The following is a 63,495-nucleotide window of genomic DNA, read 5'->3' as shown; positions in this document are numbered from 1 at the left end:
GATAGTTAAACAAGTAGTACAGTATATGTTTATTGGATTCAATTAAATTATTGCAGATTGATAAAGCGACAACACATTAAACATAATAAAGTGAACACTCCATTATGGAGAACAATTTGATTTTGTATTCATAGTATAAACTTTTCTTCATCATAATCCCTGTTTTAGAGACACAATTGCATTATGGGGACCAAATATTGCATAATTAGCCTCAGAATATTAATAAACTAGTAACTATATAGTAGTACAAAATTAAAGTTACAACAACGAAAGTCTTTGCTTAGGAACTTTTTCTAATATAAAGTAGAACAGCGTCACCAAAAGGGAACCCTACATGCACGAGTTAATGTGGTTTCAAACAAATGAATCAATTTATATAATCTATAAAAGGCTAAAAAGGTTTAATTATACATTTAAAACTTTATAAAGAACTAAAAAACTTAGACAAATGTCCAAAGCTTTATGTAAAATATGAGTAGAGTGGGCATTCGAGAATAAAAACCATTCGTGGGCAATGGTATTTAGAATTAGTCATCGGCATTCAGTTTAATCGGGTTATTCGGATCGAGTTGTTCGGTTTTAAAATTTTTTAGCCTTTTTTAACTCACAAAATGAAACCGAAATAAATTTTGATTTGAGTCGCTTTATTCGAATCGGTTTTATAGTTTTAAATATATTCCGAGAAAAAACAGACTTTCGGTTAATTTAAACCGACATAAACCAAAATAGAAATTATGGACTCGAAAAACGTACATTTACAAACCAATAATGGACCTAATTAACATTTGGACTTCTTTACAAACTCAATCCCGTAAAAAAATTAGGGTTTTTGACAAACGCAGAGACGAAGGCTGCAACGAGGACCGACAGATGGTTTTCGGCGTCAATAGATCTGATAGAGCGTTAACGTTATAGATTGACAATTTTCTCAATTACATCGGCACCAAAAACCTCCAAATTCTATGACGGCTCTACACTCGCTATTGTTGCTCTCTTTGAAGCCACCATATCTCTTAACATAACAAATCCCAAAATGTTAAAAGACTCCGATTAACGAGAAACATACTTTCAACCTACATAAGAGCATCAAAATCTGAAGATAATTAGTTAGTAGCGATAAAGAGGAAGAACTGAAAAATGCAATTAGAGAATCTAAGGAGGAAGATGAAGAAAAATCTACGAAAAGGAGAAAATGGGCAAAGGAGAAAGAGAGGAGAGCATTTTTATAGGAAAATGGGCAAAAAACGATCGGTTTTGGTGTGCCAAACCGAAGAAACCGAAGACCGAAATCAATCTATAACTTCGCAGATCGGTTTAGAACAGTAAATCGGTTAGCAACCAAAAACCAAAATTGTCGGTTTGTTCGGTTCAATTTTAACGGTTTCTACAAATTTCCCAGGACTAGTAATTTCACAAATTATTTTTGTCTTTACAAAGTTAAATTAAGGCACGCACTCACAATTATATGAATATGCAATAAAATTAGAGATATATATATACTGTATATATACTTTTGTTATAAAACTTTTATATAATATATATCTATATTAAATAATATTATTAGATTATGAACATAGTAACAAAAAGAGACGAGAGAGTGAAGTAGCTTGCATCTTCTTGTTGTGTTGTGTTATTTTACAATGACCAAAACAAACACATATATATATGTGACAATTACTTGAAGAGAACGTAATTATTAAGAGATACATATCACTAATAGTCATAGATATGTGTACACGTAAAATGGATTATCATTATCCAGTTTTAAAAATTTATCTTAATTATCCATAATTACCTACTGCTTCGTTAAAAACTTTATCGTTGAAAAATCCATTGGTATAAAAATTATAGCAAAAAAAAAATAGTACAATAATATAATCTCCTTTTAGAGCATAATATTTTCTTTATAGATCTTGTAGATGATGTCTTTCAATACTGTGAATATTTTTTCTGAATGTTAAAGTAGGAAGTGCCTTTGTAAATAGGTCTGCTGCGTTGTCGTTTGAGCAGATATGTTGGATATCAACTTACTTCTTTTTCTCGAGCTATTGAGTGTAGGAGAAAAATCTTGAAAGTATATGTTTAGTTTTGTCGCTCTCGATATAACCTTCTTTGATTTGGGCAACGCATGCAGGAATGTCTTCGAATAATGTTATTGGCTCTTTATTGAAGACTATTCTACTTGATTCTTGTATGTGGTTAGTCATTGATATGACTCATACACATTTTCTACATGTTTTATGAATTGCAATTATTTCTGTATAATTTGAGCAAGTAGCGACCAATGTCTAATTTTGTGAGCGCCACAAGATTGTCGTTCCTCCAATTATGAAAATGTAACATGCATATGCAAAGCCAGCATCCATAAAGTACATTTCACATTCACACACACACACACACATATATATATATATATATATATATCTTTATCCAATTATCCATATAAATATGTTGCCACAACATCCATAAAGTATATTTCTAAATTGTTAGAAGTTGTTAAACTCATTAAGTACCTGAATGTAATTGCATCTATGACCAGAGAATATGTTTTCTCATAATGAATTCCAGACCTTTGAGAAAAACTTTGTGCAACAAGTCGGACTTTATATCGTGTGATTTCATCTTTCTCATTTCTTTTTCGCACCAAATCCCACTTACATCGAGCAAGTTTTACATCTTTAGATGTAGTTACAAGAGGTCCAAAAAAAATTCTTTTATTGAGGGAGGCCAACTTAATTTGATTAGCATTTTTTCATTTCTCCCAAACAGACCTATGTTGGCACTCTGATATGGACTTTGGATTTGGATCGTATTTTTCATGATCGATCTTTTCAGATACTAAAAAATATATATATTTTAATATCATCATTGATTTCATCTCTATCCCATAATATTCTATCTTCGGTATAGTTTATAAAAATCTCATATTTTTTTGTATCATGCAGAGGACATTTCTCTTTATTTGGTCCTTCTTGAACCTTTTCATTTTCATCTCCCATTTTTTTTTCAGGGTTTTTTTAGAGTCTATTGGCCTCCCTGTTTCAGTTGAACCTTAGGTTCATTGGATTTCTTCTTTCAAATTCCACTCTAGGAATTTCAAATCTTGATGGTGCATTTGCAGCGGAGATATATGACTTTGTCACTTTTTTGTATCTATAAACGCATCTGGTAACTGATTTGCCACATTTTGTATATGTGCAATTTTCTGAACTTCCAGCTCACATTGATTTGTAGGGGGCTCAAGATATATCAAAGATGGTGTACACCATGTACTATCTTTGAGAACTTGTTTAATACCTCCCCCATAAAGCTGAGAATTCATCGTATCTGAACAAATATCGCAGCATGCAATATAGCATAACCATACATAAATTTGGAGATTTGTTCTCAATATTAATAGTCTAGCAATGAGTTGCAACCGTTTAATCAAAGATTCAACCATGTCATTTTGTGTATAAGCATGAGGAAAGGGATGCTTAATATCGATTCTTATTGACATGCAATCACTACAAGAAAACATGCAATTTGGGACTCCAATTTGCGACTACTTTTTTGGTCGCAAAATAGAGCGACTCTTATGAGACTACTTTGCGACGATTCAATACCTACAAATTAATCGGAGAGAAAAACGTCGCTTATTAACAACGAAAGATTTTTAAGTCACAAAAGAGTCTCAAATTAGCAACAACGTTAGGACTAATTTACGACGAATATATTGGTCGCACAACGGTCTCAAATTGCGACTTCTATGTGACTCGTTAATTAGTCGGTCATAATAGTCACAAAAGTGTCGCATATTGAGGACTTATTTGCAACTTTATTTTTAACCTGATTTAGTAACAAAGAGGTCACAATTTGCAACGAGATTGCGACATATACCTGAAAAATTTGTGACTAACACCTGATTTAACTACTCCTTTAAGACGGTTTACCCACTCTGCATTTTTTTAATTTGAAATTTCACATTTGAGATTCGTGTACATATTTAGTTTTATGTTTATGCTTTGTTTTGCTCGACCTTACCAATAATAACTTTCTCAAAGTCTTAATTTTCAATGATTAGAAACTAAGCATCCATAAATTCTAAATCTATCTTAATTGTTACATGTTCTTTTATGAGAATGGGTTGCAATGAAGATAAATTTTAAAACCTAGTGATGAAAACAATGTTTTACTAAATTTTACTATCACATGTACTTTATACCACTACTATGAGTGCTTCTGAGTGATTTATAGAAACATTTTTGTTCATAATTTGTAGAGTTCAAGATTTTTATTTTGTGATGTATATTAGGTAGTCTCAAAAATATCACAATATGCGACTGATTTGCCACGCTATTAGGACTACGTCAATATGTCACTCTTCTACTACTTTTTAGCTGCATATTTGCGACGCTATTGTGAATAACACCTGAAGAATTTGCAACTAACACCTGATTTAGCTACTCTTTTAAAACTTTTTACCCACTCTCAATATTTTTAATTTGAAATTTCACATTTGAGATTCATTTACATGTTTAGTTTTATGTTTATTCTTTGTTTTGTTCAACCTTCTAAATAATAACTTTTTTAAAGTCTTAAATTTCAATGATTATAAACTGAACATCCATAAGTACCAAATCTATCTTAAGTGTTACATGATCTTTTATGAGATGTGTTGCAATGGAGAACAATTTCAAAACTAACTGATGAAAACAATGTTTTACTAAATCTTACTATTACATGTACTTTTAACTAGTACTATGAGTGCTCATGAGTGACTTATATAAACAGTTTTATTCATAATGTGTAGAATTCAAGATTTTTATTTTGTGATGTATATTAGGTAGTCTCAAAAGAGACACTTTGCGAATAAATATACAAAATGTTATAAATTGTAATGCCCGCGAACCAAAACTCTGCGTTTCGGGGGTGGGTGTCGATTGACACCCATGATAGTATCGGTCGACACCAAGGTTTTCTGGGTTGACCAGTTCGATTTAATTATCGATTTGAACCGGTTTGGTTTAAGGAAACCATTGAACCAAGTTTTAAAAATGACAAAAACGACCTAGGGTCGTGTTTTTGTTTTGTCTCACGCCGCTTTGAGAGAGAACAAAGAGAGAAAACTGTTCTTGAGGTTCTAGAGAGAGATTGTGAGATTTTAAGGCTTTGTGGGTGAGATCTTTCTGTGGGAGTGATGATTCAACGCTAGGAACGTGTGGGAAGCTTGCTGGGAGTGTGTTGTTTGGTTGTTTGTTTTGGTTGTTTGTTAGTTTTTCGTAGCTCCTAAGGCTTGGATTCGTTCATGGGATTGTGTGGGACGAAGAGGAGAAGTTTGGAGGCGAGATTCGGAGTTTCTGTTCGAAGGAAATCACTGCTCGACAGTGGTGTCGGTCGACACCAACGCAAGGACGGCTCGGGAACTTAGCGAGTATCGGTCGACACCATGTGGAGGTATTGGTCGACACCGTTAGGGTTTCGGGGGTGTCGAGCAGGTGTTGGTTGTAACGCCCGCAAACCAAAACTCTGCGTTTTGGGGGTGAGTGTCGATCGACACTCATGGTGGTGTCCGTCGACACCACTTATTTCTGGTTCGACCAGATTGTTTTAATTGTCGATTTTGGTCGGTTTGGTTTGGGGAAAACCATTGAACCGAGATATTTAAGTGGGAAGCGACCTAGGTCGTGTTTTATTTTGTCTGGGTCGCCGTTTTTGAGAGAAAAGGAGAGAAAAGGAGAGAAAAAGTTTCTTAAGTTTTTGGAGAGAGTTTGTGAGATTTGAAGGCGTTTTTGGAGAGATCTTGATGTGAGAGTGAAGATCCAAGGCTAGGAAAGTGGTGGGAAGGTTTTTGTGGTGGTAGCTTCGTCTTTTGGGCTTAGATCTCATTGTTGGCTAAGGTGAGTGCATGACCATGGCTTATCTAAGCTAAGATCTCTGTTTCTGTAATATTGTGTATTGTTTGGTTGTTTGTTTTGGTTGTTTGTGATTTTTTCGTAGCTCCTGAAGCTTGGATTCGTTCCTGGGATCGTGTGGGGCGAAGAGGAGAAGTTTGGAGGTGATATTCGGAGGTTCTGTTCGAAGGAAATCACTGCTCCACAGTGGTGTCGTTCGACACCAATGTGGTGTCGGTCGACACCAACGCGAGGACGGCTCGGGAACTTAGCAAGTGTCGGTCGACAACATGTGGAGGTGTCGGTCGACACCGTTAGGTTTTCGGGGATGTCGAGCAGGTGTCGGTCGACACCCAAGTAGTGTTGGTCGACACCAGATGTCCATTGTCGGTCGACACCTTCTGGTTTTGGTCGACACCCTTCTTACAGTAACCGGGTCACTTGTGCATGTTCCTGGTTTCTTTTATTGCTGTTGTTTGTGCCATGAGAGATCTTATTGCTTGTGTGTATTGCCCAGTAGATGGGAGGATTGCCTCACTGAGTATTTATCAAATACTCATGCATCTCAATTTGTGTTTGTGGTGCAGGTAAAGGTAAAGTGTGATCGTGGAATCAAGGCAATGAAGAGGAGGATGTTTTAGGGACTCGATTGGTTGTTATTTGGCGTTGTTAGGTTGCTAGAGTTGAGTCCTAGAATGTTGTTTAGGATTGCTGGTTATCTGGTTTATGTTGATTGGATCTTTGGTTTATGGATTTGGAATTATTATGGTTAAATTGATATTGGTTATTGGTTTGTTGATTATTTATTGGTATTTGTTATTCCGTTATTGTTTGTGATTGTGGTTAGGTGGCTAGTGGGTATGGGACCACTAGTCGTAGTTTACCTATTATTATTATTAGTTATTATTTATTTTAAAAAAAATCGGGTCAGGTGACAGCTTGTCCTGTGGGAAGGTTGTTAAAGGGTGAGGAACAGGATTCGAGGAACGCCTGGCGCACCAATAACCTAATGTGAATTTGGATGAGTTGTTCCATTTGCCACGGTGAGGGGTTAGGATCGATGCCCTGCAGGGCCACCTTCGGGCCTATGGGGGCAAGCTAGCAGTGGTCACTTGTGCATGTTCCTGGTTTGTTTTATTGTTGTTATTTGTGGCATGAGAGATCTTATTGCTTGTGTGTAAAGCTCAGTAGGTGGTAGGATTGCCTCACTAAGTATTTATAAAATACTCATGCATCTCAATTTGTGTTTGTGGTGCAGGTAAAGGCAAAGTATGATAGTGGAATCAAGGCAATGAAGAGGAGGATGTTCTAGGGACTCGATTGGTTGTTATCTGGCGTTGTTAGGTTGCTAGAGTTGTGTCTTTAGAACTTGCTAGGTTGCCGGTTCATTGTTTCCTGTTGTTTGACATTGGAATGGTTATGTTTGGATATTGGTTATTCTATTATGGAGTATTCTTGGATATTGGTATTTGTTATTCCGCTGTTGTTTGTGATTGTGGTTAGGTGGCTAGTGGATATGGGACCACTAATTGTAGTTTATTTATTATTATTATTATTTTATTATTTTTGAAAAAAAAATGGGTCAGGTCGTTTCAGTTTGGTATCAGAGCCCTTATGGTTCTAGGTTTAGGTTCACTAGGTTTCTGTTTTGATATTTGGGATTGCAAGTCTTGATTGATTATGTGAGTTAATCAATTCTGTGTGGCATGGAGTCCTAGAATATCCTCTTCAAGCCTACAGTGTTATTCCACGGTGAGTTTATGTTTTTGTGTTTATGTGTTATGTTAAGATTGCTTATTAGCCTATGTTCTTGGAAGTGCAGTGGTTAAAGGTGTTTGAGTTGTTGGTTGTGTATGTGGGCGTTGTCGTGGTCATGGTCGGGCGGGTTCCCGAGGCCAGCGAGTTTATGGTCCAGAGTTCCACGAGGAGGTGCGTCGTAGGATCGCAAGCGTATCAGGATGGACCAGAGGGGGTTAGCCGGTGAGCGTGCCAGGGGTGCTGGGTATCCAAGTATGGGGTTGCAGCAGATGGAGCCCAGGGTCGAGATGATCGCTTGGCGGATCTGTTGGCGTGCTGTGGGAGCGGTTACCAAGAGGGGGTACCAGTGCAGGCTCCAGTTTTACTGTATGTGGTGGGGTGCAGCTGAGGACTGTGGATGTTGAGTTCTATCCATCTTCTGTTAGGAGGATGGAGCAGTTACAGATGACCGGTACGAGATTCTTCTCGAGAGGTACCGAGCCTAGAGGGGCAGATAGGTGGTATTATGCAGTTGGATTATATATTTCTCTGTTTGGTGGGTAATCCATGTTGATATGAGAAGTTAAGTGGGCAAGTGTAACATTGCAATGTTATACTCGGACCACAGGAGGTACTTTTGGTCGGGAGATGTTTATAGTCGTTAAGGATTGTTGCTCCTGAGGGGATGGTGATTCCCCTAAATACCGATAGATCGAGGGGCTGGGGGCTCCAAGAGTGGCAGAGGGGATTATGTTCCCCTGAGGGATTGTGGTCCAAGAGTGAGACGATATAACTCGAAGACGCTGGTCTGAGAGTGAGATCGGTATGGCTGAAAGGTTGCGACCTAAGGGTGGAGGAGTTGGGAGCAAACAAAGCCTAATACGTGAGTATAAACATAACGATTGAATGTAGACCTTGAGAGATTGACGGTGGTTTAATCTTGGGTGTTGGATATGTTGACCAATGGGTCAGGGTTTTATGACCAGAGCGGTTATGAATGTGTGGCGGTTGCGCCAGGATTGTGAGGCCAGTGGTGCTGGCGTCCCGAGAAGGGGAGTTGCAGCAAGTTTGAGCCGGGAAAGGCATGTTTGCCAGATACTTAAGTTCACGAGAAGCCTTCATGGCAGGATACTCTTATCGTTGTGACAAAGTTGGATTAAGTTCATTGGAGATGGACGGGGCTGCTAGATTCAAGGTTTTGGTAAGTTTGCTGAGGGAAACAAAGCAATTGGTTTGAGTTGGCGGCTTGCAAAGCATTTGATGCGGTGAATCAGAATATTCGAACGTATGGTACATGTTAGTTTTATTATGCTCGTATTGATGAATTGATGTGGAGAATTGCTAAGCGGGAAGCTAATTTTGTAATAAGCTATCTTGTGGAAGATTCCCTAAGAGACAAGTTACTAGAGTTTCTTGGATGGACAAGAGGTGTTGATTTCCTGGTGGTGGTGAGTTGATGTCAGCATACTTGATTATTAGTCTAGTAGAGCTGAAGAAGAAAATTGGGGATTCTTACGTCTTATCACTTCAATGTGGGGAGTATCGGTGTTGTTCGTCAAGTAGAAGGACGAGATATGGGTATGAGTTCGTGGCGATGTTGTTGGGTTAACAAATGCGCCAGCGGTGTTTATGAGGTTGATGAACAACGTGTTTAAGGAGTTTCTGGACGTGTTTGTCATCATCTTCATCGACAACATCCTGGTTTATTCTAATAGTCATGAGGAGCATGCAGTGCATTTGAGGGCAGTTCTGGAGAAGCTGCGTGAGCAGAAGCTGTTTGTTAAGCTGAGCAAGTGTAGTTTCTAGCAACGCGAGATGGGTTTTCTGGGTCATATTGTGTCTGCATATGCGGTTTCTATAGATCCGGAGAAGATTCAGGCTATTATAGATTGGCCTAGACCGCACAATGCCACCGAGAACAAGAGTTTCCTTGGGTTGGCAGGCTATTACAGGAGGTTTGTGCAGGGGTTTGCGAGCAGAGCACGTCCTATGACTAAGTTTACAGGGAAGGATGTTCTTTTTGTTTGGTCACAGGAGTGCGAGGAGGGCTTTACAAGCCTGAAGGAGATGTTGACTACTGCTCCGGTGTTGGCTTTGCCTAAGCAGGGAGAACCCTATGTGGTGTATATAGATGCATCCAGAGTTGGTTTGGGATGTGTGTTGATGCAGCATGGGAAGGTGATTGCCTATGCTTCGCGACAGTTACAGAAGCATGAGGACAACTATCCTACTCATGATTTGGAGATGGGTGTTGTAGTTTTTGCCTTGATGATTTGGAGACCTTATCTTTATGGTGCAAAGGTATATGTGTTTACAGATCATAAGAGCCTAAAGTATATTTTCACTCAGCCTGAGCTGAATTTGAGGCAGAGGTTGTGGATAGAGTTGGTGGCGGATTATGATTTGGAGATAGCCTATCACCCTGGTAAGGCTAACTTGGTTGCAGATGCCTTGAGTCGGAAGCGGGCGGCTTCGGCTCAGGAGCGGGATATGGATTCTCTGGTTGGAGAGATCAGTGCGTTGAGCTTGTGTGCAGTTTCTCAGGAGCCGTTGGGTTTGATTGCAGCTGATAGAGCATATATGTTGAGCAGAGTGCGGTTGGCTCAGGAGCAAGATTCGAGGCTTGTGAATGCCTCAAAGGATGTTGATTCAGAGTATCAGGTTTCGGCTAATGGTATTATTCTTGTGCACAGGCGGATTTGTGTGCCTAAGGATGAGGAGTTGAGGCAGGAGATCCTGAGAGAGGCTCATGCGAGCATGTTCTCTATTCATCCTGGAGCGACTAAGATGTGTCGTTATCTCAAGAGGTAATATCACTGGGTCGGGATGAAGAAGGACATGGCTAGTTGGGTTGCGAGGTGCGATGTGTGTCAGCTAGTGCAGGCTGAGCATCAGGTACCAAGTGGTTTACTGAAGAGTCTTCCCATTCCAGAGTGGAAGTGGGATATGATTACTATGGACTTCGTGATTGGTTTGTCTGTGTCCAGGACGTTTGATGCTATCTGGGTCATTGTGGACCGGTTCACTAGGTCAGCACATTGTCTGGCCATTAAGAAGACTGATGGAGCAGCGGTCTTGGCTAAGAAGTATGTGACGGAGATAGTCAGCTTGCATGGGGTGCCGGCGAGCATTGTGTCTGATAGAGATTCCAAGTTCACTTCGGTGTTCTGGAGGGCATTTCAGGCAGAGATGAGCACTAAGGTGCATATGAGTACAGCTTATCATTCCTAGACAGATAGACAGTCAGAGAGGACGATCCAGACGTTGGAGGATTTGCTGAGGATGTGTGTGTTGGATTGGGGTGGCCATTGGGCAGATCACTTGAGCTTGGTAGAGTTTGCTTACAACAATAGTTACCAGGCGAGTATCAGGATGGCACCTTATGAGGCTTTGTATGGGAAGCTGTGTCGTACACCGTTATGTTGGACTGAGGTGGGGGAGATGAGCATGTACGGGGCAGATTTTGTTCAGGAGACCTCAGAGAAGATTCAGGTTCTCTAGCTGAACATGAAGGAAGCTCAGGATCGGCGGAGGAGTTATGCCGATAGGAGTAGGAGAGATCTTGAGTTTCAAGTTGGAGATAGAGTGTACCTCAAGATGGCCATGTTGCGGGGTCCAAACAGGTCATTGACTGAGACTAAGTTGAGTAAGAGGTATATAGGTCCATTCAGAGTGATTGAGCGAGTCTAACCAGTGGCATATAGGCTGGAGTTACCTGAGGTTATTGCGTGCATTTCATAAGGTTTTTCATTTGTCTATGTTGCGGAAGTGTCTCCGTGAGGATTACAAGATTTTGGCTAAGATACCTGAGGATCTTCAGCCCAACATGACTTTGGAGGCGATACCAGTGAGAGTTCTCGAGAGGAGGATCAAGGAATGGAGTATTCCAGCCCATCTCTCTTGTCTCAGTCGTAGTCCATGGTTGGAGCGGGAATGGAGTATTCCACCCCATCTCTCTTGTTTACTTGGTCGTTTGGGGTGGTTGGTTGTGCGACTCAGTAACAAGATGAGGTGGTGTTTGGGGTACAAAATTTCCGCAAGGCAGTGTTTTGAAAGAAAGTTTTCTGAATTAGAAGTTTCTATAAATGGGAAGTTCCGGAAGTGGAAAGTCTAAAAATGGAAGGTTTTATGTGAGTTAAAATTCGTCCATTTTTAGCGGCGGAGAGCCTTGGAGGGGTTGTGTGGCCTTTGTGGCGGCCTGTTTAGCCATTGTGTGGCCTTTGTGGCGGGCTGTTTAACCAATTGTGTGGCCTTTGTGGCGGGCTGTTTAGCCAGAGTGCCTGTTTAGGCGGTCCTTTGGGACAGATGGTCTATGTGACGGTCCTTCGGGACAGATGGCCTTTATGGCGATCCTGTTTAGAATATTTGTTAGCCTTTGTGGCGGTCCTGTTTAGGACATTTGTTTGGCCTTTGTGACGGTCATGTTTAGGACATTTGTTTGGCCTTTGTGGCGGTCCTGTTTAGGACATTTGTTTGGCCTTGGTAACGGTCCTGTTTAGTACATTTGTTTGGCCTTTGTGGCGGCCCGTGGGGCAGTGAGATGACCCTTGTGTGGTTATGAGGTATTCCAGTGAGGGGATATGTGGTTGGTAGGACATCGTGTTGTCTTACGTGAGCCACGGGAAGGAAACCTGGATAGGGATAGGACTCAGACGTGTTCAGAATTGTTTGCTCGCGACTCTTGGGGGACGTCGGTTCTCCTAGTACCGCCTTATTCTAAGACTTTGTGGCTTGGAAGTGGTGTTGGTATATCGACTTCTGATGACGATCCGAAGGCGCGCTGTAGGGTGACGACCCGAGAGACGAGTATTGGATTTTTCCTTATACATTATGGCATGTGGGTTTAGGCCCGATGAGGAGCCAACATTATGGCATGCAGACTTAGGTCTGATGAAGAGCCATTAAAAACTCAAGATTTAGGTCTATGAGAAAAGGAAAGTCCAAAAGTCGAGAGCAAATAATGCCTAGAACGTGAGTCTATTGCCTAGAGGTGACCTTTCGTAGATCGGTCGGAGGAGTGCGTGCGGTGGAGACGGTTGCACGGGAGTCTTTGACTGATGGTTGTTCGAGATTCGAGGATGAATCTATGTTGGTGGGAGAGAAATATAACACCCGCTAACCAAAACTCTGCGTTTTGGGGGTGGGTATTGATCGACACCCATGGTGGTGTCGGTCGACACCAAGGTTTTCTGGGTTGACCAGTTCGAATTAATTATCGATTTGGACCGGTTTGTTTTAAAGAAACCATTGAACCAAGGTTTAAAAAGGAGAAAAACGACCTAGGGTAGTGTTTTTGTTTTGTCTCACGCCGCTTTGAGAGAAAACAAAGAGAGAAAACTGTTCTTGTGGTTCTAGAGAGAGATTGTGAGATTTTACGGCTTTGTGGGTGAGATCTTGCTGTGGGAGTGAGGATTCAAGGCTAGGCGTGTGGGAAGCTTGCTGGGAGTGTGGATTCGTTCATTGTTGGTCAGAAACTTCCTGCAAAGAGGTGAGGGCATGACCATGGCTTATCTAAGCTAAGATCTCTAATTCTGTGATATTGTGTGTTGTTTGGTTGTTTGTTTTGGTTGTTTGTGAGTTTTTCATAGCTCCTGAGGCTTGGATTCATTCCTGGGATCGTGTGGGACGAAGATGAGAGGTTTGGAGGCGAGATTCAGAGTTTCTGTTCGAAGGAAATCACTGCTCGACAGTGGTGTCGGTCGACACCAACGCGAGGACGGCTCGAGACTTAGCAAGTTTCGGTCGACACCATGTGGAGGTGTCGGTTGACACCGTTAGGGTTTCGGGGGTGTCGAGCAGGTGTCGGTCGACCCCCAAGTGGTGTTGGTCGACACCAGATGTCCAGTGTCGGTCGACACCTTCTAGTTTTGGTCGACACCCTTCTGACAGTAACCATATTGTGTCGGGTCACTTGTGCATGTTCCTGGTTTGTTTTATTGTTGTTATTTGTGGCATGAGAGATAATAATGCTTGTGTGTATAGCCCAGTAGATGGGAGGATTGCCTCACTGAGTATTTATCAAATACTCATGCATCTCAATTTGTGTTTGTGGTGCAGGTAAAGGTAAAGTGTGATCGTGGAATCAAGGCAATGAAGAGGAGGATGTTTTAGGGACTCGATTGGTTGTTATTTGGCGTTGTTAGGTTGCTAGAGTTGGGTCTTTAGAACTTGCTAGGTTGTTGGTTCCTTGTTTCCTGTTGTTTGACATTGAAATGGTTATGTTTGGATATTGGTTATTCTATTATGGAGTATTATTGGATATTGGTATTTGTTATTCCGCTGTTGTTATTGATCGTGGTTAGGTGGCTAGTGGGTATGAGATCACTAATTGTAGTTTATTTATTATTATTATTATTTTACTATTATTTATTATTTTTAAAAAAACGGGTTAGGTCGTTTCACAAATCAGTCACAAATTACCTACATACATGCTACTTATTAGCGACTAAAACTTGAGGTTGTGAGGATTTTGCTTCCATTTAGTGACCCTTGCGGTTTTATTTAGAGATTTTGTCAATAGAAATTTGAACTACTATAGATAGTTAATCATTATTATACGACTAAAAAAATAATTTTTCTATGGTTTACACATGTTTTCAAAACATTACACAAGTAATGTTAACTAATGGTTTTGAAATTTCTTAATTTCCTTTTCATTTAGATGTGGTGCCTCATTAAACTAATTGATTATGTTTAATATAGTAACTTGAGTTATTGTAACATTATATATAGGTTTTGTTTGACTTTTTCAACATTTTTTACTTATAGTCACTAAACAGTCACACATTTGCTACGACTGTGCAACTAAATTAGCAATCTAACACTTTAGAAAATATAGTCGCATTTTGGTCACAATATCGCCATAAATACCCAGGCTTTAGCGACTAACACATGATTTAGATACTAACTTGCAACTACTTACCAAGTCTCGATTTTTTTAATTCGACATTTTACATTAGAGAAGTGTTAACATGTTTTTTTATACATTTATACTTTGATTTGATCAAACTCTATCATAAAAACTTCGTTAAAGTTTTAAATTTTAATGTTTAAAACAAATAATTCATAATTTTAATCATTCTTAAGTGATACATTTTCTGTAATAAGAAGGTTTGACATTTTTTGTAAATTTCAAAACAAAGTTATCAAAAAAATGTTTTAAACTCTTAAACTAATAAATATGTATACTATAGAATACAGTTATGAGTAAGTGTTTGATATCAACAATTTTGTTCATAAAGTAGATAATTCCAAAATTTATTGTATACAACCAAATTTTAAATTCAAAAAAAAACCTTGATTATTTTTAAAATCTAAATTTGATCTAATCATTTTCAAATCTTAAATCCCAATTCCTAAAAAGAATAAAAATGAAAAAAATTAGATTATTATTGTAATTAATGGTTCCACTTAGTTTAATGAAAATGAAATAATAATAATGTTTATACAAAATTATTTGGGTTTTATTGACCTTAAAATGGAAAACTTCTCATTGGCTAATCCATGAAAACAATGATTATAGTGTTGTTTTAATATCCATCCTTGATAGATTTTGATCTAACGGACCAAATCTTCTCCTTCTTTTTCCCCTTCTCTTCTTCTTCTTCTATTTCTTCAAACGATTCAAGTTTCTCTTTAGATTTAATGTTCTCTTTCTTCTCTTCTTCTCTTCTCAAATGATTCCTCTTCTCCTTCTTCACTTCTCAACAATTCTTATCTCACCTTTTTTCCCAAATTTTGAAACTTTTGTTAACCACATCTCATTATCTCACATTTGGCCACACCTTTGACCGTTCACCACCACCACATCTTGAAGCTTCCGTCTACCAGATCTCAAAGCGTTCGTCGTCGTTCATCACCAACAGATCTCAAAGCTTATGCCGTTCACCACCACCGCGTCTCAAAGCTTCCGTCGTTGTTTACCACAAACACAAACCGAAAATTCCGCAGTTAATCTCGATCTTCAACCGCTGCATCTTCTCTCTGCCGCCACAATCCTCTTCTCCCTCTCTTTTTCCTCCACCGTCTTGTTCCTCCACAAACTCGCCGGAGACTAAGCTTTCACCGTCCAACCACAACATCCATATTGAATCGCATATATATTTATTTTATTACTTAAATTGATTTAATAAAACTGACATTGTAATTTTTTCTACATAATCATTTTGTAATTTCTAATCTTTAAATATAAAAATAAAATGCTGATATTGTATTTACTGTTTATAATGAGTTTATGAAATAAATAAAATTACTTTTAATTTAATTAGTTTTATTGATTTAATAAAGTTAAATTTGTTTTTTTTCTTTTGTTTTGGTATTTTGTCATTAAAACGTCGTTAATATATGACCCCTCGACGTAGTCGCTTATATATGACTGTTTTACAAGGTCACTTTTTAGTCGCAAATTAGCAACTGTTTTGAGATGACTTTAAGTTGCGATCAAAAATATACGACCATATATATTAGTCTCCAAAGAGTCGCTAATAGGTGATAGTATTGCGATCGTTGTTTCAAAATATACGACTATTACTATGCGTCTCTAAACTGTCGGTTTTATACAACCATATTTATCGGTCTTAAAAGAGTTGCAAATATGCCACGTTATTGCGACTGTTATATTTAGCGACCAACTTAGATAGTCTCATAATAGTCGCAAATGGCTGTTTTGCAACTATTTTAGGACTCTTTTGGAAGTCACAAACGACTTGTTTTCTTGTAGTGAATAGTCATTAAAAACTTGTGAAGTGAATTCACCATCATTATCCACTCTGACTTCCTTTATGGCATAATCAAGAAATTGAGCTTTCAACCTGATTATTTAGGCAATGAATTTTACGAATATCTTATTTTTAGTTGTCAATAGACACACATGTGACCATCTATTAGATACGCCAATTATTACCATAAAATAACGAAACGTCCCACATGAAGGGTGGATAGATCCGCATATATCACCATGTATTATCTCTAAGAACATTGGTGATTCATTCCTAACATTGGGTCCCTGAGTGGAGAGGGTATAAAAGGCAGATGACCTGTTAGATGGGTTCGTCCACTTTAATGTTACCATTCACAAGTACAATTAAATTTAGAAGTTTTTTTTGTTTAAAATACAAAAAAACAGATGGACTGCATGTGGTCTAAAATTATGAAGGAATTGTAGTGGTCTATCTACAGTATAAACGCTGGTAATTTGCAGGGTTTTGTTTATTTCATCCTTTTATTTTTTTATTATTAAACTTTTTACTGTATTGGATTATCCTATATTTGTCACACATTTCAATAGACTGTATTATTAACACGCATATCAATTCATATCCAGTACAACACACACTTAAACCACACACATCACAACGAAGTATCTATATAACACACATCAAACACAAAAGTGTCAATAAACACACAAACACACTTTTCATTTAAAAACTTTCCCTTTGCTCACTCAAAACACACAAACACATTTCTTCATCTAAAAAGTCTCTCTTTCCTCTCTCGCTTCCTATATATTTTTTTAATCGAAAAATTTCTTTCTAAATTTTCTTTTGGTTGAAAACTCTCTCTATATTTTACTGCGGTAGATCTTCTTATATCATCTTTAAATCAAAGATATGATACATTTTGCATATACAAATTTTGTTATAATTTTGTATATACAAATTTAACACAAAAAAAAGAGAAATTATAGTCATATATTTTTAGCTATAATTCAAAGTATTTGTATAATATAATTAAAAATATACATAAAACTGTTTATATTCACTAGTTTAATATACATATTTCATAAGCTATAATTCAAAATATTTCTATAATATATTTTGAAATATTCACAAAAAGTGTTTACATTCATAAATTTATTTTCTGAATTTAGTATGATTTTATTTTATAATGTAGAAGTTCCATAAAATGACCAAATTTTTTTATGTATACTACCATAAATTTAAATTATTTTTGTAATCATTTATAAAGTACAAAATTTAGTAATTTCATACTTTGTTTTACCAATTATTAGAAATTATAATAATTTGGTTTTATTATTATCAATAACTAACATAATATTAAATTTCCTAACTCTTGTAGCGCGTCTGGTCTTTGAAGGCACTTTAAGTGCTAACATGCGACAAGTTTGATCCTCGAGCAAGACATAGAGACAATACATGTTACATAATAAGATGTATAATATTACTTATATTTAGTGTAAATAATAACTCTAAAGATTTTTAACGGTAAATTATAATATAGATATATATATGTTAAAATAAAAATATCATTGTATTGAAACATATAAAATTAACATAACTCATGATTGTTTTTGTATCAGACCTAATAAAATAGGTATTAACAAATATTTAATCTTGCAGATATAATGTCTAATCGCCGGCAAAGCACAAATAGTTCAGTGGAACCTGATTCAAATATTCGTACGGAAACATCAGTACGGGTAAATATTTAATATTTTATTTTTTTAATTTTAATGTTGTTAGAGTTTAATTGAAAAATATAATTAAGAATTTTTGAAATTTGTAGACAGGAGATAATTTCAAATGGACTCCTAACCGAGAAAGAAATTTCTTGAGTTGTATGACAAAGCCATTGCAATGACTAATTACCGTTTAAAAGATCCTACAATTCTTGGTAAAGAGTTTGTGGTTGAAAATTTTAATGAGAAGTTCAATCTCAATTTAAACTATCGGTTTTTCAATGAAAAACTTGATCAGTTGAAAAAAAAATACAAGAAGTATGTAGTTCTTAAGGATAACACATGTATCTCTGCTGATCCTGTTACACACCAGATAACTGCATCCGAGACTTGGTGGAAAATCAAGAAGTAAGTACTCACAATATGTTTCACTACCTAACTATCGGTTTACTGAATTTACGTAAAATATTTTTTTATTAATTTTTAAAAAATCTAATTACAGGTATGTAAAATTGTGCATGCCTTTGAGCCACAGCCGCCACAACTTTGGGATGTGATGCAACGTTTTTTCAGATTATATGATGTCAAATCTCAATCTCAATATTCTGTCAACCAGCGAAGAGAAAATATGATGAACGAAGGCACAAATAATAACGATTCTCATACGTACTCAGAAACATATGGTGGTGAAATGTCATATAGTCAAGTTCCAGAGACACAAGAAAACGAAGAGGTATACCACGTAAATATTGACGATGAAACACGTCCATCCAATGAGTTTACTCGTGAATATACACGTCATAGTTCTCCATCAGTTGATCCAATCCAAATCCCTGTTTCCGGAGTTTAACAACGAGGACGTGGAAGACATGGAAGTACTTCACAAATGTATGCGGTAAACTCATGTGACACTATTGGAAGTGGTTCGCGAGGAAGTCGAAGAAAACAATCTTTTGAGACAATGTTAACAGATACAGTGACTGGATTTAGAGAGTTTCAACGCCAAAGCTTACAACAACTACGCCCAAATTCATTTGACCAAAATGATTTTGACGAATGTGAAACGGCTGTGAAGATCTTTGAGGCTATGGAGCTTCCAAATGATACTAAATTTTATTGGGAATGCATAAGGGCATTCAAAGAAGACGAATTTTGGAGGGGAAAACGGCCAGTTCCCCCCTGAACTAAGTTACTTTATCGCACATATTCCTGAAACTTTCAACTGTGCCAATTCCCCTCTAAACTCTAATAAATTTTGAATATCCCACACCAACTATACTAAGTCGGATTAAACCCCCAAATCGTGAAACGGTGTTAAATTACCGTTAACAGATGATGATTAGGACGACACATAAGCACTAAAACGATTGCGTTTTAGCACTAAACCCATGGTTTTACAAACACAAAACGACGTCGTATAACGAATTGGGGGTTTATTCGATTTAGGGTACTTATTTATTCTTCCTTCCCAAAACAAATCGCAAAAGTGAGAAACGGAAACAAAGAGAAACACTGAGAGATCGAGAATCGAAGCTGTTGTAGCTGAAATGGGTGAAAGAGGAAGAGGAATTCCGAAGAAATGTAGATGTGGAGAGAATGCATTTTTGAGGACATCAAAGACAGTGAAAAATCTAGGGAGACTTTTTAATGCTTGTACAAATGGAGATGAGGTCATGGTTTAATTGTTGGGTAGTTAAGGTATAAATTGTAAAATTCTGATACATTCTTTAATTATGTTGCAGAATAGTCGTGGTCACTTGTTCAAATGGACAGATGAATCAATGGTTGAAGATATTGAAGATATGATTCTGAGAATTGATGATCTTGAAGGAGCTTCATTGACATTAAGAAAAAGTTTACAAGTGTGCGAATCAGAAATGGAATCTCTTGCAATGGAGACTCGCACCTTTGAAGCGGTGATCTACGGATTTGAGAAAGAGCTAGGGAGTTTTGAGAAAGAGCTTCAAGGATGCAAGTTGGAATTGCGTGGGTTGAAGAACATTGTTGTTTGTGTTGTGTTGATGGTTCTTGTTTATGTGTTTGTATTGTAATGTGTATGGTATGGTAGATGTACAAGTTGTTGTGTTTGAGACAATATTTAAGAAATGAGATGTTGTGTTTGAGACAATATTTAAGACCAAACAAAGTGAACCTCATAATTGTTACAAAAGACCAAAACATGATTCAAAGGTTCTTACAAAAGACCAAACAAAGTTCACCTAGAAACAAAACATGAACTCAAAAGCACTAGGACCTGCGAATTCAATCAATAACATGGCTTTGAGGTGGCTGACTTGATCCGATGCACAACTCTGTTGTTCCAGCTACTTTAGACTTCTTTGAATGTCTATAATCCAGAGGTCCACTTTTCTTGCAGCCCCTTGTGTTATGCCCAGCCTCAAAACATCTTCCACAATGGATGATCCTCCTTTCTCTAGTAGCTTTAAGCTCTTTTCCCTTGCTCTTCTTCTTTTGTGGTGACTCATTCCTCTCCTTGATTCTTTTAGGGACACTGTTTCTACCTTGAGTTATCGGTCTTGGTGGTGGTTGTATCTCAGTCTGACCGGACTTAGGCCAAAAGTCTATTCCTCTAACCGCATCTATATGTGCATTGTACTCATTCCTCCACCTAGAAGTCAGATACCAAGATGATATATAGTCCTCTACCTTGAGTTTCTTGACTGAAATCACCTTCAAAGCATGCGGACAAGGAATGCATGACATCTCCCACTTCTGGCATGTGCAAGAATGCATGGCCATGTGAACCTTATATGATGATTTCTTCTCCTTAACCTCATACTCACCTGGACCAGCAGGAATGGCTGCACAGTTTAATATCTTCTTCTGCTCTAGATTCACCCTCTCCATCGCCTTTATAGTATAATGACCTTTGTGATTATTTGCCTTCGTCCTTCTAATATCTATGAGCACAATTGCTCTTCTCCTGATACTTTCAAGCATTTCCACCAATGGCAACTCTCTTGTAACGTTAATGGCATTATTAAATGACTCATTGATGTTGTTACTTACATCATCACAAGAGGAGGTTTACTTGAAATAGGCAAGACTACAGTTTTTGGGATTCTTCTGCATCACTGATTCGTAGACATTCATGTCATACATCTTCAACTTCTCCAAGCGTTTGATGTATTGGGCGTTGTTATAACTCTTGGCAACCTTCCAGAACTTTGCTTTCATGTCATTCCTATGTGGATGCTTCTTCTTTAGGTTAGCATATATGTGTCTTGCACACATACGAAGCTCAACTTGTGGCAATAACTCAAAAACAGCATTCAATAAACCCTGAAATCATCAAAGAATAATTATTATGCAGCATTCAATAAACCATGAAATCATTAAAGAATAACACAGTTTAATTACCTTTTGCCTGTCTGAAATGAGTGTAAAACCAGCACCATCTCGCATATTCAAATCAGACTGCAACTTTCCAATGAACCACTTCCAGTTTTCTTCATCCTCTTTGTCCACCACAGCCCATGCAAGTGGATACATTTGATTATTTGAATCGTGTCCAACGGCAGCACACAACTGTCCTTTTGTGTAGTATTTGAGAAAGCAACCATCAATGCCAAATATTGGAAGAGAATATTGACACCATGTTTTCTTAATCCTAGCAAAGCACACGTAAAATCTGAAGAAGACATCTAGTCCTCCACCTTCTCCCTCAAATGTATCTACCTCCACAATTGATCCTACATTAGAACTACAAAAAAACAAAAAACACAAAAATTATCAATGCACAAATTTATAGCGCATACAAAATTAACAAAGAAAGAGTGAAAGAGTGATTTACTCTAATAGCTCAAGTCGATCATCTTTGAGTCTTGAGTATTGCTCATCATGCTCTTCTTGAATAATCTCAAATGCTCTTGTCTTTGCCTTCCTACATTGATCACCAGATGTGATCAAATTCCAACGCTTCATCATATCCGCTTGAATGACCTTAGGCATCAGTTTTGGGTTCTCTCTGAATTCATCCAAAAACAACCTAGCAATAACCTCTTGAGTAATAATCTTGCTATAAACAGTAACGTTGCAGCTGTGATCATCATTGAAGTCTTTTACCATCTACTTCTGCAATGTTGTTTCATAAGAACAATAAATTCGCCATGCACAGGGTTCGGTCTCTTCTTCTTCATTTTCGGGATTCTCTCCTTGCTCCTTATCTTCGGTTTCTCCTTGATCTTTATCTGCGGTCTCTCCTTGATCTTGCTGATCGTGCTCTACGGTTTCTTTTTCCTCACTGACATTTGGATCCTCTCCTTTATGTGCACATCCACTTGCACATTTAAGTTCTGATATGTCTTTATCCCATCGCACATATTTTATATTTCTTCCTGTCTTCAACACATAATCCACAATTGCTTTCTTAAACGACTCTAAGCTGTCAACACTTGCTTAAATTTCATCTCACCACTACCTTTCACATATCTAACATACTCCTCAGTCTCATCATCTTCACCACCAGACTCCACATGTGTCGCATATTCATTATACACATCATCTAAATCAACAAAACCAGCCACATTTCTTTCCACTCTTACTTCTTCTTCAAACTATTCAGCTTCACAAACTCTTTCTTCTTCATTGGCTTCTTCCTCAGCTTCATCACAATAAGGCTCCACAAAGATATCAAAGTTTTTGATCCAAGTTGCTGCCAAACACATTTTCTTGAAATTTTCATCACCATTTGTCATTGCTTTCCGGTCTTCTTGTCCTTCAAAAGGCAACTTATACCATACTTGTTGACCGTACAAACTAACTGGAAGATGATTCATCATTTGTTCAAATAGCTCACTCCCTTTTGCTTCTATATATCGAACACAGCCACCATCGTAGTAGGCATGGCGACCAACCTTTACAAATTTCCCACTGTGGTAACAAGCAAATTTGACAACTAGGGCCTCCTCTTCAAGACCACTGCATCAAATTTCCACAATTTTAATATTATTAAATCTTTCACACATTTCGTCGAACACATGGTGGACATCAAATAAAATTACAATCTAATCATGTAAATCTTATAGACAAGACATGAGTTATATCATACAAACAATGCTAGACAAAATCTATCAACTACAACAACAAAATTGAATAAAGATCTAACAAATACAAGTTAAAAAAACGCTATGTACCTCATTGTCGAGCTCACTGATTTCGTAAAATGCAACCAACGAATCTGAGTTAATCTCCAAATCAAACACAAATCAAACAAGGGACTCGTTCAAGTTCTCCTTCGCTCCTCCATCTCTCAGTGTTTCTCTTTGTTTTACTCTCGAATTTTTCCTGTTTCTTTTGTGAAGGAAGGAAGAAGAGAAACCCTAAATCGAGAAAAAACTCAATTCCATATACGACGTCGTTTAGATTTCGGCCTAAGAACGCGTTTGAGTGTTAAACGACATCGTTTTAGTGCTTACGTGTCGTCCTAGTCATCATCCCGTTAACGGCACAATAACACCGTTTCACGATTTGGGGGTTTAATTCGGCTTATTATAGTTAGTGTGGGATATTCAAATTGTATTAGAGTTTAGAGGGGAATTGGTACAGGGGGAATCAGCCGTTTTTGGCGTGAGTATTTTATTTCAAGAGCTGACAAACCCTTTGAAGATAAGATACATTTTTTACAAGCTTTAACTGGATATACACCCAATGATGAACGTGTGGGTAAGCGAGTAAGCTCGGGTCGCCAATTTGGGAGTCCAAGTTCAGGTGGTTTCCACTATGGTAGTTCTTCTGCACGTGGTAATAATTCATGGGGTCAAACTTTTGGTGATCAATGGAGTCCTACTTTTCAGCAATGGGGAACACCACCAAATGCTCAACACTGGGGTTCACCCAGAAATGCTCCGCAATGGGGTACACCTCCAAATGCGCAAAAATGGGGTTCACCATCAAATGCACCACGGTGGGGTTCACCTTCAAATGCCCCTCGATGGAATTCTCCATCAATTGCTCCGCAGTGGAGTTCACCCTCAAATGCTCCGCAATGGGGAACACTCCAAATGCTCAACAATGGGGTACATCACCTAATATGTTACAATGGGGAACACCTCCAAATGGTCCACAATGGAGTGCACCTCCAAATGGCTAAACTTGGAGTTCTTCCCCAAATACGCAACAATGGGGTTCATCATCAAATGAGAAACAATGGGGCTCATCATCAAATGAGCAACAATGGGGCTCATCATCAAATGGTTTACACTGGGGTTCTTCGCATAATTCTTCACAGTGGGTCCCTCCGATAAATGTCTATCGTGGATTTGCCCTGGAAACTGAAACTGATAAAGCAAAAAAAAATCAACACAACGTTTCTGAAGAAACACCAACTCCTACGTCAATAAACATTCAAAGGGGAGTATCACTTTGGTTTTACGAATTATTCTTCAGTAGAGCCAAGACCGAAAACGCGTAGACCTGGAGGATTATTCAAAATTTGGGGAAGCCAACGAGGACCTAATTTAAATGAAACTCATCAAGGCGATTCAGGAGATGCAGAATAGTTTATGCATGTGTGTTATTCTGAGTGATTTTCTTGTTTTTTTATTTACATTTCAATAAAAGTTTATGTATTGCATCATATTATATAATGACATTTTATTTATTATTGTTCTAATTTTTTGAATCTCTTATCTTTCAAATTTATGTGTTTCGTATAAGCCAACTGCGATCACGAGGAGTCCAATTTCTAAGTTATGAAGAAATAATTGAGTTATGGAATTTGGAAAATGAGCAATTTGAAGAGTTAATAATTCAACCAGCACTGAGTTACTACAATCGATATTTTCAAAGAGGACCAATCCAAACAGACGGTGGTTTAGGGTGGATAAATATTTGGCATCGTCTACAAGAAGATGATGCAACTTGTCTACAATTACTACGAATGTCACTTAGTACTTTCAGAACATTGTGTGATAAGCTACAAACAATTATGGTTTAAGATCAACAATGAATGTAAGCATTGAAGAGAGTGTGACAATGTTTTACGGATATGTAGTCATAATGAAGTTCAAAGAGATGTTGGATTGCGATTTGGACGAAATCAAGAGAAAATGAAGAGAAAGTTTTTTGAGGTTCTCACAGCGACTGAGTTACTTGCTTGTGATTATGTCAAGACTCCAACAAGGCAAGAACTATTCCGAATTCTCGAACGACTGCAGATAGATCGAAGATATTGGCCATATTTTAGTGCATTTGAGGGAGCAATGGATGGGGTTCATGTATGTGTTCAGGTGAAGCCTGAATTACAAGGAATGTATTGGAATCGACATGGTACACCATCATTTAACATCATGGCAATATGTGATTTGAATATGTTGTTTACATATGTCTGGAATGCAGTTCTCGCAATGGCACAAGATAGTGATTCTGAATTTCCTTTGCCTCCAATAGAAAAATATTATGTTTTTGATTCTTGCTCCATATAGATCTTCACGAAACAGGATTGTTCGGTATCATATGTCACAGTTCGAAAATGGTCCTCCTCCTAGAAATAAACAAGAACTATTTAATCGATGTCACACATCTTTACTCTCTGTTATTGAGAGGACATTTGGAGTTTGGAAGAAGAAATGGAGGATTCTCTGTGAATTTCCTAGATATAATATTCATGTACAAAAAATAATGGTAACGGCTACGATGAGACAACATAATTTTATCAGAATTTCAAATTTTTCAGATGACGATTTTGCAGAAGTAATGAGAGAGACAGAGATTACTAACACAAATTCTGAGTTTGATATAGGGGATACAAAATCTGCAGAGATAGCTGATGGCAATCTTATGACAAATATCAGAGAAAATATTGCAGATATGTTATGGGAAAATCAAAGTACTCGATATTAGTTTTTTTTATTGTGTTGTATTTTAAATATTTTTCTGTTTAATGTTTTAGTATTTATGCCAATAAATATATTTGTAGCATTTTAAATTTAATATGTATACATTAAATATTTTTAATGATTTTATTTTGCATAATTATAAATAACATGTTACATAAATACAAGTTTTTGTTTTAATATGTATTATATTATGAAAAATATTTTATTTAAAATTTTTATTTTTTGCAATAGAAATATTTGTCCGCATTATTTGATCCGTTTTCACCATTCAAACAAACATTTTTGAACCGCTAGATCCGCTTGATCCGCATTTGTTCTGCTAGATCCGCTTTTGTTCCGCCTGATCCGCTTGATCCGCTCCGCCCGATCCGCTTTCTTCATTCAGAGTCTGGGTGGCGATGGCCGAGTTATTAGTTTTTCTTTTAAACATGCTTTACATAAAAGCTCACCAGATTGAATAATATTTTGGTTTTTTAGTGGATGACCATTTGAATTTTTTACAATTTTTCGCATCATGACTGAACCAGTAAACTCAAAGTTTACTGTAAAATAAGATGCAATCAGATTTATTTTTGTGCAATATATTCCAGAGGATAACATTGCAAATTATTCCAATATATGTTTTCTCTCAGATGTGATGCAAGAATATTCAATGCAGTTTTTATTTAGAGTCTCTATATGATATCCATTTCTTAGGATATCTCTGAAACCTATCAAGTTTCTATGAGGCTGAAGAGAATATAATGCATCTATTCAAATTTGTTCCCTTGGCATTGAGAAATTGACTTTGTCAAAGCCTTGAGTGATCTTTGTAATGCCATATATAAAGTGTACGCTTCAAGCGGAGTCCTTTATTTAAAAACAGGAGAAAAAAATTATGCTAGACACATATCTCCATCCTCTATGTCAAAATTTGACATTTTATGAAATTAAGCATTTATTAAAATATGCATTATTAAAATAACACAAAATCTTACAAAGGTTTATTATATATTACAAGAAAACCATTATTCAAAAAGACTTTTATGTAAAACATAAAGTACACATAAAACTATTACAAGCATATCATATCTATTGATTTTTCGCATGATTTCCTGTTTTCACGATCAACGAGAAAATCTGTGATATCATTATGGTTTTCGTCATTTTTAGGCCATGGAAGGAAGGTCCAGCTTCATCAAAGATGAAGTTGGCTTTAACATCTTTTTTTTCCCTTTTGAGATGCTTAATATAGATCGTGGCCAAATGTTTTAGTATACGACATATTTGAAACTAATGTCATTTCATGTTGCATCTATAACAAGTACTCTCATCTTGTTTCCTCAAAACGCTACCAACATCATTTACCTATAGACTTTTGTTGGTTTTTCTTGCGTTGAAGTTATTAGAAGAGAGAACCCTTCCCTTTCCTCGTCCACGACCGCAACCACGGCCTCGACCGAGTCTGCGTCCTCGTCCTTGCCAATTATTATGGCTGGATGTAGCAACATTCACTTCTGAAAGTGGATCTAATATAGTTGGACGAGTTTGATAATTTATCATCACGAGTTCATTATTTTGTTCAGTAACAAGAAGAACTTGAATTAATTCAGAATATCGACTACATCCTCTCTCAATATTGTTGCTGCAGGATTACATTTGTAGGATGAAAAGTTTAAAATGTTTTCTCGATCATATCATATAGGAAAAATTCTCTCCGCAAATAATCATCCTAGAACTTATTCAGAACATAGGGGAATTGTATTCACGTACAGTTTTGTAATCATGGAACCGGAGATTTAGCTATTCATGTTTGACTTTTGGTAGGATCAAATATTTGGGTGATCAAACCTATCTTTGAGAGAGATCCAGAGGTCTACGGAATTTTTCTCTCGTGATGTATTCATTTTTTAAACTATCGTTGAGATGATGACGCAAAAACATCATGGTTTTTGCTTTTTCCTCTTTGAAATATTTTTTTATGGATCAAAGGTTTTAAGAAACTCATTTCCTTTTAGATATATTTTTATATCTAATATTCATGTCATATAATTATTTCCAAAGATATCAAAAGCAGCGATTTTAACCTTTGTCATGTTTAATATGATAACTAGAATTGATGACAGATTGGGAACCGCTCATGTTGATAATATGTTATAAAACTATTATCTAATATATATTTACATAAGATAATATTATTAGATTATGAAAATAGTAAAGAGAGGAGACGAGAGAGTGAAGTAGATTTATTGCTTCTTGTTGTTGTGTTATTAGACTATGTACAATGGTTTTCATATTACAAAACCCATTTTTTTTATTTTAACACTCCACTTCATCTTCTCTCTCTTCCACATCATAATTCAACACACATCATTTTTATCCTCTACAATAGTTTTGTTTAATAAAATTACAACACCTTATCCCACCAATTTTATTTCATATTTTTCACCTTATTTGTGTTTATTTTTTTTGTGATCACATATTATTAATCATATTTAATATCAAATGAAATTAAAATAATTAAAAATTAAATAAATTTTTATAATAAATTGAGAATTTTTTTTCTCAAATAAAATATATATATAGTTTGCAAATAATAAAAACAAGAAATAAAAATAGCCATTATAAAAACACAAGAGGTTATGAAGGTTGATAGCAAAAATATAGTAGAAAATATGAGTTTTTTTGTAGGTCCAAATTAAATGAAACAAATCTCTATTTATAGAGAATGAAAATGATGAATTTTAGTATAAAAATATTTAAATAAATTTTTGGATTCTATAAGATAATTGATCTCAAATAATTGGGTTGGATAAAAGAAATCTGAAATCTTACCATCCAATAGAAACACAACACATTTCCTTATCTAAATATTATCTTACAATTAAAAAAAATAAAAATAAACTTTTTGTTCAAAAAAAGAATTAAAGAAAAAACCAATAAAAACTAGCCTTGTGGCAAGCACAACCCAAACTTTTGCGAGTTAACACCGTTGAATGGCTTCGACATAGTTGGCTCCACCTCATCACTTTTCTTTTTTTCAACTGACCATTGTAATGCTATTGAATAAATTATTCAACAGCTGAAAATCTCACCATTGTAAGTAGTCTTATTACAATGTGCAAAATGAACACATATATATAGGTGGCAATTATTTGAAGAGGAAGTAAAAAATTAAAAGATATGTATGAATAATATATATGCATCTCTCTAGTAGATAGATAAGTGTATTTTTTAACATCATAATCTTTTCAAAATAGCAATGATGATTATGTAATAAAAATATATTTAATCGTTGAACATATACAAAATGTAGATATATCAAATGTCTCGTAGCTACACAATAAAATTCTCACAAATTATGTAGATACTATACTATTAACTATTTGATTGTACAGTTGAGTTTTTTCTTAAAAGATTGTCCAAAATCAATAGGCCCAAAATGCATGTTTATAAACGGTACCAATATCAGCCCAAACTAAACGATTGATATCTCCATAATAAATCAAGAGGGAAACCACATTTCACCTCCACAGAGTTAACGTAACACATTACACATATATATTACAAAACTTTCAACTCCTAGTTCTAGATTCTAGTTACACAGATCTAACATCTCTACTTTTAGCCAAAATTTTTTCTCGGTAACATACTTAGACGGAACACTAAATAGATATCACTTAAAATAGCATTTTAATCAAACTTAGTCCTAGGCCTTACATGTACGAAACATGTCTAAACGACTATCTTCAAGTCGAAGCGAATACGCTAGTTTTTTGTACTCTCCCCAAGTAAATGTTTGGTACAACCGTGGTTGATTCATCATAGTAATCAACGCCGGAAGAGGCCCAATCTTCGCTTGAAGCGGTGGTCCGGCAAAGTACGCCGTTGAGAGCCGGCTCTCTTCTCCGGAGGTCAATGCTCTATGTCGTACACTTATAAATCTTCCGTTCGTCATCACCTTAACATTCACACACCAACTAAATAAGTAAATGACTAAAAAGAATATTTCATTATTATGTGACAAAATAAAAACATGCTTGCTATTTAGTATAGGTTCGGTTCTCTCGTTTGTTGATTTATAAGTAAAATGGTTATGGTTCAAATCCATACAAGATAACTGAAATAATTAATTGTATATAAAGTAATGGTTTTAGTTTTTTCATGGCCATAACAATTTCTTTAACCACCACATATAAAAATGAAGTAATAAATAAAAAGAAAATGTAAGACCATCTGCATTGAGCCAACACTCTCTATGTTCTTAACAATTTTAAAATAGGGTTTAATAGAGTGGGCTTAGATCAGTGGAGATGGTTCTTGTGCAAAATCTGTTTTAGGCAATCTTTTTGTCCACGTAGCACCACCGGAGTGGATGAGAATTTTGCAAGAGAAATAAAATAATGTTTGTGTTTATTTTTTTTTGGTAGGAATAATGTTTGTATGTTTTTATTAATAAAGTTTTTAAACTTTGTATTAATTAAATAAAATGTTTGTGTGTTTTTATTAATTAATATGTTTGTTTTTTTGTGTTTTTTCATTTATATCTTTCATGCTATTTTCTTTCATAATAATTTGGAATTGTATTTTGTGTTGGTTTTTATTTCATACTCAATTTTAATATAAATGTTATTTTTAAAAGTTTTTCAAATTGTAATATATTTTAGATTATTATATTGTTAAATCTTATAATCTTAAGCATATTTTCCTAATAACCAACTTCTTAAATAAAAAATCTAAACTAATGATTTTATATTATTTTAATAATATTTTTACCGTAAAAACATCCAAAACAGTTCTATGGAGATGCCGAGAAGACTCAAAGAAAAACAAGACACCTACCTGTAACAAGTCTCCTACATTGACGCAGAAAGCTGAAGGGTCAGGGGAGACAGGAACCCACATGCCATCTGAATTAGACACTTGGAGTCCTCCTACATCGTTAGATCTAAGAACTGTTAATATCTGAGGGTCGGTGTGTTCACCGAAGCCAACTCTGGTCAGTGGCACAGATTTATCAGAGAGTGTGGCTCCACCAAAGAACTGATCCGACGGTGGATAATGATTCACCCTTAAAACGGAGTCACTATCGACGGAGCTGATTAACCTACTGAAGGTGTGAGATGGGACACGAAGTCCCTCAGCCGTCAGATCTAAAATCTCACGAGCCAACTGCTTAACTGCTTCTATGTAACAATTCACTGCCGAGCTGTCAAACATATACGTCACACATCAGCACGAGATTCATTATTTTTTGGTTACTTATAGAAATATACGAAATATATCCACGTTACCTTAATATTTCTACTTTCAGAAAGAAGTTTTTTTTTCCAAAGAAAATGATTGAATAGACAAGAATGAATCATTATTGACTTAAGTACGAATACATATCCTGTTGAAATATAAGTACGACTACGAACATGTTATTTTAATATCGTTACAGATAATTTCAGATATGGTACGGTGTATATTTTATTTTTATCTAATAGTTGGAATATTATATAAATACTTCATGTCATGTATATCACGTTGATTAGCACTTAGTAGATACACAATTCTTATCCATACACTGTTATTGAGACAGGCTACGACCCAGAGCTAAGACTATTACATTATTTAGTTTATTAACTCTGTTACTTTTGGTTTCTCCAGACTTCTAGTTCTGGTTTAAAAGTCTCCCAAAATATATGAAATATAAACCAATAACTAATTAAAATAAATAAAAGTGGACTGTTTGTTTATAGTATCAAAAATCAATGCTGGCATGAGGTAACTGTCCTCTTTTGCATAGATGCAATACCTACAAAGATTTTTTTGTTTTGTTTTCTTTGTGTGTGCACAAGATGTAGACCTACAAGTTAACAGTTAAACTATATCCCTACAATTATACTGTTATAAATATATATAAGCACGCATTAAAAATTAATTAACATAATTACTTAAACATGCATTTTGCCTACATTTGTTTTATCATAATAATCATATGCATTTATCACATTAATATTTTTCAAAGTTTCTTAGATACTATACTAACTTTTGAATGTATCCAGCTATACATGCAATTATATATTGACATGAAAATGCAACTATATTGTTTCATTCGAATATTAGTCGTTAGGTGTACATCAAACTCGAACCGTATATTCCTACAAGTATAGAACTATAGATATTATATACGTATACCTGAAGGAGAGCTGAGAGCGAAAGGCAGGGTCGTTAGTGTGAAGAAGCAAATACTCGACCTCACCAGTGTCCCCATTAAGCCCGATGTCCCTAAATCCATACCGGAAAGGCTGGTCAACCGGTCGGACCGATTTCTTCTCGTGAGCCGGCTTAGCGAAGAAGTTTATAGACTCTTGCTCCATCCTTGAGATGATAGTTTGGTCTACACCGTGGTTGACCACTTTGAAGAAGCCGAGAGTCTCACAGGCTTTAACTATTTGCATCGACACTCGTGATCTCTCCTGCGACATGTCTATTATTGGTATGTTTTGATCTACGGCCACGATTTTCTGGGACCCTTTCACCATTTTTAGAGAGAAAAAGAGATAGAGGGAGAGAGAGAGAGATTGTATGACGGAAGATGATAAGGAAGAGTTTAGTGTATGTGTAGAGATATATTTATATTCACACATGAGAAAGAGAGAGAGAGAGAATTTTTTGGCGAACCAAAATTCACGTGCATGTATTAGGCACCAACGGGTTTATATATACAACTTTCTCATGGAATCTTATAAATTTATAAGGAATAAGGTCTAAGGTAGATAGTTAAAGGAAAAGAGAAAAATGCTGATGCTGATGATGGCTAAGACTTAAATTAGATTTTGCTTCTTTTTTTTTTTTTACTGATCTTTTGAATTTGGTTGCTTTCTTTTTGTCATGTACAAATTATTTCACTACTGCTGATGATGGCTTTTTTTAGCCATTTAGCTACAACTTTACAGAACAAAATTTACCTTTCTTTTGTTGTTAGAGAGGAAACCTTCGTCTGTTATTAAGTCGAATCCTTTTTACTTGCATGTGGTATGTATATATCTTATACTTATTCAAATACATTTAATAATGACTTATCTCATATGTTATGCTCAATATGAACCCCTAAATTTATATCTAACTTAAAACTCGAGATCGTATATTAGAACATTCTAGTAAGTAGTAAATATTGTTTTCTTCTCACCTAACATGTTAATATTTTTCCCACACCTTTTCATGTAAGAATGGATACTATTCTCCAAAATATTCGTCGTAAACCTCTTTCACATTTATTAATTTGTATTCCTCGGGATATTCAGTTGATCAAAGACTTCTTGGCCAAAGTGGAACCCACAAATTCCCAATTTGCAAAAAGAACTCTGACTTCTTTACTATTTCAATATCCATAATACATTTTTATAGTTTTCTTTTCGGAATCATACTTTCCTCTAGTTGAATGTATAACAGACGACAACCTATGTCAGATAATATAATAAACGACCGGCCGGCCGATATAATATTATTCCCAACAAAATTCTTGAATGATTTACAACTCAAAAAAGTAGATATTGGCGGTGATATCTTATGACAATGTTATATTATATTCGATTATGGATCATTTTATATTCCGTGGGTTTCTTGAAACTGCAAAGATATTGGTGATTCTTTATATAACCAAGATTTTATAAAAGAAAGTCAAATGCAAAGTAGATAAAAATAATACGATGGGTTTGAATGTGGTCGGATGAAGTTAATGGAAACCAGTGGTACATTCCTATATATGGATCGAATATGTGGTGTGTTTTTTTTTTATATGATACAAATATATTGACCACCAACTGCTACATTTATATACATTGGGTTCAGCTTTGTAGCCAGACTTTTATAGATAGCTTCATTGACTCGTATTATATATTAATTTCAAAGTACTGTATAGTCCATTTATAGTGTTCGGATGGAATGGAAGTAGTGGATTTAAAGATGAGATCGGCATGGAACTAAGATGGAACCTATGTGATAGGTATGAGGTAAATGCAATATAAATATTAATTTATAAATAAATTAAATTATATTTTAACAAAAAAAAATAGAAATGACTAAAAAGGAAAGAAAAATAAATAAAAGAACAAGAAAAATATATTAACATTTCTCTGTTACATATATTTATTTAGTTATCTCCTTTATCAAAAATATATTTTAGTTACCGATTGCTATATATTTAATATCCCACTGTCACAATCCAAGCTCTTTTTAATGATTGTCTTCTCCAAAATTTATATTTTTCCTTTTTTTTTTTTTTTTTGACCACATTTATATTCTTCCTTAAGAACAGATAATTTGGTTTTGTTCATATTCTAATGTTAAAAGAAGAAAAAAAATCAATAATTGAATTGTTTAATTATTATATGGTAGTAAGATATATAGCTTAATATCGAAATAACTGAATAATTGTTAAACAAAATAAACTGAATAAAGATTTTATAAAATAATGATAAAATAACTGAAAATCTAGTTAAATTAATCACATCTTTTTTTGAAATTATTTAGATCTTTATTACGTGAGTGGTAAAAGATGAAATCACTTTTCATTGATAAATATTTTGAATGATAAATAAATATCGGAATCATACAATAAATATTTTAAATTTTGTAGTATTATTAAGTCTAAATATTGTTTCAAATATATTCGAGTTTGGTAATTGTATCTTCTAATTCATTAAAATCTGCAAAATATCATGATAGGATCTGAATTTTAAAGCTTACGCTTCACTACAATTACCATATAGACAAATTGTAGTAGATTCTGCAAAAATACATACTGTAATCCTTTTACTGCACCCAAACATCCTATAATCCGATCCTGTCACCATTAAATGCACGAGTTATAATTCTCTGCAAAAACCCATCCAATTAAACGACCTTTTTTGTTACCATTAAATGTACAAGTTCAAATTCTATGAATGTATGTATATTGAATGTGTTGTAACTTGAATGTCATAGGACTGTGTCAGTTGATTCATTATAAACTTTCTGGACCATTTATTCCCATTTTTCCAAAATGTAAGAAATAATTATGATTATTTTGAGGAGCACCATATATACTATAAATGGGAAATGCTTATAAATACAGTATGAAACGTTGAGAGTCTAAATCTGATTCTGCAGGAGAGGTGAAGAGGTTAGATGTTAAAATCACAATTACACTTCACTTTCCCTACAATTATTCGATTCACTCTCACGTCAAATCCACATATTATTCGTAGAAGAACACATATATATATATATATATATATATATATACAACATTTCATACCCAAAAAAGAAGAGAGAACATATAGACACGTTACACGTAGCAGTTGCACATGGAGTTACGTTGCCATAGTTTATTTGTAGTAAAAAACTGAGATTTTGATTTTGACCAGTCAAAGAAACTGAATAGTTGGGCGTATCATAACTGTAAACAACTACTACATGGTTTTTTAAAAAGTGCCCTATTACAAACTAACACACATAACTATAAGTTGCAATTTTACTACAAAGAAGGTAATTACTAATAATGTGGTTAAAGAAGACAAAAGATAACAATAGTTCAAATTTTTAGTGAAATTAAAAAGCGGTTAAATGATTACAAGCAATTGAATGTTAAATTTGTTTTCTTTAAAAAAAATTCTTCCGTTTGTTTGATTGGTACAAGTACTTCTAATCAAGTATCAAAGCCATTATAATGTATGTAGGGTTTTTCAATACAATAAATTAAACGGGGAGTTGAAATAGTATTTACTTTTGCCACAGTATATCTGTATATAATCAATCAATCATATAGCATAAGTTACAGTAATAATAAAAATTAACAATTAAATGGTGATGAATTTTCTCTTTTAAATATACACATTAATATATAAAATATTGCCTACCTACCTAGAAGCGATACATATTTGTAAGATTTAATAATGAAGATATCCACCTTTTTCAAAAAAGTATATTAGAATTACGACACAACATGAAACGTTATATAATGAAGCTGATAGAGTCAACCACTAAATGAAATAAAATAAAATGAATATAGAGAAGAATACTAATCTAGCTATCCAATCTAATTATAAGCACGTTGGTGACTACTTCCATTACGTTCTTCACAAAGAAAGATGATGAGTGAACAAAATTTATAGTAAACCAATCGCACAACCATTTGCATTTTTCTAATATTACAAGCTAATATTATTTTTCTAAAATCACAACCATTTGAATTTTGCAATCATCATTTTAATGTTTGAAACAGATATTATTAAATTTTAATTATTATCAGATATTTAATGTTGAATGATGGGTGATGTGATATCATCATATCCGGCCCGCCCCTCTCATCAAGATGGAGAATAGTGCATCGTACCCCTTATGTTTCTTGGAAGGTCATGGATCTTGGGGTTAGTTGCTTCTAGTTGTTCCTTCATCTGGATCGTCAAGATGTGGTAGAAGAGGAACTGTTGAGGAAGATGCGCACCATATCCATATGTGTCCCAAATGGAGCCAAAATTGTATATTATACGACCTTAATTTGTTGCAAAGATCGGATTAAAAAACAATAATAAAAGCGTAGGTTAATAGAACAATCTAGTTTCACTGATATGAAATAGAAAATGATTGAATTGTTATAATTTATCAATAAATCATTTTTAAAATGTGTAAAATTAGATATTCGTTAATCGTGATCATCTTTGGACTTTGGAAAGTTTACTTCAAATTTTTTAATGTACTTAAAGCACATAGTTACCATGTTTTTCTGGAGATACTTGAAGAAGCTTTCGTTCTTCCATTCTTATTTTGCACCATGAGAAGCACGTTTCTAACCATTTATCTCGTTGGAAAATTTAAGTTTACTAAGCCCTTACATGATTTGTGCAACTATATTATATACGTACAAAGTGATAAACAGGTCCATTTCAGCCCACAAAGTGAGAAAAAAGTTTATGTCAGCCCATTTAATAAAATTTGTAGACCATTCCACCCAGCCGAAGTCCATGTGAACAAATCGTTTTCCTAACAAACAAAGATTATTCAAACGTACGTGAACTGTAGTTTTGCGAAAAAAAAAGAAAGAAGAAGAAGAGAGAACATACATTGCGTGAACAGAGATTTTAACGGCCAATGAAATTATAATGAAGCACGCAAAGAAACACAGATTTTTTATATACGATAAATTCTTGGCAGCAGATAAAGATTGCTTCATTGTTCGAAACACAGAGATAATTATCTAAAATATTGTACTGTGAGTTTTATAAGTTTTAGATTGACTTTATTTAATCTGTTAATATGATTTTAACATTCTTTTTTTAATCAGGAGTTAAATGCATATTAGATAAGATATATAATTTCTTGTATATCTGATAAATTATAACTATACGATATACTGTTTCGTGTATAACAAAGGTGTCATAACTCATACGTTAACCTTGAATTGTTCAACCTAACCCTTATCATATAAAATCAAAAAGACAAAAGGCTTCTCTGTTTGTTTATCATAGTATAGGAGATGTATGATGTATTCTACAAAAATTATAACTCAAACTTAGTTAGTTCAAGAGCAAATATAATATTTGAATCAATTAGAAAAAAAACGTACGTCGGTACGTGCATGATTAGTTTATAACATTTATCGTTTGGTGATTGAGTAGATACTAAAAAACAGAGAATATTCAATTCAACCTAACACTTCTCAAATAAACTCAAAAAGACAAGAAGACTTTTCCGTTCATTTCTCATAAATCCAAAGATGTGTCCTCCTAAGAATAGTAACTGAAATCGTCAATTATCCACGTGGAACTCATCTACCAGTTACAAAGCCACGTGGCATTATCCACGAAATCCTTTCCGGCAAAGAGGGGAGACTTCTTTTGCTCACTCAAGTCCTAAAACCCTATAAATAAATTACATTGAAACCCAAAACAAAATCAGATCATTAAAGAACCAAACCAAAAGAAAAGAACAAAAGCCAAAACACTTTTAGACATGGCAGTCACCAAAGAGAGAAGAAGCTTGTTGGTTTCAATGGTGATGGTGTTGTTCTTCCTCTTCAACGCTCAACTTCTTCAAGTCATGAGTTGTCCCAATGATCAGGGCCATCAGGTGACCAACTGTACCGATCAGGACAGGAAACTATTGGAGTTTCCGTTGAATTTGGAGTACCTTGAAGCTGAGTTTTTCTTGTTCGGAGCGTTAGGGTTTGGTCTTGATACAGTCGCACCAAACCTAACAATGGGAGGGCCAAGTCCTCTTGGAGCTCAGAAAGCTAATCTTGATCCTTTGACAAGAGATGTTGTTTTGCAGTTTGCTTGGCAAGAGGTTGGCCACTTGAGGTAAAACGTTTCTTTTTTAAGTCATATATATAGTGCTTTAGAGTTTATAATTGTGATTATATCATCTGTATAGGAGTTATGGGTTAATTAGTGTTTAAATATTAAAACACACAATTTGTTTTCATTGTAGCTATGTAGTTACACTAGGAATATTTTTTTTAATTGCTGGCTTGGAGAAGTAATTTTTCTACCCAAGATGAAATGTCTTCAATCATATATTCTTTATAACTGAAAAACGTGTAGGATATTTGTTACATTTGTACATCGTAAAAATTAAACTCTCAAGAATCCATCCAAAATTATAATTAAATGATTGGTTCGGTGTATATATTTAATTAGACAATATTTTTTAGCTTTGTACATATCATATGTATAAAATATGTAAAAACGAATAAATCGTTTCTTATAAATCGCTATATATGGGTATTAATTTACCACTTAACGAGTAAAATGTCTCAGCTTTGAGATTCTTTAATTATAATTTTTTTTTAAATGTAATTCGCATTAACATGATCTTTATAAAAAAAATGACAGGGCAATCAAGAAAACGGTGAAAGGGTTTGCAAGGCCACAACTTGATTTGAGTAAAAAAGCATTTGCGAAAGTGATGGATAAAGCATTTGGAATAAAATTTGTGCCACCATTCAATCCTTATGCCAATTCTTATAATTACCTCATTGCTTCGTATTTGGTCCCTTATGTTGGTCTCACTGGATACGTTGGCGCTAACCCTAAACTGCAATGCCCAGCCTCAAGAAAGGTAACTCCTTTGATTCGGTATATTGGTCTCTTCTTATAACCACATATTAAGGTTTTAAATACTTATATTAAGCTTTATTAAAATAAAGGAGTCTAATTAAGCTTTATTAAAATCATGAATTACTTTTCATCCACGATAAATGGGTTAAGATAATATTTCATTGCATATCATAAATATAATAAAATACACACTCTTTAGGAGTTATATCTAAAACTTCGCCTAATTGAAAAGAATGTTAGGAATTAAAAAGAGCGTTAGATATATTTCAAAATGTTAAATTGAAAAGAAAAGTAATTTAAACATGGTTTACGAGTGAGAGAGATGAGTTTGTTCTCTATTGTTTTTTTTTATAAAAAATATTTGCATTATATATGTTACACTTATGCAAACACTATTTTCAGTTAGTAGCAGGACTTTTGGGAGTAGAATCGGGTCAAGACGCAGTGATAAGAACGATGTTATATGCTCGAGCAGCACATGTTGTATATCCTTACGGTATCACGGTTGCGGCTTTCACGGATAAGATCTCGGATTTAAGGAACAAACTGGGAAAAGCGGGAGTGAAAGATGAGGGTTTGGTCGTACCTAAAGCCATGGGTGCTGAAGGACAAGTGGTTGGGAATGTTTTGGTCGGTAATGAGTTGTCTCTTTCGTATGATAGAACACCTGAGGAGATTCTCCGGATTGTGTATGGAAGTGGAAATGAAAGTGTTCCCGGTGGATTTTACCCTAAAGGAGCTGAAGGGGAAATTGCTAAGTCATATTTGGTTACTACTAGGAGTACCGAGGTCTAGTTTCAGTTGGAGTTTAATTTTCTTTGTAGTTCTTAGGTTTTTGGTTATATGTAGGAGACTAAACATAATAATCATCGTGTTATCAATAAATGTTGTGAAAGCGAAATTTTCATAATCGAAAAAAGTTCAAAAATATATGAAAATTACATTTTTAGTGTTTTTACTAACCTTCATTAATTATGAAAGAATATTAGTACTTTGGCAATATATAATCACCATATGGACACAATCTACTAATTAAGAGGATTTTATGGAGTTAATGGTTATTTGAAGTGAATTCGTTGAACAATCATCATGTACATAAAAGTAAACTTATGTTCTCTTCTTATTGGTTGTTTAGCATTAAATTGGTTTCTAAATTAATTGTCTCTCTTAAATGTATGATTTGCTTGAGATTGCTCTATAAAATTCTCTTAATTAGAAGGGGGTATTAAACTTGAGATTATTAGGATTTGGTAGGATTTTTAATATTTTAGAATTATGAAAGATTTTAGAAAATTTGATTGTGTTTTTAGAGTTGTTCTACTAAAAAAAATGAAATGTGATTCTATGAGATTCTATTAGAGAAGGTATTGGTTTGAGATTTAAAGAGAATTTTAATGACTTTAAAAGTTTTGTAAAATATGTTGTTATTCAATCAAAACTTTTTTAAAACTCTTTTATAACTTGGTGTTATTAGTTGTGGATTTGTAAAAAGTTTTTTAAAATCTTGATAAATATAGTGTTATTGGATTAATAGTTTTATAAAGTCATTAAAAGTTTTATGTTATTCAAGTAAAACAAAAGAATCTTGGACTGTTAATGAATTCAAATATTATGTTATTGGTTTAGGATTTTATATCATTTCCTTCATAACAAAAGTCATGAAAATTCTTTCATAAAATAGAAAGATTGTGAAAGATTTTATGAAAGATTTTACAAGATTAGGAAAAACAAATCAGCAAGATTTTAAAAAACTTTCTAACAATCTCTTAGAATCCTTCATTTTCTACTTTATTTAAAGTCATTAAAATTCTCTTTAAATCCCAAACCAATACCCCCTCTTAGATTCTATGAGATTTTATTAGTAAAATTTGAATGGTTTTAAAATATTTTACAACACCAAAAAAACAAAATTCTATACCATAATATTAACTAATCGTTTATTTTTGTTTGTGAAGGTGGAGGAGGACGTAACTTTCGTCGCCACCACCACATTACCTAATCTGGTCAAGCTGATCCACCTAATAACATATTTAATTGTTAAGACTTGAATCTACTGAAGTACTCACTAGACTCAAATTGGACAATGACTTTGTTTTGGTACGTTTTTCATTAAAAATGATTAGAGAATCACTTAATTTAATTAAATTAACCTATACTTACGATTTTGCCTAATGACCATTATACCTTTCAGTCGACCACTAAATATCCAGCAGGTCGGGACGCGGATCCTGTATGACCCGTAAACAGAAGAAATAAAAATCACGAATCTGTTTGTATTCCATGTTTATAATATTCGGATCATGTTTTTGATTTGGTTCAAGAATAGTTATTTCCGTTACCAAACAGAGTTATTCGTTAGAGGCAAACACTCAGACTTCATTGTCCTTTAAGGTAGCTAAATTAAAACCATATATGTTAATTACCAAAAATTATGATAATTGCTTAATTACCGAGATTGATCTTAACAAATAATCTTTCAGTATAATCTTTTAAAAGAATTATTTTGTGATTCAGTTAAAATATTTGAAAACGAATATTCATCTTACCAAATCTTACTACATCGCTTGATTTTCGAGATTATAATTTTTCTCTAATCTTTTACGATAAAGTTTGAAAAGGAATATTCATCTTCTAGTTGTAACGAATCAAGGAACTAAATTTATTTTGCGTATATTAGAAATATCAAATTTTAACTTCTATGTGATAACATAAATCTACCTAATTTGACTATAAATATATTAAGAACTTCCTATTGAAATATTATACTAAAAGAACACATTTTAAATTCGTTTGACAAAATGATGACTCTCCCTCTTTCATACACTCCCTTGAAAGATCTGAAAACATACAAAAATGCTTGGCGTATTCAAGTTAAAATTCTCCATAGTTGGAGAATGAATACCGCTAAACTTGGTGAATCAATAGAACTGATTCTGACTGACGAAACAATATACATTTTTAGTATAGATTTAATATTCCTATACTAATCGATTAATATCAATTCATTCTAACTGTGTTTTTTTTTTAGTTTATATAGGGTGACAAAATAGAAGCTACTGTGAGAAAGGATCATATCAAGAAGTTTGAAGCTGATTTGGAGCCTGGAACTTGGAAAATTATATCAACTTTTGGTTTGAATCTATGCACAGCCTACTTGCGTCATTCTCTTATAAAGTATAAGATCAGTACCAGATATGGTACCACAATTTCTCCTTCTGGTATCTGATGATCACTACCTATCATTCACATCATTTGATAGTATACTTGCTAGAAATCTTGACAAAAATCTGCTGCTAGGTAATTTAAAAATACATATATTTTGTTACTACTTTAGAAGGATGAATTTATTAACCGTTTAACACTCTTGTATTATCTATATTTGTAATGTAGTATTTTATTTTTACTTATTTTCTTTATTTATATATTGTTTATCTGTATATTTGGGGTTATATAGTGTATAGATTTGTATATTTGGGGTTATAGCTATCCCTCAAAGATGTCCATAATCCAAAAAAAAAAAAAAATTATCTTTCTGTGCCAAGAAAAAGGAAATTTAAAAAAACAAATTACTAAAAATAGATATAACTCCGTGCTGTAGCACGGGTAATTCCCTAGTTCTTGATTAAATCCTTCAACAAAGAAAAAAAAGCTTCAAGTGAGATGAAGTATAGAGGAAGAAACAAAAGGAAAAAGATGAGCTAAAGGAAGAAGAACAGTGTCAACGACACATGAGGAGAAGAAGGAATAAATCATCAAGGATGTTGGGCTTTGTGGGGGTTTGTGTGTGTTGTAAGAATATATATATATATATATATATATATATATATATATATCCAAGTGATCCAATTTTGAATGTAGACATTTTAGAATCAAACGAGTTCATGTTTGTTCTCTCTCCTTGCATCTAAATTGTTTATAAGCATGATTCAAAATTGTTAACTATATATACGCTTATACACCACCTCTTCATACATTTTGTATTGCTAGTTAATTATTATGACAACTCGTCCTGCGGACCCCGCTAGCTGGTCCAACAGACCGTCTGTGGACCCCGCTAACCCCCTGTTAGCCGCCCAAACGGACCTCAAGCTGGCCTTGCTTGGCATTGATTCTAATCCCTCATTGTGGATTTGGATGAATAGTTCATGTCCACAATGAGGGGTTAGGATCGATGCTCTGCAGGGAAAGCTTGGGGTCCGTTTGGACGGCTAACGGGGTCTACGGACGGTCCGTTGGGGGCAGCTAATAGGGGCTAGTGGGGTCCATGGGACAAGTTGTTACAATTATCCCATTTTTTAAAGCTTGTCATTTCTTAGATTGCTCTAATAGTTGACCTCACGTAATTGTACGTTTCATTGAACAAAAACAACACTGAACCACTAGGTTGCAAGTCGTTTGATTGCAAAGATTGATGAAATTCTTCCTGCATTGTGCATATCACTAAATGTGAGTTTTCAAAACAGAGAAAAGAAAAAAAAGACTTAGAAATCATATACTTTTGACGTTTCTAGACAAAACCAAAACTGAGAAAACAAAAAAGAATTACCCAATAAAGGGAATAAAACAATCTAAAAATAAAGTATAGTCATAGTATTGCATAATGACCCTATATTCATAGCATCAGTCCACATGCTTGCAACTATATTTGCTCTCCATGTATTAGCGAGCACTCTTTGTTGTTATTGAGTACCATGAAATTGATATTTTTCTTCATAATTTTTTGATCAACGTTAGTTTCTACGACAACATCATCTTCTGGAGAAAATAAATCGGAACGTCATTCTTTACGGAGATAATTATGTAAACCAACACAACCAATTACTAACTCTACTTGCGTCTTATACAGAAAGGGTGGTGCATATTTGAAGATGTGAAATCTTGACTTGAAGATGCCAAAAATCCTCTCTATTACATTTCGCAAGCTAGAGTGACGATTGTTGAACAACTCATTTGGATTTACAGGATCTTTTCCTTGTCCTCTAAAGTCTTGTAGATGATAGCGAGTACTTCGAAATAGAGCTAAAAAACTGTGTCGATTGGCGAATCCAAAATATCCTAGGTAAAATTTTCCTGGAGTTTAAAATTATAGGTGAGATAAATTGCAGATATATAAGATAGCAGTTTAGTTTTATACAAATATAAGTGAGACATACCTTCAGGAACTACTAATTTGTTTGTGTTTCTTGTTAAAGCATCATGTATTACCTTGCATCGTGAGTTGAACCTTCCCACCCGCTAAGAACATACGTAAATTCTAAATCAAAATTACATGCAGCTAACACATTTTACGATAATTGTCCTTTTCGATTACGATAGCTATATGTGTCTTGTCCTGGTATCATTGCAAGGATATGAGTTCCATCAATAGCCCCCACACAATCCTAAAAATAATATAAATAAAATATCAATGATATAATTTTTTGAAATACTTGGAAACAAGGAGAAGAAAAAAATTTATAATACCTTAAAATACGGATAAAATCGAGTGCTGTTTTTTATTTCTGTAGGAATTGCAAGAGGCCTAGCCATAAAGCTTGGAGCAAGTGCTTTTAACGCCTTTAGAATTGTGTTAAAGCTCCTACTTATTGAGAATTTTGATCTCTAGAACCTATCATCAGCTACAATGTACCTCACATTTTGACCAAAGATTAACAAAAATATGGCAAGCATTTCTTCAACAGAAACTTATGTTGTGTCGGTTAAATCCATCTTCAATCTAAGAATAGAGCATAGTTTCAGAACTGCTTCTGGATACATACGATATAGCTCTCAAAAATGTCCACACTCTTTAGTTTCAGCCAACGTCTTCAGTATATACTCATGTCCAAGTGTTGTTGCTGATTTTTTAATCTGGCGTGGTATCTGCGGTACGAAATATCAAGTTCTTGCTAACAAAACCAATAACATAATATCAACATCTAACTTGAAATTTCTCTTTCTTTTTCTTTTTCTTCTAGATTCTATCTTTCTTGAACAATGCGATCCATTGTTGAAATCCTACACACAAAAAGAATAACATAGCTATAAATCATAACAAACAGATCCTAATCAAGAGAAAAAAAAATGAAAGCAGCGAATATATAAGTTACATAAGCATAATAGAGAGATAACTGAACGATAAGCATAATTTAGTCACATTTTCGTAAACAAAACGATACAAAAGCATAGAATAATGAGAATATTTGGAACTTACAAGCAAAAACTGATGGCTGGTGTGTGGAAATAAAAAAAATGAGGGTGAGCATCAAATAGATATTAACCCTACCTCTAATGTTTTTTGCCCGCCACTATGTCCTAAAAATCTATATTTTACTCAGCAAAAACAAATCTTATAACTATGTAACATCCGCGAACCAATTAATGGGTTTTTAGGATGGGTGTCGATCGACACTAAGGGTGGTGTCGGTCGACACCAACAATTTCTGGTTTAATGAAATCGTTTTAAATCGTCGTTTTGGCACGGTTTGGTTTAAGTGGATCCCAAACAGAGGTTTATAAGTGAGAAATCGACATGAGGGTTTCGGGGATTAACACTTTTAGCCGCTACAAAGAAAAGTTAGAGAGAAAAGAGAGAAGAGAGAGTGTTATTGGGAGATTTTGGAGATTCAAGGCTTGTTTGGATAGATCTGTCTCTGAGGAGTGGAGATCTTGTGCTAGGAACGAAGGAGAAGCCTTCTAGAGTGTTGGATTCGTCAGTTTTGGACAGAATCTTCATGCAAAAGAGGTGAGTGCATGACCATGGTTGATCTAAGCCTGAGAATATTTTGTTTTGCTTGTTTTGTGGCTGTTTGTGTTGTTTTCTTGTGTTCTTGTGGTTGGTTGTTGGTTTCCATGAGTTTACAGGAGTTTGTGGTGAGTTTCGGACGGTTTGGAGGATTTGGGAAGCGGTTCTGCGACTTTTGGCTTTGAGCAGATCGTGTCTGCGGAGTCGGTGTTGATCGACACCAAGTAGGTGTTGATCGACACCAAGTAGGTGTTGGTCGACACCAAGTAGGTGTTGGTCGACACCAGGGGAGGAGTGTCGGTCAACACCAATCTTTTAAGCAGACGGTTGATACTGGTTTTTCCTGGTTTGTTTGTGTTTGTTTGTTGTTTGTTAAAAATTGGTTTCCCATTTGCTTGTGTGTATAGTCCAGTAGATGGGAGGATTGCCTCACTAAGTATTTGTGATAATACTTACGCATCTCAATTGTTGTGTGTGGTGTGCAGGTATGTGACATGGAATCATGGCAATGAGGAGGAGGATGATCTAGGGTCTCGTTTGTGTGTTGTTGGTTATGATATTGATGTTGGAACCTTCGATAGAGTTATGCTAGGTTGAGAGTTAGAATGGTTATGGATGATATGGTATTAATGACATGTTGGTTTGTATTGCTGGTTTGTTTCCGCTGTGTATATTCGTGTTGGTTTAGTGATGTCTTGTGGTTTCATTTGGTTTAATTAAGTAGTATGGGATGCTTAATTAATTATATATTGTATTAAAAAAAACGGGTCGGGTTGTTTCAATTTGGTATTAGAGCGTCTACGGTTCTAGGATGGTTTATAGCAGTTTAGGGATTTAATTGGTTAAATTGATCTCTATGTTTAATTGATGCTTGATGTTGTGTGATTAAATTATTTATAATTAGTTAGTCAATTTGTTTGTGGTATGGAGTCCTAGTATCATCCTCTTCGAGCCTTCAATGAGATTCCACGGTAAGTTGTTTTGTGTGTTGTTAGTTGTGTAGTGTTGTTAGCTTCTGTGCGGGAGGTGCAGTTGGCTATTGGCAAGTTGTTGGAAAGTGGGGGATCACGCCGGTATCAGAAATACCATTGGCGGTGATTTGTCAAAGGGGTTGTGCTGGAAATGGAATTCCAAGAAGTTAAGATTAAGATTTAATTTGGATTTTTCTTTTGGGACTTGTGTGTCAAGTTAAAAAGAAAATAGGTCAGAAATTCTATAAAATGGAAAGTTTCCATAAATGGAAAGTTTCTAAAAATGGAAAGTTTCTAAAACTGGAAACTTTTATTGGAGTTAGAACTTGTCTATTTTTGGAAAGGGCATGTGTAAACCCTAGTGGTTGGGGGGTGTTATAGAGTTGGCCCGAAGAGTGGTCATGGTGATGGTGATATTTTGGGAGGGAATATGGTGGTTAGTATGACATTGCGATGTTTTACGCGGACCACGGAGGTAATTTTAGTCGGGAAGTGCTTGGAGACGTCAAGACTTGTTTGCTCTAGGGGCGGTGGGTCCTAAACGACTCATTAGGAGATGATGGTTCCCCTGTATACCGATAGCTTGAGGGATGGTGGACATTGAGAGCGGCAGAGGAGATGGTGGTTCTCCTGGGAGATGGTGGTTCCCCTGGTACCGAGATCTTGAGGGTGACAACCCAAGAGTGAGACGGTATGGCTCGAAGACAGTGGTCTGAGAGTGAGATCGGTATAACTCAAAGGTTTTGAACTGAAAGTGGATGAGTTGGGAGCAAATAATGTCTAGGACATGTGAATGAGCATAATGACCGAATGTGGGTGTCGGGGTTGATGGTGGTTCAATCCTGGGTTTAGTGTTGACCATTGGGGGTCAGGAATTTCTTTGACCGGTGGGGTCAGGATTGTGTTGACCAGTGGGGTCAGGACTTTGTAGACCAGTGGGGTCAGAATTTTTCGGACTAGTGGGGTCAGGATTATGTGGACTAGTGGGGTCGAGATTTTGCAGACCAGTGGGGTCGTGATGGTGTTGACCGGTGGAATCAGAAGGATATTGACTAGTGGGGTTGGGATGGTGTTGACTGGTGGGGTCGGGATGGAATGACCAGTGGGGTCAGGATGGTTTGGTCTAGTGGTCTCCTGGTTGCGGCAGCCCGGATGGTTGGTTGGTGTGAACCGTTGCGATGGTGGTTGAATGATTTTTGGGGTCGAGTGGCAGTGTTTGGCAGATTCGAGAACGTATATTTTGTTAGGGGGGGGAATTGTAACATCCGCGAACCAATTAGTGGGTTTTTGGGATAGGTGTTGATCAACACCAAGGGTGGTGTCGTCGGTCGACACCAAGGGTGGTGTCATCGGTTGACACCAAGGGTGGTATCGTCGGTCGACACCAACAATTTCTGGTTCGATGAAATCGTTTTAAATCGTCGTTTTGGCACGGTTTGGTTTAAGTGGATCCCAAACTGAGGTTTATAAGTGAGAAATCGACCTGAGGGTTTCGGGGATTAACATTTTTAGCCGCTACAGAGAAAAGTTAGAGAGAAAAGAGAGAAGAGAGAGTGTTCTTGGGGGGATTTTGGAGATTCAATGATTGTTTTGTGAGATCTGTCTCGGAGGAGTGGAGATCTTGTGCTAGGAACCAAGGAGAATCCCTATAGAGTGTTGGATTCGTCAGTTTTGGACAGAATCTTCCTGCAAAAGAGGTGAGTTTATGACCATGGATCCTTTGTTTTGCTTGTTTTGTGGCTGTTAGTGTTGTGTTCTTGTGGTTGGTTGTTGGTTTCCATGAGTTTACAGGAGTTTGTGGTGAGTTTCAGACGGTTTGGAGGATTTGGGAAGCGGTTTTGCGACTTTTGGCTTCCAGCAGATCGTGTCTGCGAAGTCGGTATCAATCGACACCAGGGGAGGAGTGTCGGTCGACACCATAGGGGTGTCGGTCAACACCAATCTTTTCAGCAGACGGCTGATACTGGTTTTTCCTATTTTGTTTGCTGTTTGTTAAACATTGGTTTCTCAGTTGCTTGTGTGTATAGTCCAGTAGATGGGAGGATTGCCTCACTAAGTATTTGTGATAATACTTACGCATCTCAATTGTTGTTTGTGGTGTGCATGTATGTGACGTGGAATCATGGAGATGGGGAGGAGGATTATGTAGGGTCTCGTTTGTGTGTTGTTGGTTATGATATTGATGTTGGAACCTTCGATAGAGTTATGCTAGGTTGACAGTTAGAATGGTTAGGGATGATATGATATTAATGACATGTTGGTTTGTTTCCGCTGTGTATATTCGTTCTGGTTTAATGATGTCTTATGGTTTGAGTTAGTTTAATTAAGTAGTACGTGATGCGTAATTAATTATATATTGTATTAAAAAAAACGGGTCGGGTTGTTTCAGACTAGAACATCAATATATTTTGACATAGCATAAACGTGTATACATTTTTAAGTACTAGTACCTAGCACAAAACATGTATATATATACATATTCTTTGTTTTGTATTTCTTTTGTGAAATATATATTTATAGATACATATATGATATATCTGGTTCTATTTTCCTATAAAAGTGAAAAATAATATAATCTGATTTATATGTAAAATGAAAGAAATAACCAAGACCAGTCTTAAATAAATAAAAAGAATAAAGAAAAGCTCATCATGTATTACTAAAATGAAAACAAACAAGTATAAATTATCGAATATGAAAATCATCTTCAGTCCATGCATTAACCTTCATTTTCATGGTTTACGAAGGTTTTGTATAATCTATCCCTTGCGATCTGCTATCGACATATGAACGAACCCATATTTCATCCCTAAGCTGTGAATGAGTGTCATGGCTTCGTAACGCAAATCTTCCTCTAAATCAGGAATTTCTTTGATAGCTTCCGACACATTATTAGCCTTATCCTCAGCTTCTTTTTCTTCAGATTCCATTTCCCACCTTTTCTGTATCATGTCAAAAATCTGGTGACTAATTTATGTGTTCACTTCATCAGAATTATTGATTGAATTAAGTGTAGCAGTTCTAGCTTTCTTTCTATGAGGTAGCTTTTCCCCTCTTCTTTTCTCTAATGAAGCAAAAACTTCGTAGGCTCTTTCCTCTTCATCATCCTCAACTTGATTACGATTTGAACCATTTATCCTTTCATTGTCTCCAACTTGATATGTATCTTCATCAATGGCATCACCTAATCCCATGACATTTATGCCTGTTGCAACATTTGTTGAAATATCATGTATAAATCTCTGAAATCTTCAAATGTTTCATCACGCAGATGAGTTTTATTTGTATAAGCCTATTCAAATCATAAAAACCATTTTAGTAATTTTGGTACATAAGAAACACTACTATATTCACAAACTTTATACTATATACTTTCTTACCTTCAAATAGTCATCCCATACTTCATCTTTAGCTATGAATTTCTTTGTTTCAGGATCCCATCCAAAACCAGAGCTGAAACAGAAAAGTTCTGCCAAGCCGTTGTACCTACCTTTCAAGACCTTCATCCTATTTGTATACTCCTTATATGTTTTTTTAACTCCAAGATTTTTGTTTAGAGTTGCTAATACTCTTGTCTCCACAGTTAATTTGCTGAACTTGCAACGAGCATCACGATAACCATCATTAATTGCATCAACTAGCAGCTGCACTAACATCTTGCTTTCAGGTTCTAACCAATGATTATATGGATTTTTATTTTTTTTCCACTACCTGTGAATTTTCCATTGTACTATGGCCACACAATACAAAAAAAAAACAAAGACACTCCTATGAGTTCTGATAGACCCCAGACATTCATAATATTATTAAATGGTCAATACGTTTTTAAGCTAAACTAGATTTGAAATTGCTTTCAATGGTATCTACTAGCTATAACCATGTTCTCTTATATATTTCATGATACAAAACGTGGAAATACAAAAATTAAAGTAATTCAGTAGGAAAAACTGACCTTGACAGAAACATAGATGAACTTCAAGTATGATGATAGTAATTGTGCACGGAAGAAGAAAGCTACAGATCGATATATATATATATATATATATATATATGCACCAATAATTTAACCCTAATAAGAAAACAATATAAAAAGCCCATAAACCATGATCCACTGACAAATCGTAGTACAAAAACAAAATGATTTCTTTTCTCATGTGATCTCTTTTCTTAAACTCAGTTACGCCTTCCCCTATGCTCTCCACTATACTGCAGAAACATCCATGGACACAATACCAATATTCAAACCAGTTGTCTATTTCTTAACTCAATTCATAAATAACTACATCATAGAAGACACTTGACCAATGCCTATACCAAGATCCTAGACAAATTCAAATGTTGCTAAATCACACTAGTCTTATGCTAACTGCTAAACACCAGAACAATGTTGCCAAATCACACTAAGAACGACAATATAACACTCAATACCACATCAAATTCTACATATTCAAAACTAAAATGTGGTTATAAACAGAAGTAACTTACCCTGCAACTTCATGGCCAAATATTTGTGGCAAAAGAGCCTGTTCCAATGGACTCCATCAGAGCTCGTACAAGCCAAATTCAATACAAGGTTTATTGAAAAAAAAAAGAGAAACTGTAAACCTAAGATTCCCAAGCATAGAGACCACTACGACAGAATGATGAACAAACAACTTTAATTCTGATTTCAAGAGGTTGATCGCAAGGAAGATTACTATTGGCCATTGGATTCAATCGATTGCAGGAGGAGAAGTTACGGTTTTGAGAGAGAGAAAGAGACGATGCTTCAGGTTCACTAGGGATTAGAGTTCTCTGTTGGGTTGTATTGACTGCTTTTTTATATATAAGAAATCCTCAGAAACATATGATTTTGGTACTCATATTTTTCAACTAAAAAAAAAAATCTTGTAGAATCATTCAAAGTAGCATTTTTTAAAAAAGTTGTAATATTTTGGAATAATAGTAGATTTTAAATAATTTTTGTTAATCATTGATTGAATAACAAGAGATTGTAAATTATTTTAAATGACTTTACATAGATTCCAAGTTGACATAACATATAATTTTAGAAGATTATTAATAATCATTAATTGAATAACAAGTGATTTTAAGAATACTCTAAAATCTTCTAAAATACAAGTTTATATACCTCTTTTATTCACCCCCTCTTTTATCCATGCTTTTAAATTGGTTTCAAAATTGATTATCTCTTTTAAATGTATGATTTGTTGGACGATTACTCCATAAATCCTACTAATTAGACTTTCTACTACTTAAATTTATATATACGCTTCCCATATACTTATATACATGCTTTCATCTTACTTATTCTTATTACTAACAAAAATATATATATATATATATATATTGCAGTCTGCCTTAATCCAAGTTTCTATACTCCAATACCGTGTTTACCACTTCTAGGATGATCTTCAAGAGTGGACTATCTACAGTATATCTGAATTCCAAGTGGATACTAGCTACCCACAATACAAACTTAAATATCATCCCTACATTATTATATATTTGGTTGGAACTATCCTTACATCCATAGAAGTAAACTCATCCGTGATTCCACAAGAGATGTTTAGGTTCGACTACATAGCAAAATTGTAGACTCTTGCTGGAACTAATCAACATTTACCTGGTAGTGTATCCTTAATATTTCTGTTTATCATCATGTTATCTGCTCATATATTTATCTACTCATCCCCTTAACATGTAAATATTCACCTACCAGATGTTGTAGGGGTACTAACAAAGATTCAAGAGAGCAGTTTAGATGACACATTCTCAGAAGAAAAAATACTTTATATTTTAATCTAGTTGAGTAAGTTTTTGATTCATCCCATCTAACTTTTGCAAGTCCCTCCCCTCCACCTACTACATTTCAATTTACCCAAATATGCAGTGGTAACAATGTTCGCATCATGGTATGGGATGGTTGTGCAGTTGAATTTCGGAAGTTATATGCTTCCATTGCTGGTAAATCAACAATTCTAATAATCACGGCTGTCAACCTATGGAGGTAAACAATCGAAAATTTCCCCAAATATTTACCTCCCCCAACTTAGCATTCCCACAATTTGTTTGTTGTTTATTTTTCAACTGCAAATTTTAACCTCCCTATCCACATGTTTGCCTAATAATGCATGAAACCTATCATTGAGCACAACATATTCAACGCGTTTTTACAGAGGAGATGAGTATGAAGCAATCAAAGTTTGTTCAAAAAGGTTCATCTTCCACACCTAAAATTACAACATTCTAATTATTTTCCTTTTCTTTGTTTGAGAATATATCCCTCTCCATTTAAAGCTCCTCAGTTCCCTATGGTGTACCACCTGTTATTAATGGAGCTAAAACTCCTAAAAAAATTGAAACAAGTACCATTGCAGAGGCTCAAAAATTTGTCTCCACCTCAACTAAACATGTCAATTTGATATTCTAATTCCACTATTTCCATTCCTATACTCATTTCCATGACCCATGAATTCTATTATAAATGTAGGAGAAAGAGTTCTACTGCACAACTTCCACTGTAGAGATCGTGGTTGAACGTGGGTTGAAATACATTGCATGTGGCAAGTGTGGGTTAAAGCTTTTCAAATCTGGATCTTCCCTAATTTGCAAACGCTGCTCTGGTGAGCCTATTAGTATTGTCAAGAATCGGGTGGGGCTGGTTGTCTCAGACGGTAAAGAGAAAACAATATTCGTCATGCTTGATGAACCCACCACCCAATTGATAAAAATTGCAGTTACAGAGTTGATTGACTCTTAGGTTTGTCACAAACTAACCTCACCCTTCCCTACAGCTCATGTAATATTTTTGTAATAAGATTGACGCATTTCTATAGCCTGTAATGAAGGATGGGATTCCTAAAATATTCACCGAGTTAAATGGGAGGACATTCGAGTTTGAATTAAAAATTATCCGCTACAACTTCAGTTCAAAGTACGAGACATATACTGTGTCTCGGATTGTTAGTGAAGTCCAACAACTACCCCCACAGACATCAACCTGCTGTAATGAAGCTGATGACCATAACCAGACCTCAGAGACATTAGAGAACCATTCCACCGTTGGCCAACAACCAGCCACTAAAATATCAGTGGGTAGGTATACTATTTGGCCGAGTAGCATATGTACCACACATATAATTCCTTTTATCTCACTAACTCAATTTACCCTATAATTTAGTCTACTACGAGTTGTAATGACATCAGTGGTCATGCCTCACCACCATAGTCATCAGAGAGACAAAGCAAGAAGGCCCGGACAGGACACACCGGATAATAAAAAATATTATTTTGGGTTTACCTCTGCCTCTGTTTTGGGTTTCATCTCCGGTTGTAGTTTCTTTAAATCTCAGCATTTTACACTCATCAAATCCAACATTGTCAAACCTAGGATCACCAACAACCCTGTAAAAGAGGGCATCTTAGTCGTCACAAGTATCACAGTATGAGAACCTTCAAAGCATTTAGCATATAACATATATATATATATATAGTGGCCTATGTTACATGGAAGAATAAGTAGATCAACTGGAATCGTCAGACCCTGATCATCATCTTCACCGCTTCATTATCACTCTCACATTGTCTTCATAGTCTCAAATTTCTACCAATCTTCTTCGACCCGGTTGATTTACTCTCACATATTCTTTGTTTGGAAAGTAGATTCTAGACAAAGAAGAGAATATACATACATATATGCTATGTAGAGTATCATATTAACAAACAAAACAAAAAGGCACAAGAAATAAGTTTTGGATCGTATTAAAGATAGCCGATAAAATAGTTTGGGTTTAACCGAAATTGGCATACTCAAAAAACTAACCACTTATTCTATTGGGCTTACCCATATTATATAGTTAGGAGCTACAAATACAATAAAACCTCTATAAATTAATAATGTTTGGACAATAACATTTTATGGTTTGGACAATTAATTTTTAACATTGTATGGTTTTCAAATGGTATTTAGATATGGTATATATATATATATATATATATATATGAGACTTTGTAGCCCGTATATGTTTTTTTTATTCCTACTTAAAACAAAAGAATTACCAAAGAGAAAATGGGTAAGACAAGAAAAAAAGAAAAAAAGTTGCCAAATACCCCACAACCTAGTAATAAATAATAGGATAATACTAAAAATACACTCTTCAGGAATTCCATTTTGCATTTTTAAGGAGTCTTTTTTCTTTCCTTAAAAAAAAGAATAATATGATCCACAGGAATGCAAGACTCCTTAGCAATGAAAATGAGGCTTAAGTCTTTTTGGAGCTCAGCAAGATAGCTAATCTTGATCTTTTGACAAAAGATATTATTTTCCGCTTTGCTAGAGCACGAATTAGAGTCAAAAATTAGTATTTTATTATATATACTTTACTAGTTAAATTTAGACTTGTATTACCCGCTGTTTTAAAACTCGGCCTAGGTAGCCGTATAATCGCCGATTACACGTTCGGCGGCTCCTTACCGCCGCGATTTCACCATAGTCATCCAATAAATCGGATTACCAAAAAAGAAAAATATGAGAACTTTTGAATATCTAACTATGATTTTCTTTCATAGATCTATCATATTAGGATTGAAACTATAAGAATAAGAAGATAAAATGACAAATAGTTGCAAAAGAGATAAACATGCAGCTTTAAATTAGGTTTACATATCGAGACTGAGGTAGAAGACGAGGATATTTTGATTATTTTACATTTAGTAAAGAAAAATAAGAAAAAAACAAGTGGGATTCAAATCCCATAAGAACCGCTGGACCAGCCTTAACTCATTGTAATATGTTACAGATTTAATCTATTATACTTTTATATAGATAAAACTCCTAAAACTAATCTCCAATTTAAATTCGATTTTCCGATTAATTGCTAGGTCCTCCCTCACCGTCCCACTAACGCCTAGCGATTTTTAAAACATGATGTATACCTAACAACAACAGTAGGGGAAATTTTAGTTTTAAATTTTCAATGGTTGGATAGAAGAAACAATTTGTCTGGAAGACTATACCAAGATAAAAACGAAAACAAAAAAATTAGAAATATTATTAATACATTATTTCTACTTCAAAACGTGAAGGGTATATCTCAAAATTTAAATTCAAAAAGGAAGATATTAATAATAATTACGACTTAGAGTTGAGCATGCTGGTTACCTTCAGAAAATATGAAATACTAATAAATCTTATATTATTTGAAAATTTTCAGTGAGTTTGAAGAAGTTTTAATGATTTATTGTAAAATTATCCCAATTCTCACCTAATACCATGAGAATTATGGGATGTGCTCAATCAAACATTTTAACTGATTTGTGTAAAAATAACAAATGATGTAATACTCAATCATATATTCTAAAAATGTAATGATATCCAATGTTATTAAATTAGGGATTTGATCATTTATTTTAAATTCCATTTTTATTTAAAACACTTTGTCGATTTGGTTTTCAATGATTTTAAAGGACTTTAGTGAATTCTAGAGGATTACCCTACTAAAAAATATATATAAAAATCTAAATCTTAAGGTTATAGGTGGTTTTGAAGGATAAACCATAACATCTGTCCTAGAATCATCAAAAACATATTAAATAGTCATTAAAAATCAAATCACTTTAAATGTTTGACGGAATAAAACCTCTTTAATTTATGTACTTATAATTAAAGAGATAATTAAAGAGATATTTTACAATCCCTTGAAGTCATTAAAAATCAAATCCTCAAAATGTATTTAATAATTATGAATTTTAAGATATATTTTCAAATCACTCGTTTAGTAACATTAAATAACATAAGATTTGTTTTTCTTTTTTAAAGGTATTTTAACACAAATCACTTTGGTGTTTGACTGAAGCGTATACAGCCCCCCTCCCTAAAAATATATTTGTTGAACACAGCTCCTTTTTTAGTAAACTAATCTCAGTCAGTATATAAGATTTGAATATTGACTCTATCTAATCTAGTCTCAGCTACCACCTAGAAGGCCACGTGGAAAGAGGAGATTTTGTTTGCTATGCCCTCAAGTCCTGAAGTCTAAAACTCTATAAATACTTCTTCACCTTCGAACCAAATTAAAACCAAATCAAATCATAAAGAAAAAAAAGAATAAAAATCATAACCAAAATATTTTTAAAATGGCAATCACCAAAGTGAGAAGAAGCTTGTTGGTCTCGATGGTGTTCTTCTTCTTCAACGTTCATCATCTTCAAGTTATGAGTTCTCCACATAAGGAGAAAAAGAGCTGTACAAATAAGGATAGGAAATTATTGGAGTTTCCATTGAATTTGGAGTATCTTGAAGCTGAATTTTTCTTGTTCGGAGCATTGGGATTTGGCCTTGATAAAGTTGCACCTAATTTAACGATGGGAGGGCCAAGTCCTCTTGGAGCTCAGAAAGCTAATCTTGATCCTTTGACAAGAGATGTTATCTTGCAGTTTGCTTGGCAAGAGGTTGGCCACTTGAGGTACAATGTTTATATTTTTATATATAGTGTAGTTAATTATGACTGTATAGTGTGTTGTTTTCATAGATTTGAGATTCTTTAATTTAATTTATTATGTATATATATCTCATTGACATCATCTCCAAAAAAAACTTAAACTTGGCAGGGCAATCAAGAAAAGGGTGAAAGGATTTGCCAGACCACAACTTGATTTGAGTAAAGAATCATTTGCTAATGTGATTGATAAAGCATTTGGAAACAAAGTTGTGCCACCATTCAATCCTTATGCCAATTCTTACAATTACCTCATTGCTTCATATTTGGTCCCTTATGTTGGTCTCACCGGCTACGTTGGCGCTAACCCTAAACTGAAATGTCCATCCTCAAGAAAGGTAACAAATCTAGACAAAAAAAATCTTTACTTGATTGGTATAATCTCATATTACAACCACAAACTAAGGTTTTCGGAATATATTTAAAAAATCACATTGTAAAATTTGTAGTTTAGGCTTTTATAAAATTGACTAACGTGTTATTACATCAGTATATGTGTTTAGAGATATTCTATCGATTTTAAGGTAAAGATTTCATAAAATATACATTATTCTCTTTAATTCCGATTTATATTTAATCATTTTTACAATGAAAGTTCTCATTACGAGTTATGACTAAAATTTCATCTAATTACAAAAGATGTTAATAATTCAAATTGTTATATTGAAAAAACAAAGTAATAGAAACACAGTTTACAGTAGAGATAAGTTCATTCTTAATTGATTTTTTAAAAAAACATCATCATGTGTACATCATATTTTTGGCAACCTCTATTTCAGTTAGTAGCAGGACTTTTGGGAGTAGAATCAGGCCAGGACGCAGTGATAAGAGCAATGTTATATGCCCGGGCTTCACAAATAATACATCCTTATAATATCACGGTCGCGGCCTTCACGAATAAGATCTCAGAGTTAAGGAACAAATTGGGAAAAGCCGGACTAAAAGATGAGGGATTGATGGTGCGTAAGGCCGATGGCGCAGAAGGAAAAGTGATTGGAAATGTATTGGCGGGTGATGAGTCATCTCTCTCTTACGATAGAACACCTGAGGAGATTCTACGAATTGTGTATGGAAGTGGAAATGAGAGTGTTCCCGGTGGATTTTATCCTAAAGGAGCTAATGGAGATATAGCTAAGTTGTATTACTGATGGTAGCTGGAGTTTTAATTTCCTTTGGAATTATAGGAGAGATTACAAAATAGTAATGGTCGGATTAATGTAATACATGTGAGAAATAAATTTTCAAAATTCAAAAAAGTTTGAAAATTTCAGTTTGTTTAGTGTTATTATCATTTTTGAACATGTTCATTGTTCAAGTCTCTAATACTTTTCAATAGTACATACAAACATCGACAAGCGTCAACTAATGCTTATAGTGGTTGCATATTACTTCACGGTTGTGAACTTGATCTGAAATCCAAATTTAAATTAATCAATTATATATAACTAAAGGGGACATATATCCACATAAACAAGGTGTGGTAGGAATCTATATGATATTTGAAATGTGAACATGACTTTTTGTATCCATGTAATAGTCGGCAACAACAAAAAGCAAATCATGCCACTTCGAGTACTTGTGTATGGTGCTATTATCTTACTAACTCTACTTTTGCATTGTAAACGTAGACTTCTTGCGATTCCTACGTTCTAAACAGCATGACCATTGCTCTTCACATAGGATTAAGTTTGGTTGAGAGTTGAGATGATCTTATTATGAAAAGATTTGAATACCTTAGTGTTTTGAACTAAAGGTTTAAATTAGAAGAGATACACAAAAATGCAAAAGAAGCTCTAAAGAAAGAGCATTAGAAACTACAGGTAAATTGCTGGAGAAACATTCATTAGTTATTGACTCACTAAAAAAAGGTACAAAAAGAAAAAATAGAAACAGCAATGCATAAAACGAAAAAAAAAGAGCCCCTACTTTTAAACTACTCTCGTTGCTCCATAATAAACTTACATAAACCTCAACCAATGATTCAAATCTCACAACACCCAAATTTTTTTTTTAAAAAGAAAACATAAAAGCTCTCTCTGGTTTCATTGTGTTGTCTTATCAGATTCGAATACTACCTCTTTGGAGGTCTCTCATCATCGTCATCACTACTATCATCTTCATCTTCTTCAGGACCTCTCTTCCGCTTTGGAGGAGCAGCCTCTGATTTCCCAGCACCACCCGAGTGATCGTTCTCATCGTCATCTCCTTCATCAATATCCTCCTCCACACCATTCTCTTCCGGCTCAAAATCACTTGCATCCTCCTCATCTTCAGCTCTACCAACCGGCCTCACTAAGTACTCTGTTCCAAGATCCGCCTACACAAAATCCCCACATAACAAAACCAAAACATAAACACCATCTCAGTTTCAAAACCTTAAAACCAAACTTTACTAAACCAAACAACAGTTTATAATATCAAAAGCAAGAACAACCCTATTCAGATAAGTACCACAAAAGTATAGACTTTGAAAGATGAACATGGAAACCTAAATTCTTCACACCTTTTAATCTGATTTGAGTACAGAGAAAGAAACAAAACAGAGACTTTAACCAAAACCCACTTTTTTATTAAGGGTAAGAAAGCATAAACCCTAATTTGGGGATAAAACAGAACAATTTCTAATTACAGTTAAGATAAAATTTTCCAGGAAAAGTTCAAAGAATTTGTTAAAAGGTGTCTAGGTTAAACAGATCCAGTCTTCAAACAGAGGATTCAAAGCTATTGAAGCACATATATAAAACCCTAGATCTACAATTTTCATCTCAGAGACAAAAACCCTAAATCAATTGAAACAAATCCAACTAAATTGATACCTCATCTTCAGCATCTTCATCATCATCATCATCATCATCATCGTCATCGTCGTCGTCATCATCATCGTCAGCTCCGTTTCCATCTTCATCACCTTCCTCATCTTCATCTTCCGCTGATTGTACAGGAGGACCAGCTAAAGACTGCAAGACCTGAATATCATCATCGTCATCGTCTTCCTCCTCCTCATCATCATCATCTCCTTCACTTCCATCTTCTTCACCTTCGTCGTCGTCGCTACCTCCTTCACCACCGGCTTTAACTTGCTCTTCTTCATCACTATCGTCGTCGCTTAGAACTTGAATCTCAGGCTCTTCTTTGTCTTTGAAGTCCTTACCGTCAGTCATCTTTCTCTCAGTTTACAAGATTTTTCCCGAGAAAATAATTCGATTTTCCTGGAGAATTTTTGGAGAAGGAGAAGAAAGAGAAAAGGGTTAGAGAAGGTTCGACTCATGAGCTTGAAGCAGTACCGTCTTTGAGATCAGATCTGAACCGTCGAATGTTAATTTCACGAGGATTGATGACGTGGATTGTGATCCGACGGTTTAGATGAGAGAACAATGTGGTTTTGATGAGTAAGGGTAAAAAGATGCCTCAAGAACCACAGCGGCGGGCCAAAACCTGAATTAAAAATAAAATAATTCATTATTTCTTTTTTTAGGATCACTCACACGTGCGGCTTGTGCGAATAATTAATTAGAACCACTTTTTATTTTATATTTTCTCAATCGAATATTCTAGTTTCTAAACGTAGGTAAATTAAATGAGACCCAATATGCTGTATAATTAAGGCCCAATATCATATACTTAAACAATAGATAAACTGGATATTGCCATATTGGGTTTGATACAAAATGTAAAGAACACAAAACTTTGTTTTTTAATGTCTCCCAGCATTTATTAAAAAAAAATTAAAATTACATTATAATAGACCGTGGGACCAAAGAGCCCAATACATCGTTTCGAAAAACCTGATCCAACTCAGACGAAACAGAATCTAAAGAGTGAAAATCAAGTGGTAACAAAAAAGTATGGTTAGCCAATCCATCAGTTAGACGATTAGCCTCCCTATAAATATGAGTAACACGGACTGACCAGTCCTTTACCAAGAAGTCGTGGCACAGACGTATCAAGAAAGACAGGGGGTGAAGATCACTGATCCCTGTGTTTAGAAAACCCACTACTACAGCCGAATCCACCTCCAGCTCAAGGCACGAAACTCCTTTATCCCAAGCGGTACATAAACCATAATAAACTCCCCAAAGCTCTGCAAGAACTGCTGAACACCGACCCACATTCAAAGCAAAACCCCCACACCACTGTCCATCACTGTCCCGTAACACGCCTCCTGTAGTTGTGGGACCTGGATTACCATGTGAAGCCCCGTCAGTGTTCATCTTCATCGAACCTATACTCGGTTTCTGCCAACCAATTATATGCTCAACCCGAGTTCGCTTCTTAGTTAAGTCTTCCCCTCTCTGGTTCACAAGTGCCACCTCTCTGGCTAAATCTCTAAGAAATCGCACTCGATCCCTGCACTTCTTATTCTCCCCAAAGACATTACCACACCTCCATTTCCAGCCCCACCAGGCGGAAGTCGAGAACAGAATAGGCCATGGGACTCTATCAACTATCCGTGCATCCGACAAGTTTGTATAAACCCATTCCCACAGGGAGTTGACAAAGAAATCTTGCTGTCTCTGCGGCGGAAGCAGACGCTCCCACACTCCGCGCATAGCCGGACAATCACGCAGAATATGAATAATTGTCTCCCATCCACCTTTACACACCGAACAGATAGCCGAGTCACACAAATGTCGACGGTGACGTTCCTCATTAGTCATGAGTGCTCTGTTACCAACTAACCAAAAGAAAACCCGTATTCGCTTAGGAACTGGTACACGCCACACCAGCTTAAAGAGTAATGACATATCCGGTCTTGGAGACTGATCCCGCGAAAGCATAGCATACGCCAAACTAACGGAGAATCTCCCATCCCTTGTTTCTCCCCAAGAAATACGATCCTGAGCACCCGTGATTTTATCCACCACATAATTTGTAAGTTCTAAACTTTATCAAGCGGAAGATAAGGAGAGATCTTGGCAAAATCCCAGCCCACACCATCCCTCCACAAGTCACTAACCGTCAGCATCTCCTCAGCCACTGGCAAAACCCCAATCACTGACTCCTTTAACGGTACATTAGATAACCATTTATCCGACCAAAATTTAATAAATTGCCTGTTACCAGGCACCCAGCGCAGACCGTGAAGAACAACGTCCCGAAGACCCATTCCAATGCTCCTCCATGTCGAAGACCATCTTGATTTCACCAACAGCCAGTGTAAACTTGAACTATCCCTAACATTATATTTACTCCGAAGAACACATGCCCACAAACTCTCTTGGTCATGAAGAAGTCTCCAACCAAACTTTGCAATTAGTGCCTTGTTCATATTCTTGGTGGTCCTAATGCCTAGACCTCCCTCCTGTTTCGGCAATCAAACTCTCTCCCATGGTAAAAGATGCATTTTTCGTTTGTCCTCTATGCTTCCCAAGAGAAACGAACGTAGAACTTTGTCCAAAGAGGCCAGTACAGACTGAGGGAGCAGAATCGTACTCATAGAGTACACAAGTATAGACGAGAAGACCGCCTTCGTAAGCGTTATTCTCCTAGCCAGATTCAGAGAATGACTCTTCCACCCCGCCAACCGTGAAGACATTCTTACAAAAATGTCATTAAACGTCTCTTTGTTCATTCTTTTGTGTAAAACAGGCATTCCCAGATACTTACCCAGATCAGGTGTAACATTAATACCACTATCCTCAATAATGAGTTTACCCAAGTCTTTGGAAACATTGGCAGAGAAGAAAATTTTAGATTTTTCAAGGCTAATCTTCTGGCCAGAAGCACCACAAAACTGTTCCAAAACACTCCTGATAACTCGTATATGTGCAACCGACGCTTCTGCAAATATGATCAAATCATCCGCAAAGCAAATATGTGATAGCTGAGGGCCACCTTGAGATAAGCGGATCGGCTTCCACCTCCCATCGATCACTGTCCTATCAATAAGGTGGCACATGCCTTCCATACAGAGAACAAACAAGAACGGCGACAACGGGTACCCTTGACGAAGACCCCTCAAAGGCTTAAAAGCATTTGTCTTTTCCTCGTTCCACAGCAACGTCATAGATGGACCAGTCACACACTGCATAATCCAACAGACCCAAACCTCTAAAAACCCTGCCACCCGAAGTGTGTCTTCCAAAAAGTCCCACCTTATCCTATCATAAGCCTTTTCCAAGTCCAACTTCAAAAGCATCCACCCTTTCCGACCCTTTTTCTCCGCATTGAGTGCACCGTTTCTTGAATAACCACAATGTTATCAGTTCCTAACCTCCCAGGAATGAAACTAGACTGAGCCGGCCCTACAAGCTTTGGCATAACCCGCTTAAGTCTCTCAACCATGGTCTTCGTAATGGTCTTAAACAAAACGTTACATAGGCTAATAGGCCTGAACTGAGTGATTCTCTC

At 35.3% G+C, this 63,495-nt stretch overlaps 5 protein-coding genes, 2 long non-coding RNA genes and 4 pseudogenes across 8 annotated transcripts; 5 read left to right on the top strand and 6 right to left on the bottom strand.

Moving 5' to 3' along the window:
- Window positions 1–17,240: 17,240 nt before the first annotated feature.
- On the top strand, window positions 17,241–24,548 carry LOC104777712 (uncharacterized; annotated as a pseudogene). The gene is made up of 5 exons (XR_015594679.1): window positions 17,241–18,048; window positions 18,135–18,439; window positions 18,530–19,173; window positions 23,606–24,034; window positions 24,142–24,548. The product of XR_015594679.1 is annotated as an uncharacterized LOC104777712 (transcript).
- Window positions 19,355–20,078, top strand: LOC147947688 (uncharacterized). Its single transcript, XM_087496134.1, has 2 exons — window positions 19,355–19,697; window positions 19,770–20,078. The coding sequence occupies exons 1-2, from the start codon at window positions 19,575–19,577 to the stop codon at window positions 20,076–20,078; spliced, it is 432 nt and encodes a 143-aa protein (XP_087352260.1). The 5' UTR covers window positions 19,355–19,574.
- Window positions 20,290–23,188, bottom strand: LOC147947687 (uncharacterized; annotated as a pseudogene).
- Window positions 24,549–29,399: 4,851 nt separating the features above from the next.
- Window positions 29,400–32,473, bottom strand: LOC104777710 (gibberellin 2-beta-dioxygenase 4-like). Its single transcript, XM_010502008.2, has 3 exons — window positions 32,049–32,473; window positions 30,708–31,074; window positions 29,400–29,826 (listed from the first exon to the last, which is right to left on the bottom strand). The coding sequence occupies exons 1-3, from the start codon at window positions 32,393–32,395 to the stop codon at window positions 29,575–29,577; spliced, it is 966 nt and encodes a 321-aa protein (XP_010500310.2). The 5' UTR covers window positions 32,396–32,473; the 3' UTR covers window positions 29,400–29,574.
- Window positions 32,474–37,756: 5,283 nt separating this feature from the next.
- LOC104777709 (ferritin-like catalase Nec2) lies at window positions 37,757–39,878 on the top strand. The gene is made up of 3 exons (XM_010502007.3): window positions 37,757–38,191; window positions 38,726–38,951; window positions 39,353–39,878. Exons 1-3 carry the CDS (start codon window positions 37,845–37,847, stop codon window positions 39,743–39,745), a joined length of 966 nt encoding a protein of 321 aa, XP_010500309.1. The 5' UTR covers window positions 37,757–37,844; the 3' UTR covers window positions 39,746–39,878.
- Window positions 39,879–43,777: 3,899 nt separating this feature from the next.
- LOC147947686 (uncharacterized) lies at window positions 43,778–45,075 on the bottom strand (annotated as a pseudogene).
- Window positions 45,076–49,377: 4,302 nt separating this feature from the next.
- LOC147947685 (uncharacterized protein At2g29880 pseudogene) lies at window positions 49,378–50,301 on the bottom strand (annotated as a pseudogene).
- A 2,243-nt stretch (window positions 50,302–52,544) lies between these two features.
- LOC147947684 (uncharacterized) lies at window positions 52,545–54,063 on the top strand. The gene is made up of 4 exons (XR_015587472.1): window positions 52,545–52,863; window positions 53,139–53,408; window positions 53,485–53,743; window positions 53,829–54,063. It is a non-coding gene; the product is annotated as an uncharacterized LOC147947684 (long non-coding RNA).
- Window positions 54,064–55,267: 1,204 nt separating this feature from the next.
- LOC147947683 (uncharacterized) lies at window positions 55,268–55,967 on the bottom strand. The gene is made up of 2 exons (XR_015587251.1): window positions 55,809–55,967; window positions 55,268–55,582 (listed from the first exon to the last, which is right to left on the bottom strand). It is a non-coding gene; the product is annotated as an uncharacterized LOC147947683 (long non-coding RNA).
- Window positions 55,968–56,507: 540 nt separating this feature from the next.
- On the top strand, window positions 56,508–58,417 carry LOC104777708 (ferritin-like catalase Nec2). The gene is made up of 3 exons (XM_010502006.3): window positions 56,508–57,111; window positions 57,257–57,482; window positions 57,924–58,417. Exons 1-3 carry the CDS (start codon window positions 56,783–56,785, stop codon window positions 58,290–58,292), a joined length of 924 nt encoding a protein of 307 aa, XP_010500308.2. The 5' UTR covers window positions 56,508–56,782; the 3' UTR covers window positions 58,293–58,417.
- Window positions 58,418–58,969: 552 nt separating this feature from the next.
- Window positions 58,970–60,642, bottom strand: LOC104777707 (uncharacterized). Its single transcript, XM_010502005.3, has 2 exons — window positions 59,961–60,642; window positions 58,970–59,461 (listed from the first exon to the last, which is right to left on the bottom strand). The coding sequence occupies exons 1-2, from the start codon at window positions 60,303–60,305 to the stop codon at window positions 59,216–59,218; spliced, it is 591 nt and encodes a 196-aa protein (XP_010500307.1). The 5' UTR covers window positions 60,306–60,642; the 3' UTR covers window positions 58,970–59,215.
- Between the last annotated feature and the right edge of the window lie 2,853 nt (window positions 60,643–63,495).

This window comes from Camelina sativa, chromosome 3 (genome assembly GCF_030686135.1).
Source record: "Camelina sativa cultivar CO46 ecotype springtype chromosome 3, ASM3068613v1".
Taxonomy (NCBI): domain Eukaryota; kingdom Viridiplantae; phylum Streptophyta; class Magnoliopsida; order Brassicales; family Brassicaceae; genus Camelina; species Camelina sativa.
Note: the sequence above shows the minus strand (reverse complement) of the source record. Positions and strands in the feature narration are given on the sequence as shown.

Excerpts from the sequence above, each read along its gene's own strand:
- LOC104777709 (XM_010502007.3), top strand. The coding sequence starts at position 37,845 with ATGGCAGTCACCAAAGAGAGAAGAAGCTTGTTGGTTTCAATGGTGATG. Across the intron at positions 38,192-38,725 it reads CAAGAGGTTGGCCACTTGAG|GGCAATCAAGAAAACGGTGA; the intron begins GTAAAACGTTTC and ends AAAAAATGACAG. Across the intron at positions 38,952-39,352 it reads AATGCCCAGCCTCAAGAAAG|TTAGTAGCAGGACTTTTGGG; the intron begins GTAACTCCTTTG and ends CACTATTTTCAG.
- LOC147947688 (XM_087496134.1), top strand. The coding sequence starts at position 19,575 with ATGGGTGAAAGAGGAAGAGGAATTCCGAAGAAATGTAGATGTGGAGAG. Across the intron at positions 19,698-19,769 it reads CTTGTACAAATGGAGATGAG|AATAGTCGTGGTCACTTGTT; the intron begins GTCATGGTTTAA and ends ATTATGTTGCAG.
- LOC104777708 (XM_010502006.3), top strand. The coding sequence starts at position 56,783 with ATGGCAATCACCAAAGTGAGAAGAAGCTTGTTGGTCTCGATGGTGTTC. Across the intron at positions 57,112-57,256 it reads CAAGAGGTTGGCCACTTGAG|GGCAATCAAGAAAAGGGTGA; the intron begins GTACAATGTTTA and ends TAAACTTGGCAG. Across the intron at positions 57,483-57,923 it reads AATGTCCATCCTCAAGAAAG|TTAGTAGCAGGACTTTTGGG; the intron begins GTAACAAATCTA and ends CCTCTATTTCAG.
- LOC104777707 (XM_010502005.3), bottom strand. The coding sequence starts at position 60,305 with ATGACTGACGGTAAGGACTTCAAAGACAAAGAAGAGCCTGAGATTCAA. Across the intron at positions 59,462-59,960 it reads ATGAAGATGCTGAAGATGAG|GCGGATCTTGGAACAGAGTA; the intron begins GTATCAATTTAG and ends GATTTTGTGTAG.
- LOC104777710 (XM_010502008.2), bottom strand. The coding sequence starts at position 32,395 with ATGGTGAAAGGGTCCCAGAAAATCGTGGCCGTAGATCAAAACATACCA. Across the intron at positions 31,075-32,048 it reads CGCTCTCAGCTCTCCTTCAG|CTCGGCAGTGAATTGTTACA; the intron begins GTATACGTATAT and ends TATGTTTGACAG. Across the intron at positions 29,827-30,707 it reads ATGTAGGAGACTTGTTACAG|GTGATGACGAACGGAAGATT; the intron begins GTAGGTGTCTTG and ends GTGAATGTTAAG.